The sequence below is a fragment of the Canis lupus genome, chromosome 2, assembly GCF_011100685.1.
Source record: "Canis lupus familiaris isolate Mischka breed German Shepherd chromosome 2, alternate assembly UU_Cfam_GSD_1.0, whole genome shotgun sequence".
NCBI lineage: Eukaryota > Metazoa > Chordata > Mammalia > Carnivora > Canidae > Canis > Canis lupus.
Window position 1 is genome coordinate 12160524 of NC_049223.1, and position 72089 is coordinate 12232612.

At 41.0% G+C, this 72089-nt stretch overlaps 1 protein-coding gene, 1 long non-coding RNA gene and 1 pseudogene across 2 annotated transcripts; 1 reads left to right on the forward strand and 2 right to left on the reverse strand.

Annotated features, from left to right (window-relative positions):
* Positions 1-10790: 10790 nt before the first annotated feature.
* LOC111091118 lies at positions 10791-30547 on the reverse strand. The gene is made up of 6 exons (XM_038532061.1): positions 30543-30547; positions 30170-30510; positions 25689-25807; positions 16607-16810; positions 15911-16082; positions 10791-11345 (listed from the first exon to the last, which is right to left on the reverse strand). The coding sequence occupies exons 1-5, from the start codon at positions 30545-30547 to the stop codon at positions 16062-16064; spliced, it is 690 nt and encodes a 229-aa protein (XP_038387989.1). The 3' UTR covers positions 10791-11345; positions 15911-16061.
* Positions 30548-30557: 10 nt separating this feature from the next.
* On the forward strand, positions 30558-43031 carry LOC119871081. Its single transcript, XR_005355198.1, has 3 exons — positions 30558-30787; positions 35961-36164; positions 42812-43031. It is a non-coding gene; the product is annotated as an uncharacterized LOC119871081 (long non-coding RNA).
* LOC119870088 lies at positions 30811-30993 on the reverse strand (annotated as a pseudogene).
* Positions 43032-72089: the final 29058 nt, after the last annotated feature.

Sequence of the window (72089 nt, forward strand, 5' to 3'; positions counted from 1 at the left end):
TCTCTGCATCTAATGAGAGCATCACATGGTTCTTGGCTTTTCTCTTGCTGATATGATGAGTCACACTGATTGTTTTACGAGTGTTGAACCAGCCTTGTGTCCAGGGATAAATGCTACTTGGTCATGGTGAATAATTTTCTTAATGTATTGTTGGATCCTATTGGCTAGTATCTTGTTGAGAATTTTTGCATCCATGTCCATCAGGGATATTGATCTGTAATTCTTTGGTGGGGTCTTTGTCTGGTTTTGGAATTAAGGTGATGCTGGCCTCATAGAACGAATTTGGAAGTACTCCATCTCTTTCTTTCCAAACAGCTTTAATAGAATAGGTATGGTTTCTTCTTTAAACGTTTGATAGAATTCTGCAGGGAACCCATCTGGCCCTGGACTTTTGTGTCTTGGGAGGTTTATGATGACTGCTTCAATTTCCTCCCTGGTTATTGGCCTCTTCAGGTTTTCTATTTCTTCCTGTTCCAGGTTTGGTAGTTTGTGGCTTTCCAGGAATGCGTCCATTTCTTCTAGATTGCCTAGTTTATTGGCGTATAGCTGTTCATAATATGTTTTTAAAATCGTTTGTATTTCCTTGGTGTTGGTAGTGATCTCTCCTTTCTCATTCATGATTTTATTAATTTGAGTCTTCTCTCTCCTTTTGAAGAAGGCTGGCTAATGGTTTATCTATCTTATTAATTCTTTCAAAGAACCAACTCCTGGTTCTGTTGATCTGTTCCACAGTTTTTCTGGTCTTGATTTTGTTGAGTTCTGCTCGAATCTTTATGAACTCTCTTCTGCTGGGTGTAGGATCTATTTGCTGTTTTCTCTCTCACTCCTTTATGTGTAAGGTTAGCTTTTGTATTTGAGTTCTTTCCAGTTTTGAATGGATGCTTGTATTGCGATGCATTTCCCCCTTAGGACTGCTTTTGCTGCATCCCAAATATTCTGAACGGTTGTATCTTCATTCTCATTAGTTTCCATGAATCTTTTTAATTCTTCCTTAGTTTCCTGGTTGACCCTTTCATCTTTTAGCAGGATGGTCCTTAACCTCCACGTGTTTGAGGTCCTTCCAAACTTCTTGTTGTGATTTAGTTCTAATTTCAAGGCATTATGCTCTGAGAATATGCAGGGGACGATCCCAATCTTTTGACATAGGTTCAGACCCGATTTGTGACCCAGTATGTGGTCTATTCTGGAGAAAGTTCCATGTAGACTTGAGAAGAATGTTATTCAGTTGAGTTTGGATGTAAAGTTCTGTAGATATCTGTGAAATCCATCTGGTCCAGTGTGTCATTTAAAGCTCTCGTTTCTTTGGAGATGTGCTTAGAAGACCTATCGAGTATAGAAAGAGCTAGATTGAAGTCACCAAGTATAAGTGTATTATTATCTAAGTATTTCTTCCCTTTGGTTATTAATTGATTTAAATATTTGGCAGCTCCCACATTCGGGGCATATATATTGAGGATTGTTAAGTCCTCTTGTTGGATAGATCCTTTAAGTATGAGATAGTGTCCCTCTTCATCTCTCACTACAGTCTTCGGGGTAAATTTTAGTTTATCTGATATAAGAATGGCTACCCCTTTCTTTTGAAGACCATTTGAATGGTAAATGGTTCTCCAACCTTTTATTTTCAGGCTGTAGGTGTCCTTCTGTCTAAAATGAGTCTCTTGTAGACAGCAAATAGATGGGTCCTGCTTTTTTATCCAGTCTGACACCCTGTGCCTTTTGATGGGGTCATTTAGCCCGTTCACGTTCAGAGTTACTATTGAAAGGTATGAGTTTAGTGGCATCATGATATCTATTCAGTCCTTGTTTTTGTGGATTGTTCCACTGAACTTCTTAAAGGGCAATTTTAAGAGTCCCCCTTAAAATTTCTTGCAGAGCTGGTTTGGAGGTCACATATTCTTTCAGTTCCTGCCTGTCTTGGAAGCTCTTTATCTCTCCTTCCATTCTGAATGAGATCCTTGCTGGATAAAGTATTCTTGGCTGCATGTTCTTCTCATTTAGGACCCTGAATATATCCTTCCAGCCCTTTTTGGCCTGCCAGGTCTCTGTGGAGAGGTCTGCTGTTACCCTAATACTCCTCCTCATAAAAGTCAGGCATTTCTTGTCTCTTGCTGCTTTAAGGATCTTCTCTTTATCTTTGGAATTTGCAAGCTTCACTATTAAATGTTGTGGTGTTGAACGGTTTTTATTGATCTTAGGGGGGAGATCTCTCCATTTCCTGCATCTGAATGCCTGTTTCCCTTCCCAGATTAGGAAAGTTTTCAGGTATGATTTGTTCAAATACATATTCTGGCCCTCTGTCCCTTTCGGCGCCCTCGGGAACCCCAATTAAACATAGGTTTTTCTTCCTCAGGGCTGTCGTTTATTTCCCTTAATCTATCTTCATGGTCTTTTAATTGTTTGTCTCTTTTTTCCTGTTTCCCTCTTTGCCATCAACTTGTCTTCTATGTCACTCACTTGTTCTTCCACTTCGTTAACCCTCGTCATTAGGACTTCTAGTTTGGATTGCATCTCATTCAATTGATTTTTAATTTCTGCCTGATTAGCTCTAAATTCTGCAGTCATGAAGTCTCTTGAGTCCTTTATGCTTTTTTCTAGAGCCACCAGTAGCTGTATAATAGTGCTTCTGAATTGGCTTTCTGACATTGAATTGTAATCCAGATTTTGTAACTCTGTGGGAGAGAGGACTGTTTCTGATTCTTTCTTTTGAGGTGAGGTTTTCCTTCTAGTCATTTTGCTCAGTGCAGAGTGGCCAGAAACAAGTTCTATTTGGAAAAGGAGAAAAAGAGAGAGAAGGAAGGAAAGAAAAGAGACAAAAAAGGAAGAAAAAAGAAAAAAAAAAGAATAAAAAGAAATAAAAAGAAAGGAAAAAAAGGGGTGGGAGGAAGCAAACAAAAGGAAAAAAAAAAAAAAACTACGGGGGAGTATCTTCTGATTCTGTATACTTTAAGTTCCTTGACTTCCCTTTGGAACTTGTCCGTCTACTTGGTCTTCTGGGGGAGGGGCCTGTTGTGCTGATTTTCAGGTGTTAGCACTTGGGGGAGCTGCTGTGCCCCTGCCTGGTGCAGGGCTCAGTGGGGGTTGTTTACCCCGTGAGGCCCCAGGAGGAACAACCGTAGTGGCCGGGCCAGCTCTGGAGCCCTGGAGTCAGCTCCCATAGTAACTCCCGGAGCTCTCCGTCAGCAGGGCCTGGAGGCCCCCGGGGCGGTCCGCTGATCTGCTCAGCTCGGGGCAGGAGCGTCCTCGCTGTCCTGGGCCCTCCCAGCCTCTGTCTGTCCCGGCGGGAGGCCGGATCCTGGGCTGTGTCCCGGCGCCCAGTGCTCCCGGCCTACGCTGTTGGATTCGGGCTCCCCGTGGCCCAGCCCCCTCCGCGGCGCCGTCGCCTGAGCCCCACCGAGGTGTTTCCGGAGCCGCGCAGACCCCTCCGCACGGAGCCTCTTCCTCTGCCCGAGCCCCTCCAAGCTACTCCCCGTCCCGCCGTGCGCGCTGCAGCCCTTAGGGAGCTCGGCGCACTCTCCCGGGGCGCAGGTGTCTGTTAGTGTCCCCGGGAGCCTGAGGTCACCCCCGCCCTCCTGGGTCCTGCTCCACCTCCCTGGAGCCCCTTTCCGCCCGGGAAGGTCGGTGCAGCTCCTGCTCCTCCGGGACGGGGCTCTCCTGTCCTGGGGACACTCGCCCCGGCCTCAGCCCGGCTCCTCGCGGGCCCCTCCCCCTTGGAGGCCTTTGTTTCTTTATTTCTTTTTTCCCGTCTTCCTACCTTGATAGAAGCGCAAACTCTTCTCACTGTAGCATTCCAGGTGTTCTCTCTTTAAAATCTTAGGCCGAATTCGTAGATTTTCAGGATGATTTGAAGGTTATCTATGTATTGTGGTGGGGACAGGTGATTTGGGGACCCTACTCTTCCGCCATCTTGCCCCTCCTCCGTTTTCCATTTTTCTATATTTCAATTAATGCTATAAGGAATGCCTTTTATTTTGTTTCTACATTTTTGATTACCTGGAATAAATTCTTTAAAATAGTATTGTTGGGTAAAAGTATAAAAATTTTTAGCGAAGTCTCTGATCCATATTTTTAAATTGTTCACAGGAAAGTTTATATTAATTTACATGCCCACGAACAGTGTGTAAAATGGTCGATTTTTCTCTAGACAGAATTTTTTTTTTTAATTTTTATTTATTTATGATAGTCACACAGAGAGAGAGAGAGGCAGAGACACAGGCAGAGGGAGAAGCAGGCTCCATGCACCGGGAGCCCGACGTGGGATTCGATCCCGGGTCTCCAGGATCGCGCCCTGGGCCAAAGGCAGGCGCCAAACCACTGTGCCACCCAGGGATCCCCAGAAAATTTTTTTTAACTTCGGTTTATTCTTAGCATATGTAGGGATTAAAAAGCAAAAAGGAAAATGATTAATGGTTAAGCTTTTCCAACATTTCTCTCCTATTTAAAGAAAATTAATTCAAAAATCTATGCTGAAAGCACATATTACTTTTTATTCTTTACTTAATATGGATCCTGTGTTCTAAGAGAAGTTTTCAAATGATGTAAAATGTATAATAATCAGCAAGGTTGAGAATATTGGAGAAGAAACATAAAAAGTATGGGGCAATAGATATTAGACTCCCTAGTCTAGTGCTGGATCACAGTCATCTGCTGATGCCGTCTTACACTGCAGATCATTTTTAGAGGTACCTGTGACATTTTGTCAAGTAAAAATCTTTCTAGTGAATTTATAAACTTGTTGATAAATAGCAACTTCTTTTTAATTAGTAACTCAGTGATCTGTCCTAATTGAAGAATACTTACGACTATGTGGGGAAATGGTAATTTTCAACTCTTAACTTCCCCAAATAATTTCAGAATTCCTTTCCTTCCATCATTTACCAGAGTTATTACTGACTAAACCTTACTAAGTGACATAATGCTTTCTCATTGCCTCTTTTCAACTATATTTGGGAGAGATTGAAGTGAGAAATTAACAACCGAAGCCCTAGAAAGGAAAAAAAAATTGACAATAGAAAAATTTCATTTGGATAATGAAACATATGTGGAACCAGATTATAAAATAAGCTTTTTATTGCTAACAAAACAAATTTTAAAATGAACACATGCATTTGCAGATTGACCTTAAAACAAGAACAAGAAAAAAGAAAAAGTGCTGATACGTTATATGAAAAGGGTAGGGAGCAATTAACAAGTAAAGAGCAATATAGTAAAGAAGTTGAAATGAAACAACTTGAACTTAATCTTAGAACACTAGACCTGAAGTTGAAGAGTGTAAAAGTTTATTTGAAGCAGGTAAATTTTGGACAAAAATTGTGTATTTCCATATTATTTATAATGTCCCTTTGGCTTAATCCATTATTAGATTTAAAATAGATTAAACATTTAATTTTATCCTAATAGGAATATCCGAGGAACTATGATATTTATAGCTACAGTTACTACCTTTTTGGAATTCTTGGCTTCTCATATATGTTCTATGTATATTTTCTGAACAAAGGGATAGAAGGTAAATTGAGATAAATGTGAATATTGGTTTTCTTTCTTTTTTTTTTTTTTAAGAATTTATATATATTTTTAGACAGAGCATGGGCAGGGTAAAGAAGTAGAGTGAGAGGGAGGGAAAGGAATCTCCAGCAGACTCTGGTCTGAGCACAGAGCCTCACTTGGGGCTGAATCTCACAACCCTGAGATCATGAGATCATGAGATCATGACCTGAGCCAAAAAAAGAGTTGGACCTGAGCCCCCAGGTGCCACAGTTTGGGATTTTTTAATGTTAAAATAGAGGCTAGATGATGAAACAGGTTAAAAGTTGTATAAAGAAATTTTTTTTTCTTCTCAGTACTGTCTACTTGTATTTTTACTCTATGACAAATTTAGCTGTCATTTAAATGAAAATTTGAGTTATTCATGCAGGATGAATGAAAATCCTTATTTTAGGGATCCCTGGGTGGCGCAACAGTTTGGCGCCTGCCTTTGGCCCAGGGCGCGATCCTGGAGACCCGGGATCAAATCCCATGTCGGGCTCCCGGTGCACGGAGCCTGCTTGTCCCTCTGCCTGAGTCTCTGCCTCTCTCTCTCTCTCTCTCTCTGTGACTATCATAAATAAATAAAAATTAAAAAAAAAAAAAGAAAATCCTTATTTTATTTTATTTTTTTTTTTTTAAGATTTTATTTATTTATTCATGATAGTCACACACACAGAGAGAGAGAGAGAGGCAGAGACACAGGCAGAGGGAGAAGCAGGCTCCATGCAGGGAGCCCGACGTGGGATTCGATCCTGGGTCTCCAGGATCATGCGCCGGGCCAAAGGCAGGCACTAAACCACTGTGCCACCCAGGGATCCCGAAAATCCTTATTTTAAAAAAAGTCTACTTTTGAACAGTTTTTTAACTTCTCTTAAGGCTTCTGACCTTTTTTTTTTTTTTTTAAATGATATGATCCAAAATCCTAATGAAAATGTGTCTCTAGGTTATAGAAGAGCAAAATGAAGTTCAGAGGCAACTTTCTCAAGAACCAAATGCCAGAACATTACAAGATGGAATTCTGAACAATCAACATTGCAAATGGAAGGAGATAGAAATGTCTCCTACTGTCTACGGCCATACCACCCTGAACGCGCCCGATCTCGTCTGATCTCGGAAGCTAAGCAGGGTCGGGCCTGGTTAGTACTTGGATGGGAGAAATGTCTCCTACTAAAATGAATTCTGAGGTATTTTCCCTAGTTATTTTGAATTACATGTGTGCATAAATTTTTATGTATGTATAATACATTTTTGGAATTATTTTCTTCATGTATGTATATATATTTTAAAAACCAACACTGTACGTCATGGAAGGTACAGAGGGTTTTAAAAGAATATATATATATATTCTTATATATGTAGGGGGGAGTGGCATTTTTGGCCCATTAGTTAATTTAAGTGCATTTGTCTGCAAGGGTCAAATAGTGACATCCATAATGTCCTTATCTAAAGAAGTTTTTATTATTTTGGAAAATAGTATGGAATTTATGAGCTTTCCATAAGCTCAAAACTCGTGCTACTAACAACATATGTTTTAGTTTTTGGCAATTACTTGACCACCTCTGTATTAATAGAGAGGTTAGTTTCACACTTCCACTGATAAACAGGAGGAAAAGTGTAGCCCATTCAGAGACCTTACTTCAGAGACCTTACTTCAGATGTTCCTCTCCTACTTTTGAGAAGAGTAACAATTTGCTCCAAATAGTATCCGATTTCATTACAAGGAGCTTTTGAAACAATCATATGCTGTAATATATACTTACTGATAATTTATTGATAAGTCTTTTGTTCTTAATAAAATAGCTCAGTGTATTTTCCCCTATTTTACATTTATTGCCATTTTAAACATCTGAAGAGGAAATAAAATTTGTTGCAGCCAGATAATCTCATGATTTTTCTAGGAGCTACGTAAATTTTACCTGAGTTAGCATTGGTATTTTGAAATGTAAGGCTGCTGCTGCTTTTTGTTTTTCTTTGTAAGAAATTTTATGGATTCATTTGACAGGGAGAGCACAAGCAGGGGGAACGGAGGCAGAGGGAGAGGGAGAAGCAGGCTTTCTGTGGAGCAGGGAGCCTGACATGTGACTTGATCTCCGGACTCAGGGACCATGACCCAGCCAAAGGCAGAGGCTTAACTGACTGAGCCACCCAGCCACTCCTGAAATATAAGGCTTCTTTTGTATTTATGACTCACACTAGAGAAGTAGTGCAGTTAGATGCCAGAACAGTAGTAGTGGAGTACCAAAGACCTGGGGAATGTCCTGCAGATCACTTATGTATTTTTAACCTCTCCATTCTGGAATGCTGGCAACTAAAAGAGATCATCAATATGTACAGAAGGGTTTGTAGTACCATGTCTAGATTTATTAGTTATCAGTAGATATAATAATTATAACTGACTATAGAAATGTTAGATAAGTAGAATATTATGGAATATTCTCAGGAAAAAAAAGGTTAGGAAATTGAATCTGTCCAAATATATGCAGAGCTAAGGATTTTCCTGTGGACTACGTTAGATATCAAACTGTAAACTCAATTTTAGTGTAGTCAGATGTATTAGTCTTTTATTTCAGGCTTTCTGGGTTTGTTGTAAATCAGAGAAGGACCTTTCCAATTCTGAGATTCTTAGGATTTTGTCATGATTTTTCTTTCGTGCATTGTCTTCAATTAAATTTTTGAACTTTGGGGAATTTATGCTTGTATAAAAGTTTGAGGCTTGGATCCACCTTTATGTTTTTCCACTTAACTACAACCTATTCCTTGTGTAAACATAGATTATTCTTTAATTTCAGAGAAAATCATGATAATGTCATTTTATTGAGTTCCAGCTAAAAGACTCTTGTTTTACTTAGGTTTCTCCTACTCATGAAAAAGAAAAAGGTCTGTTACATAAAAACCACGTTGGGGGCGCCTGGGTGGCTTAGCGGTTTAGCGCTGCCTTTGGCCCAGGGCCTGATCCTGGGGTCCCGGGATCGAGTCCCGCGTCGGGCTCCCTGCGTGGAGCCTGCTTCTCCCTCTGCCTGTGTCTCTGCCTCTCTGTCTCTCTGTGTGTGTCTCTCATGAATAAATAAGTAAAATCTAAAAAAAAAAAAAAAAAAAAAACACATGTTGCAAGATGAAATTGCCATGCTAAGACTGGAAACAGACACAATAAGGAATCAGAAGCATGAAAAGGAAAAGAAATATTGTGAAGACACTGAAATTGAAAAAGAAAAGAATGAGTCTTCAAAACGCCATAAAACTGAATGAGGTAACATTAACAAATACACTATTCCAATCTACTGGGCAGCTGAATGTTGTGACAACTGAGAATACCATGCTCAACTCTAAATTGCAGGATGAAAAGCTAAACAGAGAAAGACTGGAAGCAAAACTTCAATCATACCGAGCTAGACTGGCTATTGCTAGACAGGATCATGATCAAAGTCAGGCATGAGAAAGAAACCTTAGCACTTGATTTCCAGAGAGCAGAAGATGAGTGGTGTCATTTACAGGACAAAATGAACTTTGATGTTCTAACCTAAAAGATACCAATGAGGTGCTTTCTCAGCAACTTTCTGAAGCTGAAAGTAAATTCAATACCCTGGAAATTGAGCTCCAGTATACAAGAGATGCCCTCAGAGAAAAGACTTGGGCTTTAAAACATGTACAAAGAAACATAAAACAAACACAGTGTCAGAAAAAGGAAATTGAACAGAAATATCAAAATGAGCAAGGTAAAGTGAATAAATACATTGGAAAGCAGAAATCCATAAAAGAGAGATTATCTCAACTACAAAGTGAAAATATGTGGCTCTAAGAGCAACTAGATGATGCCTACAGCAGTGTGCAGTGTAAAGAAAGACTAGAATTGATCTCCAAGACCAGGTTCAGGTTATTGCAAGAAATCTTCAAGCTGAAAGTGAAAAACAAAGTCTTATACTGCAAGGAAGAAATTGTGGGACCCAGGAAATTTAACAAAAATCCCCTACCCCTGGACAAGCAGAGCAGGACTAACTCCATTTTGTGCTACACCTGCCACCTCCTGTATCACCCCCACATGACCTGCTTATTGCTTAAGGCGCTGCCCCACCATAGTCAAGCCGCTGGGCACACCCTAATCGGAAATCGGCTCATAACAATGTAACCCTGCTTTGTGCCCGCCAAAACTGCGCACCAATTCTGACCAAAGTAATAGGCCAGCTCAAATGGATACTATAGGGTAAGGTGTAATTCAATTGGCCACCTGCATGTGGACTGACAGGACTGTGCAACTTTCTGTGTATCCCATTGGCCACTGGCCCCTATAAAGCTGCTACGCCTCTTAGTCTCAGGGTCCAAGTCCCTGCTCCGCTGTGTCGGGGACACTTGGACCAAGCTCGAGCTTGTAAATAAACCCTCATGTGTTTGCATCGGTGTCGGCTCCTTGGTGGTTTCTAGGATTCGCAATCTTGGGCACAACCGATGCAGGGCTTGATGCCAGGACCCCAGGATCGTGACCTGAACTGAAGGCAGATGCTCAACTGCTGAGCCCTCATTGCCTAGATTCCTCAGGCTGTGGCTTTGACTCCCGTGAATTATTCATCACATAACTAGGAGCCTGTGTCTCCCATGCCCCTTCACCCATTCTGCCCATGCCCCCCACCCACCTCCCCTCTGACAACCATCAGTTTGCTTTCTGTACTTATAGGCCTGAGAACCAGTACTTTTTAAAAATGTAAATTCATGGACCCTTTGAGAAACTAACAACACAGAATGTGAGTGGGCTTGAAGAGCTATGCCTTGCATTTTTAAGGCCCCTCAAAAGAAGTAGCTTAGTGTGTGACTAAAAATAACATTCGGTGTGTTGCATTGACTGTCCTGAATCTGGCTTCCCCAGTGCCATGTGTAAGCAGCTGAGAAGGTCCTCAGTGTGGGCAGTGACTAGCACCATGATTTTAACAAAGCTGAATGACAAATTTGGAAATCTCATTCTTTGCTCTTTCAAGCATATCTATAACTTATCTTTGGCAGGTTTTGTCTCATCTTTATCCATCAATTATGATTTTTTTCCACTGTTTCCACTGAGGATTAGTTTTCTGTAAGAAGTGATTTTGATTTTCAAATACATAGAAATCTTATTTTTTTTCCTCAAGACATTACCATGGAAGCCAGTCCTTCAGAAAAAAAATATATATATTTTCTTCGTTTTAGGTTTTATATAGTCCCACATTGTGTTCTAGTATATAAAATAAATGATTCAACTTTCTATAGTGGTTTGGGAAATTAACTACAGTTGTATAATGAGTAAGTTCTATGCTATTTGCCCCAGTTTAATGGAGTGCAAAATATTATTGCTTACATCTATCTCGAGGAATGATTAGAATGGAGTACTTCTAGTTTCTGGGGCAGTGGAAGGGTCATCATGGAAACAGCTGAGGCTACTCAGATTTGAAAAGGACTTTCCACACATAGCTGGCTCACTTGGTGCAAATCTAAAGTGCCTGTGTGACTCACACCTGGCTTGGTGATATTTTTGACCTGTATGTCCCAACCAGGGTTGAGTCCTGCTCCAAGAGTCACTGCATTCAGGGAAGTTCCAAAAGCATGGTGCACACATGAGATGCTCATGGTTCCCTGTAGCTCCTTGCAGACAAGCTGCAGTTTACAGGTCAGGGGTCATTCTTCTACCCCAGGTACTGTTGCTTGGCACTGTCGTCTCCAGAGTACAGAGCGAGAGAGCATGCTCCTCATGCAGCAGGAGAGCGGCCACTCCGACGCACATAGTGCTCAGGAGCAAAAATGCTTTCAAATACTTTCCGGGTGAAACATACCATTTCTCCCTCTTCCCCTTTCTACTTATTTCACTAAGGAGAAAAAAAAAAAGTTTAATTACACAAGTAATACATTGTCAAAGATGCATAGATAAAAAAAGGAAAAGAATTCTTTACCCGTTTTTCCCCTGCCCCCAATCTCATTTCTTTCACCGTTTGACGAGTATCCTTCAAGAATGTTCTGTGCATTAAACACCTATATAGGGATGTGCGTAAACATATTGTTTAATGCATCGAGCACTTCTAGATGGATATGAATAAATATATAGGGATGGACATACAGAAATCTGTCTTTTTGTTTCCTTTTTAATCAGATTCTGTCCTACTCTGTGGATTGTTCTATAACTTTCTTTCTAGACCATGTAATGTGTCAGAGCTGTATTTCCATGGTGTGTGTGTGTCTGTCTGTCTAGATAACCTTTCTATACATACATCTGTATCTCTGTCATTCTTCTAAACTAAGGCATCCTCTTCCATCATATCACAGCTTAATGAACTATAGAATCATAATTCTGTTGATGAAAGCCCCAGCTTTGCCCCTTTTGTAATATTTTGGAAGAAAAGATGTAAATATTAAATGGATGTTATCAAATTGTCCTCCAGGGATCCCTGGGTGGCACAGCGGTTTGGCGCCTGCCTTTGGCCCAGGGCGCGATCCTGGAGACCCGGGATCGAATCCCACGTCGGGCTCCCGGTGCATGGAGCCTGCTTCTCCTTCTGCCTATGTCTCTGCCTCTCTCTCTCTCTCTGTGTGACTATCATAAAAAAAAAAAAAAAAAAAAAATTAAAAAAAAAAAAAAATTGTCCTCCAGAGGGTTTAAAGCACTTGATGACCGTGGACAGTGCACTAAAGATCTTTCTCTTGTAATTTTTCTGAGCTTCGGTATTATCAGCCTTTATCATTTTTATCCATCTGAGGGGTAAAACATGGCGTCTTAAGTGTTAAATGTGCATTACTACTCCTATTGAGCCTATTTCCACTTGTTTGATGGCCATTTGTTCCATGATTTGTTAATTCATCTCCTTTCCCATTTTTCTATTGATTAGCATTTTCTTATGTTTTTTACACAATTTCTTTGTGTTTTGTATATGATGGGGCATTTTAGGTTGAAACACCATTTTTTTTCTGGCCACCCATTTGTCCTCTTTTTTCTTAAATGGTATTTCTTTTATTGAAGTTGGTAACTTTTATGTGGACAAATCAATCTTTTCTGTAGGGTTAATGCTTTTTTTCTTATGCTTTCCTACCTACTGCAAGATCATGAAGCTATTCTCTAAGATTTTCTTCTGATAGTGTAAACTGTTTTCACATACTTGAATTTTAGTCCAACTGTCATTTATATGTGGAGTGAAACTGTAATTCAATTTTATTTCCCATGTGAACAGCCAGTAGTCCCCAGATCACTAAAGGATAGACTACTCAGTCTACTGAGTAGTAGACTCAGTAGGATAGTCTGCTACTACCCAGTAGTTTATCCTTTAGACATAAATTTGTAATATCCTCTTTCTTGTACACCAGTATTACATATGTTTTGGTTTTTCTTTCTTGGCTTTTTAAAAAAAAATAATTTTAATGGACCTTATTTTTTGGAGCAATTTTAGATCTATAGAAAGATTATGAAGATAATACAGAGTTCCAGTATGCCTTATACCTTGTTTCCCTGATCACTAACATCTTCCCTTAGATTGGTACATTCATTTCAGTTAGTGACTTGATATTGATTGATACACTGTTATTAACTATAATCTATACTTCATTCAGATTTTCTTAGTTTTCTGCTAATCTGCTAATATCCTTTTTTTTTTTTTTTTTTTTTTACTCCAGGATCTCCTCTTACATTTAGTTGTCATTGTCTCATTAGGCTCCTTTCAGCTGTGAAGGTTTCTCAGACTTTCCTTGTCTTTGGTGACCTTGACAGTTTTTAGTCATACTAGTCAGGTGTGTTGTAGAATTCCCCTCTATTGGCATTTGTCTACCTAAAGCACCATTTTTATCATATCAAGGGTACATACAATCAACTTGATTTGTGACTGTTGTTATTAGTCCCCAGGGTGAAATAGTCTCTGTCAGGTTTCTCCACTGTAAAGTTGTTCTCTTTTCCCATTCTTTGCATACTGTATTGTTTGGAAGGAGGTCTCCATGTGCAGGCCACACTAGAGTAGTGTGTTATGCTCACCCTCCTTTAGAAGTTAAAGTATCTCTGTAATAAATTTGGAATATTTTCTCTTTCCTATTTATTCAGTCATTTCTTCATATCAGCATGGACTGGTGAACATTTATTGGTATTTGGCGCTCTAATCCAGTACTAAATTAATTTTGTTGTTCACACTGTTCCAGTTTTGGCTGTAAGGAGCTATTTCAGTTGGGTCCCATCAATGTGGGCTTGCTCGTTTCATTTTAACAGTTACTTATTTTGGAACTGCCGGGTGCCCCAGGCTCATTTTACAATGCTCCATTCCTGGGAATCAACCGTTTCTCCAGGGAGCCCTCTTGCCTTTGTTTGTTTGCATCTTTTAAGATTTTATTTATTTATCCATGAGAGACACACAGAGAGGCAAAGACACAGGGAGAGGGAAAAGCAGGCTCCATGCAGGGAGCCCGACGTGGGACTCAATCCCGGATCCCCAGGATCACGCCCTGGACTGAAGGCAGCGCTAAACCGCTGAGCCACCTGGGCTGCCCGCCCTCATGCTTTTTACTGCGCAGTGAGATTTGATCCCAGGATCTGGGTGACGGTCTGTACATTGCTACCAGAGTGTTCTTTCTTGTATGTCCTCTCATCTGACAAAGAAATACATATATATATACACTAACTCATGTAGAAAATACACATTGTCAACACTTTTTTGCGCAATCAGCTGTAACTATAGTGAGCTTAAGATGAATTCTTACTGATGTCACTAACTCTAAGTCATTAACAAACGGATTGTTTTAGCCTCCTTCCCTTGTCACTTCCCACTCCCAACAGTGAGAAGCCTGCTTGTCACCATCCATTTCCTCATTCAATTCCAGCGTACACATGAAGCAATATCAGAATCGCTAATCTACACCTCATGGAAAACAGCTTGTATCAACCAGAGTTGATGTTGTTTTTATTCATCGGATAGTATTATTCTGTTTTTCATCCACAAATATGGGCATAAAAATAGTTATTCTCGGGTCACCTGTCTGGCTCACTCTGAAGAGCATGTGACTCGATCTCGAGGGCCAGGGGTCCAAGCCCCCTGTTGTTTATAGAGGTTATGAAACAATAGTAATAAAAGGAACTACACAGGCTGAGCAGGAGCTAATCCGCGGAATGGGAGACCTCACCTTGGTACGTGGCTGGCAGAGTGGCTACGAGCACAAGTACATACTCCCATACCCCCTGTAGGATGTCACGACCTGATCCCCTTGCTCTCATCTTCTGAACCTTAGGGCCTAGAGCGTCCACGGCCTATTACAACCTGATGCTATCTCCTCCCATTTACACTTACCCAAGCTACTCTAACTCCTCTGGGTCACAGTCTCCTACTACTCCCCAGAAGCATCCATTTCTAAACCCTGCACAGCATTCCGCCATCATCATCCACACTCCCCTCTAGGCCTTCAATTCTTTGTGGGCCCTGAACGCACCAAGTAATGCCCGGCACGAATGGGATTTTCGTTCTGGGGTGGAAGGGCAGCTAGCGGACAGATTGTTGGATTTCTATATGCATTACTTTTCTCTTTCCCTCCCCCTGCCTTGGTTTTGGAGTTGTTTCATGATGACAGGACCTGATGTATAAAAGTTGGTGTCGATGTGTTCATAAATATGCATATATATATATATATATATATATAGAATAAAACCTTAGGTATCTATCTATGAAATTTATAATCTCAACTACTTGTAAAAAAAAAAAAAAGTTGATATTACCTTGTTTTTGGCCTCTGTATTTCCTTAGTATAAAAACAGATTCTCTATTGACACATTCTACTCAAAGGCCGCATAACGGTGAGCGATGTTGCTCTTGTTGTCCTGAAGACTCGTCTCAGCACCGTGTCAGTGCGGAACAGTTGCACATGCCTGTCTTTCCATTGTGCAGCCTGTCAGCACTGCACCAAGAAGCACAAAATAAACCCTGGTATTTTAAAGGAAACATGCCACAAGTTTCACCTCCCTTTGACACTCACCCAAGCTACTCTACTCCTCTAGGTTTCGGTCTCCTACTCATCCCCAGAAGCATCCATTTCCTAAGCCCCTGCACAGCATACGGCCATCATCATCACCACACTCCCCTCTAGGCCTTCAATCCTGAGCGCACCATCTACTCCCAAGCACGAATGGGACGATTTTCTTTCTACGGTTTAAGGGTGGCAAGCGCACAGAATGTTGCCTTTCTATATGCATTCCTTTTCTCCTTCCCTACACCTGCCTTGGTTTTGGAGTCGTTTCCATGATGACAGGACCTGATGTATAAAATTCGGTGTCGATGTGTTCATATATGTGTGTGTGTGTGTGTGTGTATATATATATATAGATAGATAGATAGAGAGAGAGAGAGAATAAAACCTTTTGCTGCTATATATATATTTATAATGTCAACTCCTTTGTAAACAAAAAGTTGATACGTACCTTGTTTTTTGGGTCTGAATTTGCTTTGTGTAAAAAACAGCTTCTCTATTGAGACATTCTCCTCAAAGGACGCAGAATGTAGAGTGGTGTGGTTCTTGTTGTCCATAAAATTTGGATAAGCACCGTGTCAGGGCAGAATCGTCGCACATGCCTATTCTTTCCATTGTACACCCTGTCAGGAATACAGCAAGAAGCACAAAGTAAATTCTGGGAATTCAAAGGAAACATGACACAAATTTCACCTCCATTTACACTCACCGAAGCTACTCTACTCCTCTGGGTCACGGTCTCCTACTCATCCCCAGAAGCATCCACTTCCTAAGCCCCTGCCGGCACAACATTCGGCCGTCATCATCACCACACTCCCTGCTAGGCCTTCAATCCTTTGTGGGCCCTGAACGCACCGTGTACTGCCAGGCACGAATGGGAAGATTTTCTTTCTGGTGTGAAAGGGAGGCTAGCGGACAGAATGTAGCCTTTCTATATGCATTACTTTTTCCCTTTCCCAACCCCTGCCTTGGTTTTGGAGTTGTTTCCATGATAACAGGACCTGATGTATAAAAGTCGGTGTCGATGTCTTCATAAATACGTACATATATATAGAATAAAACCTTTTGAATATATATATATAGATAGATAGAGATATATATAATTTATAATCTCAACTACTTGCAAAAAAAAAAGGTTGATGTGTACCTTGTTTTTGGCCTTTGTATTTCCTTTGTATAAAAGCAGCTTCTCTATCGACACATTCTCCTCAAAGGCCACATAACGTTGAGGTGTTGCCCTTGTTGTCCTTAACACTTTTCTCAGCACCGAGTCGGGGCAGAAGAGTAGCACAGGGTTGTTCTTTACGTTGTATACCCTGTCAGTACTACACCAAGAAACAGAATGCAAATTCTGGGAATTTAAAGGAAACATGACACAAGTTTCACCTCCTTTAACACTCACCCAAGCTACTCTACTCCTCGGGGTCACGATCTCCTACTCATCCCCGGAAGCATCCACTTCCTAAGCCCCTACCTGCACGGCATTCGGCCATCATCATCATCACACTCCCCGCTAGGCCTTCAATCCTTTGTGGGCCCTGAACGCACCGTGTAGTGCCAGGCATGAATGGGAAGATTTTCTCTCTGGTGTGGAAGGGCGTCTGGCAGACAGAATGTAGCCTTTCTATATGCATTACTTTTCCCTTTCCCTGCCTTGGTTTTGGAGATGTTTCCATGAGACAGGACCTGATGTATAAAAGTCGGTGTCGATCTGCTCATATATACGTATATATATATAGAATAAAACCTTTTGAAGCTATATATATATATATATATATATATATATATATATATATACACACACACCTAAAATGTCAACTATGTTGTAGAAAAAAAAGTTGATATGTACCTTGTTTTTTGCCTCCGTATCTCCTTTGTATAAAAACAGCTTCTGGAGGAGGCACAAGGTAGCGGAAGAGTAGGGTCTCCAAATCACCTGTCCCCACCAAATTACCTAGATAACCTTCAAATTATCCTGAAAATCTATGAATTCGGCCTGAGATTTAAAGAGAGAACAGCTGGAATGCAATGCTACAGTGAAAGAGTTCACCCTTCTATCAAGGTAGGAAGGGGGGGGGGGGGGGAATAAAGAAACAAAAGGCACCCAGAGGGGAGGGACCCCGCGAGGAGCCAAGCTAAGGCTGGGGCGAGTGTCCCAGGAAAGGAGAGCTCTGGCCCGGAGAAGCAGGAGCTACACCAATCTTCCAGGGCGGAAAGGTCTTGCAGGGATTTGGAGAAGGACCCCAGGAGTGAGGGGATGCCCTCAGGCTCCCTGGGATAGTAACAGAGCAACTGCGCCCCGGGGAGAGTGCACCGAGCTCCCTAAAGGGCTGCAGCACGGGCATGGCTGGACCAGGGAGCAGCTCAGGGGGGCTCGGTCGGTAGCTCCGCGGAGAGGGGGCTGCGTGGCCAGGGAGCAGCTCAGAGGCGGCTCCCGCAGAGGAAGAGGCTCTGTGCAGAGGGGGCTGCTCCACTCTGGGAGCAGCTCGGAGGGCCTCGGGCGACGGCTCCGCGGAAGGGGGCTGTGCCACCTGGAGCGTGAATCCAACAGCACAGGCCCGGGAGCACTGGGCGCCAGGACACAACCCAGGTTCCGGCCTCCCCCCGGGACAGGCAGAGGCGGGGAGGGCCCAGAACAGCAAGGACGTTCCTGCCTGGAGCTGAGCAGATCAGCTGCCCGTCCCCGGAGCCTCCAGGCACTGCAGACTGAGAGCTCCCTAGTTACTGCAGGAGCTGAATCCAGGGCTCCAGAGCTGGCCGCCGCCAATAATGATGTTCCTCCTGGGGCCTCACAGAGTAAACAACCCCCACTGAGCCCTACACCAGGCAGGGGGCAGAGAGCTCCAAGTGCCAACACCCGAAAATCAGCACAACAGGCCACTCCCCCAGAAGACCAACTAGATGGACAAGTTCCAGGGGAAGACAAGGGACTTAAAGTATACAGAATCAGAAGATACTCCCCCCGTGTTTTTTTCTTCTTTATTTCCTTTTTGATTTGTTTGCTTCCCCCACCCTTTTTTTCCTTTACTTTTCTTTCTTTTCCTTTTTCTTCCTTTTTTCTTTTTCCTTTTTCTCTTTTCTTTCCTTCTTTCTCTCCTCTCTTTTTCTCCTTTTCCAAATACAACTTGTTTTTGGCCACTCTGCACTGAGCAAAATGACTAGAAGGAAAACCTCACCTCAAAAGAAAGAATCAGAAACAGTCCTCTCTCCCACAGAGTTACAAAATCTGGATTACAATTCAATGTCAGAAAGCCAATTTAGAAGCACTATTATACAGCTACTGGTGGCTCTAGAAAAAAGCATAAAGGACTCAAGAGACTTCATGACTGCAGAATTTAGATCCAATCAGGCAGAAATTAAAAATCAATTGAATGAGATGCAATCCAAACTAGAAGTCCTAACGACGAGGGTTAATGAGGTGGAAGAACGAGTGACATAGAAGACAAGTTGATGGAAAAGAGGGAAACTGAGGAAAAAAGAGACAAACAATTAAAAGACCATTAGGATAGACTAAGGGAAATAAACAACAACCTGAAGAACAAAAACCTACGTTTAATTGGAATTCCCGAGGGCGCTGAAGGGACAGAGGGCCAGAATATGTATTTGAACAAATCACAGCTAAAAACTTTCCTAATATGGGAAGGGAAACAGGCATTCAGATCCAGGAAATAGAGAGATCCCCCCCTAAAATCAATAAAAACCGTTCAACACCACAACATTTAATAGTGAAGCTTGCAAATTCCAAAGATAAAGAGAAGATCCTTAAAGCAGCAAGAGACAAGAAATGCCTGACTTTTATGGGGAGGAGTATTAGGGTAACAGCAGACCTCTCCACAGAGACATGGCAGGCCAGAAAGGGCTGGCAGGATATATTCAGGGTCCTAAATGAGAAGAACATGCAACCAAGAATACTTTATCCAGCAAGGATCTCATTCAGAATGGAAGGAGAGATAAAGAGCTTCCAAGACAGGCAGGAACTGAAAGAATATGTGACCTCCAAACCAGCTCTGCAAGAAATTTTAAGGGGGAACTCTTAAAATTGCCCTTTAAGAAGTTCAGTGGAACAATCCACAAAAACAAGGACTGAATAGTTATCATGATACCACTAAACTCATACCTTTCAATAGTAACTCTGAACATGAACGGGCTTAATGACCCCATCAAAAGGCGCAGGGTGTCAGACTGGATAAAAAAGCAGGACCCATCTATTTGCTGTCTACAAGAGACTCATTTTAGACAGAAGGACACCTACAGCCTGAAAATAAAAGGTTGGAGAACCATTTACCATTCAAATGGTCTTCAAAAGAAAGGGGTAGCCATCCTTATATCAGATAAACTAAAATTTACCCCGAAGACTGTAGTGAGAGATGAAGAGGGACACTATCTCATACTTAAAGGATCTATCCAACAAGAGGACTTAACAATCCTCAATATATATGCCCCGAATGTGGGAGCTGCCAAATATTTAAATCAATTAATAACCAAAGTGAAGAAATACTTAGATAATAATACACTTATACTTGGTGACTTCAATCTAGCTCTTTCTATACTCGATAGGTCTTCTAAGCACAACATCTCCAAAGAAACGAGAGCTTTAAATGACACACTGGACCAGATGGATTTCACAGATATCTACAGAACTTTACACCCAAACTCAATTGAATACACATTCTTCTCAAGTACACATGGAACTCTCTCCAGAATAGACCATATACTGGGTCACAAATCGGGTCTGAACCGATACCAAAAGATTGGGATCGTCCCCTGCATATTCTCAGAGCATAATGCCTTGAAATTAGAACTAAATCACAACAAGAAGTTTGGAAGGACCTCAAACACGTGGAGGTTAAGGACCATCCTGCTAAAAGATGAAAGGGTCAACCAGGAAACTAAGGAAGAATTAAAAAGATTCATGGAAACTAATGAGAATGAAGATACAACCGTTCAAAATCTTTGGGATGCAGCAAAAGCAGTCCTAAGGGGGAAATGCATCGCAATACAAACATCCATTCAAAAACTGGAAAGAACCAAATACAAAATCTAACCTTACACATAAAGGAGCTAGAGAAAAAACAGCAAATACATCCTACACCCAGCAGAAAAAGAGAGTTAATAAAGATTTGAGCAGAATTCAACGAAATCGAGACCAGAAGAACTGTGGAACAGATCAACAGAACCAGGAGTTGGTTCTTTGAAAGAATTAATAAGATAGATAAACCATTAGCCAGCCCTATTAAAAAAAGATGGAGAAGACTCAAATTAATAAAATCATGAATGAGAAAGGAGAGACCACTACCAACACCAAGGAAATACAAACGATTTTAAAAACATATTATGGGGGATCCTTGGGTGGCTCAGAGGTTTGGCGCCTGCCTTTGGCCCAGGGCACGATCCTGGACTCCTGGGATCGAGTCCCACGTCAGGCTTCTGGCATGGAGCCTGCTTCTCCCTCCTCCTGTGTCTCTGCCTCTCTCTCTCTCTATGTCTATCATAAATAAATAAATCCTTAAAAAAATAAAATAAATAAAAACATATTATGAACAGCTATACGCAAATAAATTAGGCAATCTAGAAGAAATGGACGCATTCCTAGAAAGCCACAAACTACCAAAACTGGAACAGGAAGAAATAGAAAACCTGAAGAGGCCAATAACCAGGGAGGAAATTGAAGCAGTCATCAAAAACCTCCCAAGACACAAAAGTCCAGGGCCAGATGGCTTCGCTGGGGAATTCTATCAAACGTTTAAAGAAGAAACCATACCTATTCTTCTAAAGCTGTTTGGAAAGATAGAAACAGATGGAGTACTTCCAAATTCGTTCTATGAGGCCAGCATCACCTTAATTCCAAAACCAGACAAAGACCCCACCAAAAAGGAGAATTAATTATAGACCAATATCCCTGATGAATATAGATGCAAAAATTTTCAACAAGATACTATCCAATAGGATCCAACAATACATTAAGAAAATTATTCACCATGACCAAGTAGGATTTATCCCTGGGACACAAGGCTGGTTCAACACTCGTAAAACAATCAATGTGATTCATCATATCAGCAAGAGAAAAACCAAGAACCATATGATCCTCTCATTAGATGCAGAGAAAGCATTTGACAAAATACAGCATCCATTCCTGATCAAAACTCTTCAGAGTGTAGGGATAGGGGGAATATGCCTCAGCATTTTAAAAGCCACCTATGAAAAGCCCACAGCAAATATCATTCTCAATGGGGAAACACTAGGAGCCTTTCCCCTAAGATCAAGAACAAGACAGGGATGTCCACTCTCACTACTGCTATTCAACATAGTACTAGAAGCCCTAGTCCCAGCAATCAGACAACAAAAGACAGAAAAGGCATTCACACTGGCAAAGAAGTCAAACTCTCCCTCTTCGCCGATGACATGATACTCTACATAGAAAACCCAAAAGACTCCACCCCAAGATTGCTAGAACTCATACAGCAATTTGGTAGCATGGCAGGATACAAAATCAATGCCCAGAAATCAATGGCATTTCTATACACTACCAATGAGACTGAAGAAAGAGAAATTAAGGAGTCAATCCCATTTACAATTGCACCCAAAAGCCTAAGATACCTAGGAATAAACCTAACCAAGGAGGTAAAGGATCTATATGCTAAAAACTATAGAACACTTCTGAAAGAAATTGAGGAAGACACAAAGAGATGGAAAAATATTCTATGCTCATGGATTGGCAGAATTAATATTGTGAAAATGTCAATGGTACCCAGGGCAATTTACACGTTTAATGCAATCCCTATCAAAATACCATGGACTTTCTTCAGAGAGTTAGAACAAATTATTTTAAGATTTGTGTGGAATCAGAAAAGACCCTGAATAGCCAGGGGAATTTAAAAAAGAAAACCGTATCTGGGGGCATCACAATGCCAGATTTCAGGTTGTACTACCAAGCTGTGGTCATCAAGATAGTGTGGTACTGGCACAAAAACAGACACATAGATCAATAGAACAGAATAGAGAACCCAGAAGTGGACCCTCAACTTTATGGTCAACTAATATTCGATAAAGCAGGAAAGACTATCCACTGGAAGAAAGACAGTCTCTTCAATAAACGGTGCTGGGTAAATTGGACATCCACATGCAGAAGAATGAAACTAGACCACTCCCTTGCACCATACACAAAGATAAACTCAAAATGGATTAAAGATCTAAATGTGAGACAATATTCCATCAAAATCCTAGAGGAGAACAAGGGCAACACCCTTTTTGAACTCGGCCACAGTAACTTCTTGCAAGATCCATCCACGAAGGCAAAAGAAACAAAAGCAAAATGAACTATTGGGACTTCATCAAGATAAGAAGGGCCAGGGGTCCAAGCCCCCTGCTGTTTATAGAGGTTATGAAACAATAGTAATAATAGGAACTACACAGGCTGAGCAGGAGCTACTCTGCGGAATGAGAGACCTCACCTTGGTATGTGGCTGGCAGAGTGGCTACCAGCACAAGTACATACCCCCTTGTAGGATGCCATGACCTGATCCCCTTGCTCTCATCTTCTAAACCTTAGGGCCTAGAGCTCCCATGGCCTATTACAACCTGATGCTATCTCCTCCCATTTACACTCACCCAAGCTACTCTAAGTCCTCTGGGTCACGGTCTCCTACTAATCCCCAGAAGCATCCATTTCCAAAGCCCCTGCACAGCATTCATCCATCATCATCCACACTCCCCTCTAGGCCTTCAATCCTTTGTGGGCCCTGAGCGCACCATCTACTCCCAGGCACGAAAGGGAACATTTTCTTTCTGGTGTGGAAGGGCGTCTGGCAGACAGAATGTAGCCTTTCTATATGCATTACTTTTCTCTTTCTCTCCCCCTGCCTTGGTTTTGGAGTTGTTTCCATGATGACAGAACCTGATTTATAAAATTCAGTGTCGATGTGTTCATATATATGTACATATATATAGAATAAACCTTTTGCAGCTATATATATATAATATATATATATTTATAATGTCAACTACACTGTAAGAAAAAAGTTGATCTGTACCTTGCATTTTGCATCTGCATCACCTTTGTGTAAAAAATAGCTTCCCTATTGAGATATTATCCTCAAAGGCCACATAATGGAGAGTGTTGTTGCCCTTGTTGTCCATACGATTTGCATCAGCACAGTTTCAGGGCAGAATAGTCGCACATGCCTGTTCTCTGCATTGTACAACCTGTCAGCACTACACCAAGAAACAGAATGTAAATTCTGGGAATTTAAAGGAAACATGCCACAATTTTTTGTCATTTCTAATGGCTGAGTAATATTCCATTGTATACATAAACCACATCTTCTTTATCCATTCATCTTTCAATGGACACTGAGGCTCCTTCCACAGTTTGGCTATTGTGGACATTGCTGCCATAAACATCGGGGTGGCAGGTGTCCTGGCGTTTCACTGCATCTGTATCTTTGGGGTAAATCCCCAGCAGTGCAATTGCTGGGTCGTATGTAGGGCAGATCTATTTTCAACTCTTTGAGGAACCTCCACACAGTTTTCCAGAGTGGCTGCACCAACTGACATTCCCACCAACAGTGCAAGAGGGTTCCCCTTTCTCCACATCCTCTCCAGCATTTGTTGTTTCCTGAACAGGCCAATACCCAGGGAGTAAATTGAAGCAGTCATCAAAAACCTCCCAAGACACAAAAGTCCAGGGCCAGATGGCTTCGCTGGGGAATTCTATGAAATGTTTAAAGAAGAAACCATACCTATTCTACTAAAGCTGTTCAGAAAATACAAAGAGATGGAGTACTTCCAAACTCATTCTATGAGGCCTGCATCACCCTAATTCCAAAACCAGACAAAGACCCCACCAAAAAGGAGAATTATAGACCAATAATCATGATGAACACAGATGCAAAAATTCTCAACAAGATATTAGCCACTAGGATCCAACAATATATTAAGAAGATGATTCACCATGACCAAGTAGGATTTATCCCCAGGATGCAAGGCTGGTTCAACACTTGTAAAGCAATCAATGTTATTGATCATATCAGCAAGAGAAAAACCAAGAACCATATGATCCTCTCATTAGATGCAGAGAAACCATTCGACAAAATACAGCATCCATTCCTGATCAAAACTCAGAGTGTAGCGATAGAGGGAACATGCCTCAGCATTTTAAAAGCCACCTATGAAAAGCCCACAGCAAATATCATTATCAATGGGAAACACTAGGAGCCTTTCCCCTAAGATCAAGAACAAGACAGGGATGTCCACTCTCACTACTGCTATTCAACATAGTACTAGAAGCCCTAGTCCCAGCAATCAGACAACAAAAGACAGAAAAGGCATTCACACTGGCAAAGAAGTCAAACTCTCCCTCTTCGCCGATGACATGATACTCTACATAGAAAACCCAAAAGACTCCACCCCAAGATTGCTAGAACTCATACAGCAATTCGGCAGTGTGGCAGGATACAAAATCAATGCCCAGAAGTCAGTGGCATTTCTATACACTACCAATGAGACTGAAGAAAGAGAAATTAAGGAGTCAATCCCATTTACAATTGCACCCAAAAGCCTAAGATACCTAGGAATAAACTTAACCAAAGAAGTAAAGGATCTATACCCTAAAAACTACAGAACACTTCTGAAAGAAATTGAGGAAGACACAAAGAGATGGAAAAATACTCCATGGTGTTGGATTGGAAGAATTAATATATTGAAAATCTAAATGCTACCTAGGGCAATTTACACATTTAATGCAATCCCTATCAAAATACCATGGACTTTCTTCAGAGAGCTGGAACAAATTATCTTAAGATTTATATGGAAAGGTAATTTTTTTAAATTAATGTGGCTATGAACTGCTGCCATCCTTAACGTCAGAAAATATATTCCTTCTAATTTTTGCTGTGACCATTCATCTACTCAAGTTAAATTCCAGCTCATGAATATTGTCCATTAGGAGCCTAAACCTTCCTGCTATATTTCATATTCTTCGTCTAAACAAGGGCAGGACCACGTTGGCTTCATTAGTGCACACAGCCAGATCACCACCATTAAGGGAAATATTCTAGGTATTTTTGGTAGAATCTTTAACAACTTCCATGCCTATCAGGGAAAGTGGAACAAGGCTGATTTGTTCTGCTTTGCAGAAGGCAACAATTTGATCTCTGGTTTATGAGACGGTGCTCAAAATATTTTTCCATATGTTTTCCCACCAAGAGAATCTGACATCAGCATGGTTTTACCTTTACCAGTGAATGCAGGATTTTCTCACCAAACATATCCCAGAGGAAGGTCAGGTCTTCCTGGCTGTCCACACGTGGCCCCAGCTGGCCTGGCACAAGAGCCAACAGCTCATACAGACCTAGAAAGTGAAAATAAAACACAAAGCGTAATCGTAGAGTGATCTCATTAATTTCACTTAAGGTGTGTGTGAAGGATGGCTGGAACATGTCGTTTTTACTGGATCAGTATTCTGGGCCATCAAGCAGAATGCTTCTCTGAGAAAGCCAAGGAACCTTTTTGATTTTTAAAGCCGAAACAAATATGCAGCATCAACAGGCTAGCCTAACCTCTTGTTTGTCAACATTCTCCAGGCATCCAAGTGGACACAACCCGAGGCAGAAAACGTGTACAAGCTTTCAGAGGAAGAAGAAAACTAAATTGTCACTACATTTCCCTCAGTGTTAGCCGAAGAGCAAAATGAGTCATGAATAGGAAAAACTTCCTTAGAAGAGCAGAAAATTGATAGAGTGGCCCATTAAAAAGGTTTTGTGGTTTCCAAAGAGTTCCTAATGATATATAGCTTCAAAACCATTTCCGTTATCTACATCCAAATTCAAGTTCCAAAAAGCTAAGGCCTATTAAGCCATACGTGGTGTTGCTTTCTTGTAGCTGCTCATTTCTCAAAAACAACCACAAGCTACACAGAACTGAGTTTACCTTTAACTCCAATCTGGGCGTATGCCGTACCCTCTGAAAGCGTTAAGAAAAAGGATGCAGGTTCCTAGGGGCCCTCCTCACTAGAAGCTTCCTGGGGCTAGACAGTAGCACCCTATTCCACCAGTAGCCTGTTGCAGAAACCCTCCACCTCCTTTGGGGGCCATCAGACTCCTGTTCAAGAACTGTTACAACAGTGCCTGCCTGGGGCCTCTTCAGGGAGGTAACCTAGAAGAAGTCAGTATCAACTCTCAGCACACATTTCACTTTCCAGTGGGATTATACGAGGTAAAAAGGAGAAACTTCCTTTTATTTCTGTCTGCTGTCTACAAGAGCACCGAAACCCCCTGGGATCTACGACACAGGAGCGTGTTGTTACTCCTGCTCTGAAGTGCTGCTGTTCATCACAGGGACAGCTTTACAAGATATGTAACTAGCAAAGAATAGTAAATTATGGCCTGCTGATTAGTATATCTATTATCTTCCTAAAGTATTATCATATTCTGATAATCAGTGATCATTCACCAAATGTATTCGCTTTCCCTTGGAAAGCTGGATCTGTAACTTGAGACGTTAAACTCAAACATTCCTGGGACTGCATGTGGCCAAAAAGATCTATTCTACTTTAGGGGGAAGAAAATGTCTCCCTATTACATTCTTAAGTATTCTTGATGATTTACACTTATTCCCTTAAAAACCTGGCATCGTGCCTAAGCTAGCTCTTATTTATGATTTCATAAAACTATCTGTAAGGTGTCTCAACATAATTCGATGTATAATAATACAGGTCTCACTTTACACATACACAGATACACACACCTTCAAAAACACGACAATTGCCAAGATCAGTGGTTAAGGTCAGAGGTTCAAATTGAACATTATGTAAAAAGGAGGTAGAATTTCAGTATTTTATTATTGATTTCAGGAGCAATAAAGGGAATTCCTTGTTCCTGGGAAATATGGTTAGTTTAATCAATAATACTAGTTCAACTATAACATAATTTATGAGGTATAGTTCTTGGGGGGGGGGGGGGGCGTTAACTGAGGTAATATATTAGAACAGCCCCGGCACATGGTAAATAGTCTATTTCATATGTAACTCGGTGAGCTTCAGCTATTGTTGTTATTATTACTGTTATTCATCAGGACTGTTATTTCTTTTAAGATTATTTTACAGAGAGGCAGGGGACAGGGGCAGAGGGAGACAGAATCTTTTTTTTTTTTTTTTTTTTTTTTTATGATAGTCACACAGAGAGACAGAGAGAGAGAGAGAGAGAGGCAGAGACATAGGCAGAGGGAGAAGGAGGCTCCATGCACCAGGAGCCCGACGTGGGATTCGATCCTGGGAGGGAGACAGAACCTTAAGCAGACTCCACGCTCAGCATGGAGCTTGACACAAAGCTCCAAATCATGACCCTGATCATGGTTGGAGCTGAGACCAAGAGTCAGACACTCAACCCACTGCATCACCCAGGAGTGCCCATCACTACTGCTATTGAAAAATCAAAACTCTGAGTCAAACAGACCTAGATTCAAACAAGGTCTATACTTCATTTACCTCCCATAACTTACCTCAGCCTTCTTTCCATCATATGTTCAAAAGAAACGGTAATCTACACATGTAGTAAACTGGACAGGAAAAAATACACAAACGTATGCACATACACAAGTGTGTGCATATAATACAGGTAAAATCTGAAAAAGCCTAAGGGGCTGCATCAGTGACGATGTACCCACGTGGTTACCATAACTATGCGAGATGTCACCACTGGAGGAAGCAGGGTCAAGGGTACACGAGATCTGTATTACGTCTTTCAACACATGAATCCACAGTTATCTCAAAGTACAGTTAAAGCAAGAGGAAAAGTGGTGGTTAATGTGATTGTTATAAGAATGCAAGGGAACAAGGCACATAGTCCTGTGGTTGGCACAAAAGAGGCATTTGATGAATTTTTTAAAGATTTTATTTATTCATGAGACAGACAGAGAGAGAGAGGCAGACATAGGCAGAAAGAGAAGCAGGCTCCATGCAGGCAGCCCAAAGTGGGACTCGATCCCAGGACTCCAGGATCACACCCTGGGCTGAAGGCTGACGCTTCAGCACTGAGCCACCCAGGCGTCCCTGATAAAAACGTTTTAAAAATTGGGCAGCCCGGGTGGCCCAGCAGTTTAGCACTGCCTTTGGGCCAGGGCTTGATCCTGGAGACCCAGGATCAAGTCCCACTGTGGGCTCCCTGCATGGAGCCTGCTTCTCCCTCTGCCTGTGTCTCTGTCTCTGTGTCTCTCTTATGAATAAATAAAATCTTAAAAAAAAAAAAACGCTTTAAAAAATAATAAAGTGACTTCTTAAGACTTCCTCAAGTGGCAATTGCCCCTTACTAGAATTCTGTCTATACCTTTACTCAACTTCACTTCAAAAAGTTTGGTTCTCTAATGAAGAACCAAGAGAAGCAGAGGAATAAGCATCCGCATAAAACACATAAAGTGAAAGATCCCTATAATTTCTAATCTGTGGATAAAACCTGAAAGGAGTCTGGGGGACTAACCAAATAGCAAATCACTTCGAGATTGATGACATACGCCTTATTATCTAAATTAAAATAGAAAACACAGGGACACCTGGGTGATTGAGAAGCTGAGCGACTAACTTTGGCTCAGGGCGTGATTCTGGCCCAGGATCCAGCCCCACACTGGGCTTCCTATGGGGAGCCTGCTTCTCCCTCTGTGTCTCTGCCTCTCTCTGTCTCTCACAAGTCAGTAAGTAAAATCTTTTACAAATAAAATAGAAAACACAGGTAAGAAAATCAACTTCTGAAGATGATCGATTTTTTTTTAATTATACGGCCCCGATATTTAAACTATGGCTTTTTAAAATCATAAACAAGGAAAAAATTTTTTAAAGCAACAGATAAGTCCTAGGAGATCATGAAAACCAGCCCAGCGCAGCCCGCGACCGTGCGCCCCGCTGCTCGGGGTCCTTGCCCGCGCCCCGCCCGCGGCTCGCACCTTCCTCAGCGCAGACATCCTCGGGCGCAGAGCGACATGGCCTTAGTCACGGTACCCAGCCCGGCGCACGCTCGGAGCCCCTCGCCGGCGCCTGCGCACTGGGCGCTCGGGAGACCTGGCGCGCTGGGGGGCGGCGGAGGCATCTGGGGAGGGGCCAGGACCCGCCGCCCGCCGCCGCCCGCCGCCGCCCGCCGCCGCGCAGGCCCCGCCCCGGATGCCACCTGTGCGGCGCGCCAGAGGCGGCGGGTAACCCGGGGCGCGTGCCACTCGCCGGCAGCCCCGCGGTCCCAGCGCCGCCCGCCGCCGCGCAGGCCCCGCCCCGGATGCCACCTGTGCTGCGCGCCAGAGGCGGCGGGTAACCCGGGGCGCGTGCCACTCGCCGGCAGCCCCGCGGTCCCAGCGCCGCCCGCGCGGCCGGTGCCAGGGCGCCGCTAAGTTAGCGCGCGGCTCCACACGTGCCTCGGCGCCCCGCATCCGTTGGACGGACCGGCAGCAGGTGCGGCGGGCCGTGTGGCCGGAGGCTCCCGAGCCGTCCAGGGACCGTCCGTCCTGCCGCTGGCGCTGCCCCAAACCCGAGCCGCTTCCGTGTTCCCTCGCCGCTGCCCCGCGGGAGCCGGACGCCGCCCCCTCCTCAGGCCCCGCAGCTCCCCCAGCCCGCCCGTCCGCCCCGCCCAGCCCGCGCCGCACCCACGCCCCGGGAGCGCAGGGTCGGGGAACCCCCGCCGGCGAGGGACGAGGCCGCCGCGCAGCACGACCCTGGCCACGGCCCCGCGGCTCGCACCTTCCTCAGCGCTGACATCCTCGGGCGCTCGGAGTTCAGCAGGCGCAGGGCGACACGGCGGGCGGCCCGACCTCCCGTCAGTCCGCGGGGCAACCGCCGCCGCGCGCTCCGACCGCGCTCCATCTCGGCGCACGCTCGGAGCCCCCCGCCGGCGCCTGCGCACTGGGCGCTCGGGAGGCCTGGCGCGCTGGAGGGCGGCGGGCGCGCGGAGGCATCTGGGGAGGGGCCACGCCCCCGCCGCGGAGCCCAGGCCACGCCCCCGCCGCCCGACGGCGCGCAGGCCCCGCCCCGGATGCCACCTGTGGCGCGGGCCGTCGCCGGCCTCCCGAGAGTCCCGGCACCTATGTTCCAGGCTGTACCTTAGGTCCTTCACTGCATCTTCTGCCTTGAGTGCAAAGACAAGACAAGAGCAAGCACACATCATCCCAGGAGGGTTTAAAAATAATGATAAGCACAACACTTTTTTGTTGCCCAATTTTTTTGTTTGTTTGGTGTACCTCACAGATACCTTGATTCATGTCACAAAGGAAATGACATGTTTACAAGTTTACAGCAATGCTCCATGTCCCCATCTAACAGAGCTTGCTGAGCTTTACAGCCAGACTGATGTTCCATCTGGTGTGTATTCTAAGTAAAGCTGCTTAGTGATGACCATGAGCAGGTGCAGGACTAGAAGCTTTCAGAGCTTTACTTCCTTCATCAGCACTCCTAATTTTATGAATGATGAAGCCCATCAACCCCATTCCTACTCAAATCTTCTGATAAACTTGGGTAGAATAGGGCTTCATGGGGACCCAAATATTTTTAAAAAGACTTTGAAACATTTGGTATAGGACCCATGGTGCATGCCTCAGGGATCTGCCCGGCCAAGGACTCGGAAAGGTCACTGGGTGCTATATTGCCTAGTTCTTAAAGCACTGACCCTGAATGAAGGCTCAGGAACCCCACGCACTGTCTGGTTACATTTAGGTAATCGAAAATCCAGTAGTCAAAATGTCCAGTCTTTTGTAATTAGCAAAGTTGTGAACATGACGTGAGGTTAATTAGTTTTCCTATCTAGAACTTGAGCCTGTGGCAGATGGTTTGCAGTGGGAGAGTGAATATAGTCATTAAAGCTTCGCTATTTTTAATCTCCCCTCCTTCTCACTATTCTGTAGACATTTTAGAGGAAAAACCCCTGTTATTATGTTCATTATATAGCTTGATGAATTTTCACAAAGTAAAACAATGTAAAAAGTCATGTAATGCAGATTCTTTGGGTGTTGTCCATTATGAAATATCTTATTTTTTTCTTTCTCTTTTCCCTCAATACTTGAAATACTTCCCTCCACTCCTTTTCCTGCTTGCATGGTTTCTGAGTAGGATGTGATTCTTATCTTTGTTCCTCTATAGGTAATGTGTTATTTTGCTCTCCTGCTTCTTTCAAGATTTTTTTTTTTTTTTTTTTTGGTCTTTGATTTTCTTTGGTTTGAAGATGATATTCCTAGGTGTAGATATTTTGACATTTATTCTCTTTGGTGTTCTCTGAACTTCCTGGAGCTGTGGATAGGTGTCTGACATTAATTTGGGTAAATTCTCAGTCATTATTGTTTCATATTTTCTTCTGTCCCTTTCTTCTCCTTTTGGTATTCTCATTATGTGTACGTTACACCTTTTGTAGTTGCCAACAGTCCCTAGAATTCTGTTCTCCATTTCTCATCTTTGTTCTCTTTGCTTTTTAGTTTTTGATGTTTCTATTGCTATATCCTCTAGCTCACCGATTCTTTCCTCAGTTATGTACAGTCTGTATAAACTTATGAAAGTCATTCTTCATTTCTCTTACAGTGTTTTTTTTATCTTTTTTTTTATCTCTAGCATTTTGGGAGGTACTTTATTAGAATTTTTATCTCTTAGCTTACATTGCTCCTCTGTTCTTGTATGCTTTCTACTTTATCCATTAAAGTTCTTAGCATATTAATCAGAGTCATTTCAAATACTCAGTCTGATGATTCCAATATCCCTGGCATATCTGGTGCATTTCTGGTGTACCAAGCATCCTGGTGCTTGTTCTGCCCTTTCAAACTGTATTTTTGCCTTTTGGTATATCTTTTAATTTTTTCTTGATAATCACACATGGGTACTGGGTAAAAGCAACTCCAGTGAATAGGCCTCTACTGGTGGAGAGGTTTGGGAAAGGGGAAGCATTTTAAGGTCGGTGATTAGGTCTATATCTCAGTCATCCTGTGTTTCTGGGCAGTGAACTTTGCAAGGGCTTTTCTGTTTCTTCTTCCCATTTAAGTGAGACAGGATGACACCAATGAACTAGAGTTGGGTATTGTCTTTTTCCCAGGCAATTTAGCCTTTGATAATACCACAGCAGCTTAGGTTCTGGTTAACTAGATTTCCCTAAGAACAGGCCTGTGAAGAAGAACAGAGTACTCTGGTTTATTTCAAAATGGTTCCTTATTCTCTCCTTGCAGAAAGCCTGAGGGGATTGATTTTTTCCCACTATTTACTATGGGAATCTGGTTGAGCTCCTAGAGGTGAATCTCACAATGTTGTGGATCTTCCCTCTGCCTTGGTCCCCTTGGAGTTTTTAACTCTGAGAGTTGTCTACACTGAGCCTCCAGCAATTCTTTCAATTACAGTTCAAAATTTCTTACCCCAGCACTGGTTCTTGTGGCAATTTCTTCATGAGTCTCTGCTCTGGGAAGCTCTGGTGATCTGTGTTCACCCATCTCTCCAGTCGAGGCAGCAGTTTGTCTTTTGTCTTCTCCTCTCCCCCAAGGAGAGTTGTTGATTTTTCAGTCTGTTTAGTTTGTACTTGTTGGAACACAGTGGTGACTTCCAAGCTCCTTAAACTTTCACCATCATTATTGATGTTCACTTGGTATAGAATTCTAAGTTGTATTAATTTCAGTAATTATATATTTTTTTAAATTCTAGACTTTCCACTTAATTTTTCACAGATTCAGTTTCTCTGGTGAAATCATCATCTTGATTCAGTTTTCCTGAACATACTAATCACAGTTATTTTATTTTATTTTTTTAGATTTTATTTATTTATTCATAGACACAGAGAGAGAGAGGCAGAGACACAGGCAGAGGGAGAAGCAGGCTCCATGCAGGGAGCCGGATGTGGAACTCAATCCCGGGTCTCCAGGATCACACCCCAGGCTGCAGGCAGCTCTAAACCGCTGCGCCACTGCGGCTGCCCAATCACACTTATTTTAAAGTCCGCGTCTGGTAGCTCAAATATCTGGATCACCCATAGGTCTGTTTCTTTTAATTCTTTTTCTTTTGTGTCTCTTTATACCCTTGGTAACCCTGAATGCCACACATTCTGTTAACAAATATTAGAGTCTATGGATGCTGTTATATTTTTCCATAAAAGATTTTGTTTGTTTTCTGGCCAAATAATTAGCTGATTTAAGGCTGAGTTTCTAGTCCTTGTAAGATCTGGTCCATTTTTGCTTTGTTCTAACTCTAGAGTGTGATCCTGCAGAGATTCTGCACTGAAGAATATAATTAAAGAATATAATTATATATAAATTATATATATAAATTAAAGATTATTATTAATTATATTAATTATTATATTATATTAATATATTAATATAATATATTATATTAGTATATTATATTATATTAATATACTATATAATATATATAATATAATATATTATTATATTAAAATTATATTAATTATATTAATTATATATTATTATTAATTATATATATAAATTAAAATTATATATAAATTATATATATAAATTAAAGAATATAATTAAACTTCTGATTTTATTCCCCAGTGTGATGTAGTGCCATAAGATATGCTTAGCTTTTCTGTTTCCCAGGAGCTTCTTTCTGTCTTGTCTCTCCAAATTTGGCCACTTTGTTATACACATTGGTAAATGATTAGATTGATGTAAGTAGTATAGAAAGTCATGCTCACTTCGGTGATTTGTTTCTGTTTGGTAGCATCACGGTTTTTTTAAGTCCCATCTCCCCAAATAAGTGCCATGCCTTCTAACATCTTTGATGGCTTCAAAGAGATTGTTTTTAGTTGTTGTTTTGTTTTGTTTTGCTTTGTTTTTCCATTCCATCTAATTTTTCTAGTTGTTCTCATTTGAAGAATTGGTCTGCCAGAACTAATACATTAGATCCGGAAGTGTTTTAGATGTAGTATACATCATATTCTTTCAGATTCTATTGGCCAAAAGAGAGCTCATGGCTCCTCCTAGATACAAGGTGGGCTACAAAATGTAGTCTTCCTATGTGCCCAGGAAGAAAATTAAGTAATTTAGTGAAAATATAACATGTTTTTCTGTTGTAGGCAATGACTTAGGGATTTATTATTTGGAGATTTCAGTGTGATCTTTATGCATTTTCAGCCCAATTTTAAACAAATGCTTAAAGATAGGGAAAGGGGCCATAGAATAATCTGTGTATATATTTTTTTAAAAATTCAGTACTTATTAAATTTATTTTTTGTTTCGAGCACTATAGGCACATTCACATCTGTCCTATTCTTGAATCCTCATTTGGATCCTGCAAAGTACATGTTACTATTTTCCACATTTGTATATGGTATGTGTGAGATTGAAGTGGTTAATTTGTGCTTTGTGATGGGAGTAAAGACTGATTAATTCATTCCATAAGATAATTTTTCTTTTTTATTGTTGCAAGTCACTCTTATTACATCTAGATGCAAGATAATAGAGTAATTGAAACCAAGAGCCTGGAACTAGGCTGCTGGGTTTTAGTCCTGTCTCTACCACTTCCTGATTGGTTCAACCAGCAGACAATTTACTTCATTTCCCTTGCCTCGGTTTCCTGTTCTGTACAAATAGAGATAATAATAGATTGTTGCATTGAATAAATTAATTTGAAAAGAGCCCAGGAAGTGCCTATTATATAATAAACACTCAATAATTATTAACTATTAACATTATGTGGAAGCAGATGATTTCATTGCTATTTTTATTACCTATTTATATAATGCATTGTAGCTTTATAAGAGCTGTCCTAGAATACAAGTCCTATGAGTTCAGGGACTTTTTTCCTCAGTAGGAAGTACAACATTTGGCACCAATGAAAGATGCAGGTTACTGAATTTCAAATCATAAAAGGAGAAAGGTTTGGCTGCCTTTTTTCATCTAGCTTTGTCATTTCCAGGTAATAGTGTCTATCATATATTTTTCCCTCTTTTATTTGTCTCCTCCCCTTTTTTGGCAAAGAATCTATTTTCCCCAGTGTTAAAGTCCTAAATAGCTCTGAATATATCAGTTATAAACTTATCTCTCTTGAATTAGAGATTACTGCAAATCATGATTAAAGAGTTGAGAGGAGCACATGTGATTTGGATGAGGTAGTAGATACCTACTTGCTAACATGATGTAAAATGTATGCATTTATACTGTCACAAACCATCTTGTACTATGACTTGTTTCCATAATATCTGTACTCAATACCATGTACTTTTGACAGTTCTTTCCTGTTTCGGACAGATTTTTTTCCTTTTTAGAAGTAAAGAAGGCACACATTTCTTCTGTACTTTGCTTCGCTTGTAGTATCATTTCTCTCTTATCATACAAAATATTGTTATCTGTCAATCAGTATTTACGAAGCACTTAGTGCGTCTCTACATACATATCCCTGCTAGGGTCTGATGATTGGAAAAAGAGCACAAAAGCAGAAGAAAAGAATCTCATCTTAAATTGTTGGAAATGTGTTAACCTATGCAAAGCACATTGAAAATAAGTGAGATCTTGTTTTATTATTGTTCATATCTGGTATATTAATTTCCTAGGGCTGCTATAATGAATTACCATAAACTGGATGGCTTCAGACAACAGAAAGTAATCCGCCTTCAGTTTTGAAGACCTGAAGTTCAAAATCAAGATGTCATTGGGCTTGGTTTCTTCTGGAAGCTCTAGGAGAATCTGTTCCATACCTCTCATGGCTTCTGATGGCTGTGGATAGTCCTTTGCATTGTTTGGCTCACTGACACTTGGTACTAACCTATGCCTTTGTCTTCGCATCACCTTCTCCACTGTTTCTACTCTTCTGTTAGTATCTCCTTCTCTTATAAAGGCACTTGTCATTACATTTAGAGCCCACTCAGGGGCGAGGATGATCTCATATCAAGATATGTAACTTAATTACATCTCCAAAGACCATTTCTTTTTCCACATATCATTACATTCACAGGTTCTCAGTAGATATATATTTTATGGGACCATCAATCAATCTACTATGTTAGGTATATGTTATTTTTCCCTGAGTTTCCCTTGTTTCAAGGTCATAGAAATCTCCCTCAAGGACAAGGAACATATCTTATATCTTTTGGGCTCCCTACAGCCCAGTCAAGTGCTCCACCCAGTAAAACTCTCTTCATGTATTAGGATGTATATGTATCTTAATGCATTTTAAGAGCTATTAAAGGAATGGATAGTACACACATTCAAACAATCTCAAGACATGTAATGACATAGAAATTAGTGATAAGATTACTGAACAGGAAAACAGTGTGTTTTATGAGTGGTAAGTGCTATGATATGACTAAGTACATATAGAAAGTCATCTTATGCTAGTCTAGGGGGTGCTAGAAAGGCTTCCTGGAGAAGGAGGCATAGCTAATGAATTTTGAAGGACTGAACAGTAAGTGACCTATGAGAACAATGAGGATGTGTATTCTAGGCACAGAGAACAACACATGCAGAGATTTCCAGTGTGAAGCTTCTGGAACCATCAGGAAGTATTCTGTGTGGCCAGAAGATATGATGCATGAGGTGGGGAGCTGACACATCAGAGTAGAGGATAAATGGCAAGAGATAACACTGGGGTTTCATGAAGGCTGCATCATGAAGGATCTTATATGCTCTAACAAGGAGTTTATATTTATTCATAAAAATAAGAATGAATTGATACGGTGGCTTAGACATTTCAGATTAACTTTTCACAAAATGGTGGTAGTTGGGAAAGAGATTGGGCATTAGTGAGACCAGAGGCAGGTTGGTCCATTTTACATTGCTGGAATAATCTGGATATAAATGATGGAGTGATGGTTGCCTCAGTTATGACAGTCTACGCAGAGGGTAGGGTATGTCATCTGAGCATTATGAAAATGATGCAGGCATGGTGGCTGATTGGACTTAGGCCATATGGAAAAGAGAGAGGTCAAGGATGATTTTCAAATATCTGGTTTGTTTGACTCTAATAGACAAGTAATGGTATCATTCATGGCAACTGAAGACAGAGAAGGGGGAGCACTGAAACTTTCTGTGCCTCATTTCCCTCATCTGTACAATGACTAAGTAAACCCTACCCTCCCTCTCTTGTAACATTATTAGCAACAAATAAGATATAACATTTTAGATATCTTTAAAGTTTTTATTTTTTTTAAAGATTATATTTATTCATGAGGGACACAAAGAGAGAGGCAGAGACAGAAGCAGAGGGAGAAGCAGGCTTCCTGCAGGGAGCTGGATGTGGGACTTGATCCCAGGGTCCTGGGATCATGCCCTGAGCTGAGGGCAAACACTCAACCACTGGCTGAGCCACCCAGGTGTCCCTACATATCTTTAAAGTTATAAAGCAAGCTCACAAATTATTCTTTAAGATTGATTTACAGGGCTGCCCCCGTGGCGCAGCAGTTTAGCACTGCCTGCAGCCTGGGGTGTGATCCCAGAGACCCGGGATCGAGTCCCACGTAGGGCTCCCTGCATGGAGCCTGCTTCTCTCTCTGCCTGTGTCTCTGCCTCTCTTTCGCTCTCTCTGAATAAATAAATAAATAAATCTTTAAAAAAATTGATTTACATTTAACCAAAATTTATAATTAAAAAAATTGTAAAGGAGTGTATATATAGCTATATAAGGGCAAAAGTATATTTTTAAATAGACGGAACTTATTTTTTGGAGATGGCAAGAAATATTTATCTACAGTCCAGACTCTCCTTTCCCTCTCTTTGTTTTTCTATCCTACACTGTGATCTCATCATGCCACAGAGTGAAGAAAAAAAATCCACAACCATACTCTAATGCCTGTTTTCCTCAAACCAAGACTCTGCAGCTTCCCACTCAAGGTTTCTTGGTACCTTGTGATGTCACCAAGTGACCATCCCAACTCCACCCTGGCATCGGCATGGCCCCGCTGCCCTCTATGTGCGGGCGCGCACACACACACACACACACACACACACGGATTGAACTCAGTAATTCCCAGGTAAAAATCTTGGGCACCATATCAGTGTTCTCATCTACAAAATGGGTGTAATTTTTATCTGTTTCACATGACTGATGACCAGACGAAATTAAATATATACAACATGGCAAAGCACTCAATACAAACTTTGCAGACAGATCTACCTTACCCTTGGAAATCCTTCCTGCTCTGCAACTTTATAAATTACTGGAAACCCTGATGGGCTTTGATCTCTGCATTTGAACTAACCTGCCTCATGGATCACTTGTTTCCCCTACTCTACTCTACCCTCCACCCCCCACCTCGTCTTTCTGAATTCCCTAATAGTTAGGGTCTGTTTCATAACATTCAATACTAAATCATTGCATGTCTGCTCTGTGTTCACTTTTGTTTTATTTTTTTTATTTGAGTGTAGATGACACATAATGTTATATTAGTTCCCATTATAAAACTTAGTGATTTAACAAGTTTAAACAGTATGCATGTTCACCAGGAGTGTAGCTACCATCTGTCCTGTTACATGGCTATTACTTCACTTTTTCTTTTTAAAGTAGACCCAGAATTCTTCAGGTGGATGTATTTAGCACAGTGCAGGGCACCCACAAGATACAGCAAATTGGAAGTTTGAGAATCAACACATATTTCTGATCTTCACCTACCAGTCTCTTCTATGGGGGTCTTCTTGAATTTTTACTGTCCAGCCCTCTCTCTGTATATTTAAGTCAACCATGCTTTAAATGAAGAGAGAAAGTGAAAAAATGAGGTGGGAGATACCATTTTTTAAAACTTTGATCTCAAAATGGGGGAGAATGTTGGTTTTAGAACATTTTGATCTCCTTGGATTTATTTTTATTTTCATTCTCTGACAATTCAAAAATTGCAATGATAATTGCATTGTTCTCTAAATGCCCTAGTTAGAACCAGAGTCAAGATTATTTCATCCTACTTAGGGAAGAGCTGTAGGAAGGAGCCCATAAAACATCCTTGTTTTCTTGATGAGAATGCAGATCACTTCACTGCTGGAAGAAAATCAGCCTCAGGCAGTGGAAGTGTTGGCCAGTCTGCACTGAATGGCATCAGCAAAATGCCTGGAGCAACAGAATGGTGGCACTGAGAGGTTGCTTGAGATGGAAGTGGATTTATGTGACAACTCTTTAATTTCATTTTGGGGGATCCTTGGGTGGCGCAGTGGTTTAGCGCCTGCCTTTGGCCCGGGGCACGATCCTGGAGACCCAGGATCGAATCCCACGTCAGGCTCCTGGTGCATAGAGCCTGCTTCTCCCTCTGCCTATGTCTCTGCCTCTCTCTCTCTCTCTCTCTCTGTGACTATCATAAATTTAAAAAAAAATAAAAATAAAAAATAATTTCATTTTGTAATTCTATTCATGGAATCTAAAGGTTATATAACTTCAGGAAAATACTCAGGCAACCTTTTGAGTTCAGGCTCTGGTATATTTAATAAGAGCAAATTTGCTTATCCTCTTCAAGCTCAGTTCTCTTCTCTGTGAAATGGGAATGAAAATATTTTCTTCCAAAGAAAACATTTAATATCTTTCTATGTAGGCATTTGGAGAGTAATAATAATAAGACAACAATCTGTCTCTGAGGTATTTGAGCACTGTAAGCTACTCAAATATTTTGGCAACTCTTCCAGTTTTCTCCCAAAGTATAATTTAAAAAAATTTAAAACATGACTATCATGTCAAAGACTTATTTAACTCATTAACGAAGGAAGCAGCAGGATATTAAAGCTGATTCAAAGAGAATTTGAAAAGCTAAGTATACACAGGCTCTGAAAGAATTACTGCTGAAATAAGATTGCTAAATTTAAATATAAAATTGTTCACTTCCTACAGGGCAATAAAACTGACAAAATGGTAAGAATATAAATATTAAAAATGATAACTTTTGGCATAACTGTTTCTACCATTCAGATATCATTTGTATTTTTATCAAAGATTAAAGTTAACATTTAACGTCTAAGATTATGAGTTCTAATCGATGGTAAATAGTCAAACAAAGGCACCTTCTCCTAGAAAATTAAGTAATCCTGGGGAAAACCTGCTAGACAATATTCCTATGACATCCAAAGGACATGCAGTCATTTTTTTATCTTGTTACCATGTTTTGAAAATATATTTTAATATTACCTATTTATTTTCAGTTTTTCTTTTCATCTCATTCCTGATTGGTAGATTCACTTCTTCTGTTTTATACTTAATTTTCTTCTGTCTGATGCTGTAATTCTACATGTCTCTAATTCTCTTTTTCCCATCAGCCATTTATTGCCAAATTATATCCTCAGATCTTTTCTGATTTTGCTCCCTAATTAAGCCATTATTTGAGTCTGCTTTAGTTCTTACATTAAAACCTGACTTAAACCTAATTGGTGATGCACAACCATTCGCTTCCTTTTAGTATTAGAGATAGGTAATATTTGTGATTCCACTCTTGGTATCTTAGTATGGTATAAGGAAAACAAGGGTGGAAGGAGAGCTAAAATTTTTTAAACTTCCTGTTCATGTAAGAGTAGGAATATATCAGCTGTATTTGAGCCCGCCCTTGTATCTTGAACACCATCATTTTCACTAATGAAAGCCCATATCTAATGTCCATTATGCTTATTAACAAGCCATTGATTTCACCAATGAAAATCTATGTATAATATTCATTATGCTAATTAACAAGCTTCTGTGTTGATCAGACATAGACCTGGCTGAAGCCTTAGAGATACCATCTCTTGGGCATTGTCTTCTGAATAAGTGTCCACTAATCACCCCTAGAATATCCTCAAATAGGGGAATTATACTCTGGCTGCCTAGAGGCATCACATTCATTTACATTACATGATCTAGGTTGCAAGTAGTTTAAAATAAAATGTAGTCTATGTCACAACCGGTACTTGGCCTGTTTCTAAATGGAGTTAACACAACCTAGCAGTCTTTGTGGAAGGCAGGGATGACTGGTACTTGCTACCTTGCAAGTTTTCTGTCTCTAAGCTCCAGAAGCTGGGACGCTGGCAACACTTTTTTGGAAATATGGGTTCCATTGACTAAACTGGCCACAGGAAGTTGAATAGGAAAGCACTGAAATCTGAACTTTCCCCTGGAGGATTGGGATATTTCCCCAGGAGGAGACCTCATCACCCCACAATGGCCATGGCTATTGGCTACTGGGAAAATATGAGGAAATGCAGCATTCTGATTTAGTAAAAAGAAACAGTATCTTTTTACATTGCTCATTTCCTTTGGGCGCCAGTGTCTGTTAGAGCTAACTGGAAAAACAAAGACCAAAAGCAACTCTGGTTTAAATTCTGTTGTAATTGCGTCAGGTTTTATATTATGATAAAATATTAGCCTCCTTACAAGGAGAAGGAGGTTAAATCCCTAGTTGATTCAAAGTGAATTTAGTTTCTCCAAAGATGAGCAGGATGAGACAAAAACATGACCCATTTTTTTTCTCCTCAGAGTCCAAACTTTTGCTCTATTTTTTAATTCTCTCCTCTATCTCAGGAAGGTTTCTTACAGCCAGCAGTGCAGAGGCATGCCCTTGCTGCTTGCAGAGCAGAAAGATTCATGGCTTCCTCTAACATATAAGATCCTGTATTATTTTAGGCAAAAAGAACAGCCCAGAGTGATTCATTGGGCAATGTGCATGTTGTGCCCTGGCCAGAGCTGTTACCTATTTATGAGAATATAATTTCATTTGCTTTTGGAGATGCACTTTATGCCCTGTCTGTCAGACTAACCCAGAAATATATCCACCAGGCAAGATGCTTAACCTCTTCCAGTGATCTACACTGCATAGAGCCTGGAGTAGCAGGAATAGCATTGGCAGTTGATTTTGATTCTTCTTTGTAGAAGTGAAGGGGTTGCAACAGTTGCTGAAACTCCCCAAATTTGTGGTTATGAAATTTCTGAGTCCATGCTATAGCATGATCGGCATGCAAGGATTTATACTGCCTACATTTGGAAACACAATTTAAATGACTATTTAAATAATGTTCTAATGTTAGAATCATTTTTTGCCATGTGAATGGTGGTATACAGTGTCTGATTTTTGTGTACTAACCCTACCCTGGGTCTTACCTTACTTTATTCCACATTTTTCCTATTTTCTAAGTCCTTAAAAAAATAACTTAATTTTTAAAGATTTTACACATACGAATGAATTTAATGCAAACATAATGAACCCTGATGGATGCCCCCTTCTACCCTTATTAGATCATGGTATTTTCCCAAAGGATACTAATTCCTTTCCTTTGTCTTCCTCTCTAGAAAGAACTATTAGCATGAATATGATATTTATTTATTCTCATGCATGCTTCCATATTTTTAATACATACTTTTATATCCCTAATGAGAAATAGTTTTGCTATGCAGGTTTTAAATTTTTATAACTATTGTGTCATTTTCTTTTGTATGATTTTGCCATAATTTATTTATCCATTTTCTTAGGGTGTCTCCAGTATTTCACCATTACAAGCAATGCTGCAAAGAACATTCTTAACCATGTTTCCATGTGTAAGGGTTCTCTGGAGGAACAGACTACAATGGAATTGCTAAGTTTTTGGATATGAATATCTTCATCTTTATCAAATATTGCTGAATTGTTCTCCAAAGAAAAATGTTAGAATTCTTTATATATTCACGGTTCTAAAGTATTGTTGGTTATATGCACAGCAAATATATTTTCCTGTCTGTGGTTTGCCTTTTCCTTTTCTTCAGAGTAAGTTTTAAAAGTAATGTTAATTTTGATGTATTCAAAGGTATGGAGTTTTTTTAATGTTTTGTGCACATTGTATCTCATTCTAACGATCTTTCATTTTACGTGATCGTAAAGGAAACTCATCCTCTGGTTTCTTAGTCTAGGTGAGGACACTTCATGGATTACCCTATGTTATATGAGTACTGGTTTAAACCATGCTGATCTAGGTGTAAAAGTTACCCCCTTGATATTCTCAAATTCCTTAGTGGGCAAAGTGGTTTTTATGATATTGACAAAGGAGGAGTTCACATCTACTCCACATTGGAGAAAGCAACAGCTCCTGTTAGCTTTTCTGTTTTCTCTCTTTGTTAAATCTTGACCTTACCAGTACTTTCTCTACCAGAATTAGTTCGCTTTTTTCTCCCTTTGGGGAGCAAAAAATAACTCTTCACTTTGTTTCATGAAAAACTCCACCTGTTTTGCGATAAAATATGGGTAAGAGTTGACTTATAAATTAACAAGCAACAAGAATATAAAAGTGTCATCTCACTAACAGTGGGTCTCTCACTCTAAGAAGTTATCACAATCATTTAGTCATATCTATTAAGCATGAACTAAGTGTCAAGTATTATGCAAGATACTGAGTGAACAATGTCCTAGATGGAAAAGATGGTGGAGGGAGATTTTCGAAGGCTTCTCTGAGGAAGGGATATTTAAAGTGAGGTAGGAAGAGTAAGGAACTAGCTATTCTAAGGTGGGGGAAAATATTTAACAGGAGGTTACATGACAAATGCAAAAGCCAAATGCAATGAAAAGAGCTTGGCATGTCAGGGGAACCTGAAAGAAAGCATGGCGATTATAGCTAAAAGGAAATTTTGAAGGAAGAAAGGGATATGGAATGTGGATAGAGAGCATAAGAGTGAAATAAAGGTTTAGGATAGAGAGCATAGGGGTGAAATTTTAAGCTTTCATAAACAGAGGCTAATTATTTAATTTTGGATTTTAAAATATAGCATTGGCTGTATTTAGTACATAGACTGGCTGTACCCAAAAACAGAAGAAGGAAACCATGTAGGAAGCTGTGGCTGGGGTTCAAGTGAAAGGCAATGAAGACCAAGAGTAGTTTTGTAAAAGAAACATAGAGAGATACACTTAGAGGGAGAGATAACAGAGCTTTCTGAAGAGATACATAGAGTAAGGAAGAAAATGTAATCAAAGATGGCTCCTGGTGATATGGCATGGATCAGGATGGGTGACAAACACTGAGATAGTGACAACTACCCATTGAGGTTTAGGGTAGGAGAGGGATGGCGCAGGTAAGAGTTTTGTCTTTTGCACATCATTTTCAGATGCCTGTGAAACATCCATGTGGAGACTTTTGAGTATTTAGTTGGATTGGAGCTCAGAGAAGAGGTACATTTAGGAGCATCAGCTAGTAGAAAAAGACTTTTATATGATATGAAAAAGGAATGAAGCGAGATCTTTCTTCAGTTTCAACCTAAACTTTACTTTAGTTTCAACCTAAACTTCATATTCCCATGACTATTAGCCTTAGCCTTGAGTTTCTGTGCATGGATAGGGATCTTAGACTGTTTTTCAGAAAGCCCAGGGAAAGTCAGAAGTGGGCAATCATCCATTTGTTCCCATTTACAAATCTCATTGCTTCTCTAGTTTTTTGGTTTTTAGAATTCTCAGAATTAAGTGCTAGGAAGTACTGCACCAGTGTACTACAAAAGTAATGAGGTTGATTGCACACTTTATTATTTTTTAATTAATTTTTTATTTTTTAAAAAAGATTTTATTTTTATTTGAGAGGGAGAGAGATATAGGCTTGATCCCAGGACCCTGAGATCACAACCTGAGCTGAAATCAAGCTGCTTAACACATTGAGCCACTCAGGTGCCTCTGATTGCACACGTTAAAGGAAAAATTGAATTATATTACTGGAAGTTTGAGAGTTTTATATCATAGTAGATCTCTGTTAATAGGTAGCAAAACTGGCATGCCTGTTCTCTGCAACATTAACAGTTCCAAAACTTTAATTTGGGGTTCTATTACTATTCCTGAAGTAGATTAGTCAATTATATCTGTGTAGTCGACAAGGAGTTTAGTACTTCAGTAGATTATGCTTACTTTTTCTCGTTGCAGGTAGAATGTTGACTAATTGAGGTTCTCTGGCAGAATGTTCTATATGGCCATAGATAGATTGGCAGCTAATGTTTTATGTTTATTATAAATGTTTACTCCACTTATATTTACCTTCAGCTGCTTGCACACAAAATTCTGGTTGTCTAGTGGTTACTAAGGACAAGTATATCTATTAGGCAGAAAATATTGGGTACCTACTATGAACCAGCTGCTGTGGTACCCATGAGAGTTACCAGAAAACTAGGTCATCATTCTTGAGTCCAAGAAACTTACAGTCTGGAAAAGAAACAGGTTTGTAATTACCTACATACATTGCAAGATAGAATGGAAAAACGGTTATAACAGATTGAAAAAATATATGCTGTGTCACTTCTGGATAACAATGACTGCATGGCATGGCTTTACAGAATATCCCTAATGAAATGAATGAAAACTAGTAAAAACTAGAAGTAAACAAAAAGCAGATCACTAGTAGAACAAAATAAGGAAAAGGGAATAATTGAATGCCCTACATTTCTCAAGTGGCAGCTAAGAAAAGAATTAAAATATTGTAATGTGACATGACAGGTCACTGAACCACAGCTACGAAATTCAAGAAACAATACTGGTGAATGTATTCTTCAGGGTAAGCTAATAGTTGAAACATGCAATGCTAAAAGCTCAGTGTTTTACATGCTACGGGCAACTTCCTTTTCCACTCATTATGTACCCAAATGGTTATTCTTGTGAGGTAGCTACAAGGTTCTTTCCATCTATGGATTCTTCCTCTTATAGATCCTCAAAGTTCTCTCACTAAGAGGAAGTAGAGAATCAGAAATGACAAATTTTTATGGAATCAGCTTAGAAGTAGCTAACTTCACCTGGCCAGACCTCCTTAACCACCAGGGAGATTGGGAAAGTTAGTCTTTCTGTGTGCCCACCAGGAGACAGAAAGGTTTTGGTGACCATAACAGTCTCTGCCACAGAGTCCAAACAATCTCTGTTATTTCCATTAACCATCCTCAAACTGGAAAGAAATAAAACAAAGAACACCCTGCCCCTATTTTTCCCTCTTTTGACTGGGTTGAGGGTAGTATCAAAGCTAAATGAGAAGTGAGCAACTGATGATGACCCTCCCTGGAGAAGGAAAGGCTCCAGGGCCTCTCCATCAGCGCCCAGTCTGAACACCCAGCACAACTCCCAGGGCCTTGGGATACACTGTTATGTTGGTGTCATGGGCCCTGGTTTAGAACAGGCATCTGTTAAAATCAGGAAACTCTAGAGAATCCAAGTCTTCTAATAACAGCTGCTTACTTCCTCCGCTGAGCTCTCCTTCATTCTCTTTTAGCTCTTCCACTCAAGCTTGCTAGACCCACCAAAAGGAAAACAAAAACAACTGGCTAGGACCTGGGATGCCCAGGCTTTATTTGTAGTTTAGAGAGATATAAATAGGCCTCAGTGGAAAAGAACTTAAAGGGAACTCACTCACACTATAGTGGATCAAATAGAAATTCTGGACAAGTGTCTCATGATAACCATGAGATGAGAAAGAAAACCACATGGAAGCTGTAAAACGCTCTGCAGAGGGGGAAAAGGCATAACAGGAAAAGACAAAGAACCTAGTCTAAAAGAAAACTATAACTCAGGGAATAAAAGGAAATCCCATGCATATGCTTTGTGTTATAGAAGAACATAATAGGATTGAAGCAATTAAAAAAGAACTCAAAAATTAAATCACAAGGTCATGGGGTGTAGTTAAAAGGGGAAGGGGCCGTGGGTGGTGATAATCCCACTCTCAGTCCCCAAGGCACAGAGTAGGACAGAAGACAGCAAGGACTCGACCTGAGGGACAGAGAGGCAATAATCATCATGCTCTTCTAGGTATTAGAAGGAACTAAATGTTTCCTGAAATCAAGGACAAGAATAAAGCCAGGCTGCCAGGATAAAGCAGAACTGAAGCTTGGGAAGCCCCCAGGACTCACACTATTTCTTGCTTTTGCTGCTGTGTTGTAAAACTTCTCTCTCTGAAGAGGCTTCACAGGTTCTTCGTCCACATGGAAGAATATGGTTTATGCTCTGCTCCCAGCAACAAATAGACTGACTAGCTGGCTCTGAGTCACAATGCCAAATTCCCAGGAGAAAAATCTGATAGATCCAGCTTATGTTACGGCCAGTCAGCTATAGAAGAGAGACATAAAATCATAAAGCAACACTAGTTTACAATTCCTGAGTGTGAACTGGGTGTCAGCCACTGCCAAGTGCTTACGATGGGGCATCTCATACAACCGACACGTGGGAGAGATAGTACTTATATCATTTTTTAATTGGATGCTGCTGTTGTAGCTCAGAAAATTTAAGTTGCTTATCCCGTGTCACACAGGTGTCTTGTCTCAGAGTCAGGTTTCAAGCCTAGGTTGTGAGCTCCAAAATCTGCCCTCAACCTTTGTGCTGTATTACCAGTACACCTGGGAGCCAGTTATCAAAAGGATAGTCAGTCAGTGGGTTAGACAGATCTCCTAAAAAATTGACCATTATTTTCCTAAAATTTTCCTCAGGGTAGATACTAACAAGAAGACTTACTGGGTCATGGGTTCTATTGCCCAGTGGCTTTCCCGAAAACTTACTCCAATTTACATCCCTGAGAAGTGTACAGAAGTGTTTCTCTCATCATATTATTGCCAACATTGAGTAATAACATTTTATACATTTTATTTCATTTTATTTCATCTTCGCCCATGCAGTAGGAGCTAGATTTGGAAGAATTTATTCTGGCTGGGGGGTTGGGGAAATTGTCACAGGGGAGGTCCATGAGGGTATATATATATATATATATATATATTCTTTCCTCTTCCACCTCCCGTCCCCTCCATACAATCATTTTCAAACAAGTAACTGTTTTGTTTAAAAAATGATGAGGTTCATATAGGATTGCTTGTAGTAGGGTAAAATAAATTCACTAACAGGATGACAGGAACAAGGGGTTTTCGGCTTTGAAATGTATTTGACTAGCGACATTTGCATTCTATGAGAAATCTATGCTAATATAACATTCACACGCAGAGGAGAACTTTAAATTGCAAATTTTGAAAAGCTTGAAGTCAGTAAATAATATTTTTGGGAGAGGGGTGATAATGCCAAGGCGAAGTCAGGGAGCAAGGCTCAATAGAAGGTGTGCATTTGCTGGGTGTGAACTCTCTGGGAGCTGCAATTGCCTGGGAAGACTGGCCCTAGTGAACTCCGCTCCTCTCAACAGTGGATTGCACACCTTAGAGTGCATCAGAATCACCTGGAGAGCTTGTAAAACCCAATTGCTAGGTGCCCCTTCTCCTCCCTCCCCCCCCCCCCCCCCCCCCCCGGAGTTTTTGACTTAAGAGGGTTGGGAGTCAGTGGGGAGGAATTCACATCTGGAAATTCATTCCCTGGTGATGCCTGCCCAGGGGGCTACACTTTGAGAGCACCATTGCTCTAAGAAAATCTGAATAGCATATTTGCTGGTCAAAACAGCAAAGAGAATCACCAAATAATAGTAATAACTAAAGGCTCTGCCCGATTCACTTAAGTCCGGCTAAATGTTTCTCCATAGCTTCGAAAGGGTCCTTTACTTCTGGGAAGGGCCTGACAGAAGGAAGAAGCCAGGGCAAGAGGCAAGTAGGGAGAACTCCCTCCCTCACCCTCCTGGGGACCAGCCCTGGCCCCCAGCTCCTCCCTCTTCCTCAGAGCTACCAGTTTGGAGGAGAGAGATCCAAGTCTCCAGGCTGCTGCAGCCTCTGCTGAGAGCAGCGTCTTATGCCAGCTTTCCCTGGCGGCTTCGGACCCAGCCAGCCGCTCACCCCCTCACCCCGGGTGATGATGTCAGCACTCTCTGCTCCATCACACCTGGCTGAAGGAATCAGATAAGCTCCACAGGAAGAGACCTGAGGAAGGAGCACAGTGTTGACAGGTGAACCAAAGACCCTTTTGTCTTCTGGGCCGGCCTGCAGCCAGCTCTGGATTTCTGACAGTCAGCTGGCTGCTACACTTGCCTGCCTCTCTCTTTTCCCAAAAAAAGAAACCGTTAGCGATTTGCAAAGCTGCTCCAGGGCACATGGGGCTCTAATGGGAGACCGGGATCAAGTTAGGATTGTGTAGCCAGCTCCTGGCTTTGGTGGGAAGCCACCTTTGGGAGTGGAGCTTATGAACTCAGGCAGCCAAGGGAGCCGGGCAGGTAGGCAGATGCCTACTTGGCAGTGACAGTTTGCCTGGAATCTTTTCATAGAATTCCTGAGCAGTGCCCTTCCAGGTGCAGTGTGGGCTGAAAGTGTCCCCAAGAAGGAGCCGAGCAGCAGTTATATGTTCGATCCCTCATGGCACGTGACTCACTTGGGATGGTTGTCCTGTCAGATGCGCTCCCCCCCCCCCCCTTGGGACCCCAGTGATTTTTTTTTTTTTTTTTTTTTTTACCCATCATGGTTGTTACTCTTTATTTCTAGTGGAACTCACAGTGGCATCTTTGAGAGTTAGAGTCTTTAAGGAAAATGTTCTTTGTGTTAGAGGATTCTCTACTCATTTTGAATCAGCCCACATGTGGCAATAGGCTAACCTCAGCATCTGGTTTTATTTCTCACCCTGTAGTTTGTTGGGTGTGTGAGGATACAGAGCAGAGCAGTGGCAGAGGAGGGTGACTTCCTCTCTGGTTATGATTGATTCACACATTAGACAGTTTGTAAAGGGAGGATTTTTTTCTTTTTTCTTTCATTTTCATATGTCTTTCTTTTACATTATTACAATTGTTTATAGGCTGAGAATGGTCTTAAGAATATTCTCCTTAGGGAGAAGAATAAGAGCGCCAGGGTATATATCTTTTCTGTGTGCCAGATTGAAGAGTGACTTGAGAGACTTACTATGAGTTACCTGGACTAACAGCTGGAACTACGGTCTGTCTGGTCCTAGCAAGAGGAGCTCACCCCAACCTCAGCTTCTCACAGGACTGTGGCTTCTTCTCCTCCCAGGGAAGCTGCATGTTCCATGGGCCCAGAGCTTCCAGGTGCTGGGCAGATGGTGCTGAGATAACTCTTATAAATAGCTGACATCCAATTTGAGACTAACTAGTACCAGAGTGGTCTGATCATCCTCCACAGAATTGTTCTCATGCTTGCTCTATGACATTTCTCAGCCTTGACATTACTGATGTTTGGGCCCAGGTAATTCTTTGTTGAAGAGGGCTGTCCCATGCATTGTATGATGTTTAGCTGTACTCTGACCTTAATGCATTGGATGCTAGTAGCAACTCATCCCTAGTTGGGACATTTGAAAATGTTTCCAGATAGAACCAAATGTCTCTAAGGGCTCAAAATTGCCTCTAGTTAAGAACTACTGATCTATAAGGATCTATAAGGAACATGGGTGGGAATTCCCCAGTGGAACAAATAACAATTGCTGCATGACCATGTGATGGTTCAGGATCCATAGTGAGAGTGGGAGGGTAGGGACTTCTGCCTTCTTTTCCCTCGCTGACCCAATGCCTTTGTTCTATTTTGTCCAAAAGCAGAGCCCAAGATATGGGTTAAGGTAGTTTATTGGGGAGAACAAGGAAACAGGTGAAAAGAGAGGAAAGCTAATAAAACATAGGTTAAATAATAGGTTACTGCTGTGGAAAAATGAGATTCAATGACTCTGGGACCTTCTGAAGAACAATATAGAATGCCCATCAGTGTCCTTCTGAAGAATGGAGAATTGGGAGTTTATCCATTCACTCCCATCCCACAACTGGTAGGGACTGTCCCAGAGGATGTTAATTCCCCTGCATTTCTCAGTTGCAAGCTCTGGTGGTACTGGGAGAAACCCCTTAGGCAGAGTTGAAGAGAGATGGCAGGGGCTTGAGGTGAGAAGGTCTCAATGTGCTGGAAACTGTCAAGCACAGCTGTAGGCAAAGTCAGGTGTGCTAAGAGGATCAATAGGTTGGGACCTCAGCACCATCTTCTATATCCTGTCTTTGTGTCTCTTTCCCCAATAGAATCTGTTTCTCAACCCATGGCATATGATATGGAAGGAATTTGTTCCAGTTCCTGATACAAGAGAAGTAGGACACATAAAAGGACCCCACTTGCAAGACATTCTCTGACTGTCATTCTATTTGCTAGGGAGATGGTTTTCAGAATCGACCCTGATTAAGGTTACCAAGAACTACAAGCGGATGCAGGGAAGAGAGAAACTCAGTGCTTTCTGAAAATGTCAGGGTGTTTGAAAATGTTTTGCTGGTGGCCTACAAAGTGTTAAAATGAAATGTTTATTTTTTTCTATGTTATCTGTCCTTAAAGGGGTTTGTGATCATCGAGGACATGCATGTGTCAATTGGAAGTCCCTGAGACTTAGTATGCAGACAGCATGCTTACTAGATACTCTGTATTCTAGCAAGTCTGATGAAAGATGGGAATTAGAGTTATTGCTGTCTTCTGTGAATGAGGAAATTGAGATGCAACGTGGAGGGTCCAGAGGGATTTCAAAGACCTCTGGTGTTGTGAAAGGCCACAATGCCTAGGATTATTACTCTTGCTTATGGGCAGACAGGTTTGAATGCCAAACGGAAGGGTTTGGATTAGATATGACAAGCCACAGGAAGATTCTGAGGCTTGCCTGGTAAGGAAATGACATGATGAAAATGGTGTTGGAGGGCTTCATTCTCACAGCTGATGGAGGACAATTATTCCCATAGCTGCCTAGCTACAGAAAGAGTGGGAGAGACATCCAAGAAGCTGTTACAATAATACAGGGATGAGATGGTGAAGATTGTAGAGTCAAATCTGAATCTAGATAAGATTTTCAATCTTCTGGCAGCCCTTTCTAGGTCTAAAAATAGTGAGGCAATATCAGACTGTCCTGTTATTAATGTAGAAAATGTTCTCAGAGAAGTCTCCCTGTAAGCCATGGAATCATTTCCTGTTGTAGTTGGAAAGATCTAGGGTCATCTACTCCAGTAGTGGCTAATTTGGATGCCTAAAAAGCCCAGAGAGGGGAAAGTAGCATGTGAAATAGGTATATGGGTTTGATTCATATACTTACATTGTGTGGGTGTAGAGCGTTGACCATTGTGTGGTGGTATGCTGGAACCAGCTTGTACCAGCTCATGAGAGCCAATTGTTAACTTTTCAGGAAATGTGTAAGATGGATGATGCTCCAGTGGTAGCTTGCAATCAACTATGGCAGGAGTATTTATACCACAAAAACTGGCAAACACTACCAGTTAGGTCTCCCTCCCTCCCAAGAGCTGGTTGTTAAAGATTTCCAGCAGCCCACCGTTGGCACTGTGACAAACTAGAGCATACATGACCCAGTATCTGCTTACTCTACTTCAGCCTCACCCGCCTCAGTGGCTTGGTGGGCTTATTGTTCCCAGATGTTCTAATTTCTTAGGAGCCAAACACCTTCATGATGTGATGCAGGCCTAGATGAGTGTGGCATACTTGAGGAAAAGCTAGGAGCCCACAGTAGAGGGACTGAGGGTAAGGCACAGTAGTCAAACAGCATACCATTAAAGGCATTCCTACTTCTCTGTCTGTTGCTGTAAATGAGTTGAACAAATGGCACTACACAGAATAGGAAAAAGAGAAGAGATCATGGTATTCTTCTTCAGCCTAAGTATGTAACATTTCTTCTGTATTACCATCAGGTTAAGTGTGCATAGCTCAAGAACTGACAAGAAGTGATCAGAGGCTACCAAGTAACTGAGGGCAGTGCTGCTACTTTAAATACTTGGCTACTCTCACTGCAGAGCAAGTACAAGTGCAAAATATAAGCAAAATTAGATACTTTGAGGTTTGACTTTTGAGTGGATCATCATGGTTCTTTTTTTTTTTTTTTTTTCATCATGGTTCTTAAATTCCTTCTATATCCATGGAAACAAATTGTCAATTTCTGTGATCCCTCTTAATTTAAACCTGGAGGACAATTTTGCATGGCTCATGTGGATGGCTTATGCTTGCATTACTTCAATACTATGTCAATAGACATAGATTGTGATCTCTTACATCCCTCCCCTCCACCTTATTCAGAACTTCTTGTCATTCTAGGCAACTCACAGGCAAGTGGAGAAGGATCCTAAATTTAGCTAATCTCATAAGCAAGGATCACTTGCTTCAGCAGTGAAGTGTACACTTCAGTAGCTACAAACATGCTGAATAGCAAAAGAAGGCTCTCCTAATTAGCTGTTGTGTGTGTGGAAGGTCCTGGGGAAAGAAATAACAATTAAGTTAAAAGCTACCTTTGCATCATAAATCTAAGTACCTTGAAAGAGATGACTTATTTTAAGTTAATTGCAAAGAATTTTTATGATACAGAATTTTGAAAGACTTTCTTCATAGAATAATATAAGCAAATAGTGAGATTCTTTCTCTTTACTTGGGCACTTTAATTAAGGTTTTGTATTCCATAACCTTGTCAGATCACTGTCCTGGCTCAGTCTTAAAATAAGTTTTATGGCCTTCCTGACCTTCATTTACCTTAGAAGTAGACACAAGCCAACTTTCTCTTCCTCAAAGTGAAAGTAGAAAAGGTCCATACATTTGAAAATACTGCAGGCTTCCATGGCTGATGACTTAGGTTTTAACAGTTCTTCAGAGTTCTCTTGGAAAAGCTTGCTCGCTCATTAACCACTGCTATACCCTCTTTAATTGCTATCTTTATGCCATTAGAAGTTCCGCCCTTTCCAAAACCAGTTTAACACAAGAGGCCACCAGAAAGGGATTGATTTCATTGACTGAGAACAGTCACCAGAGCCACACACTATCTGGGGATTAGATGAAGTCAGGCCTGAAAGGAAGGACAGGAGTTCTTCCACAGCCAAGTCTCTCCTCTGCTGAGCACATGGGACAGCACTTCTTAGACCCTTGGCAAGTCCAGGCCTATGAGCAGTTCTAATCAGCGAGCTGTGAATGGAAGTGACAGGTGCTACTTCTGGGGTGGAGCATTTTTTTAAATTTGTTTTTATTGAAGTTTGATTTGCCAACATATAGTATAACACCCAGTGCTCATCCCATCAAGTGGCCTCCTCAGTGCCCATCACCCAGTTACCCCAACCCTCCGCCCCCCTCCCCTTCTGTAACCCTTTGTTCATTTCCTAGAGTTAGGAGTCTCTCATGGTTTGTCTCCCTCTCTAATTTTTTCCCACTCAGTTCCCTTCCTTTCCCCTATAATCCCTTTCACTATTTTTTATATTCCATGTATGAGTGAAACCATATGATGATTGTCCTTCTCTGATTGACTTATTTCATTCAGCATAATACCCTCCAGTTCCATCCAGGTTGAAGCAAATGATCTTTATGCATTCATGTGTCGAAGGACATTGTGGCTCCATCCACAGTTTGGCTATTGTGGATATTGCTGTTATGAACCTTGGGGTGCAGGTGTCCCAGTGTTTTACTACATCTGTATCTTTGGGGTAAATCCCCAGCAGTGCAATAGCTGGGTCATAGGGTAGTTCTATTTTTAACTCTGAGGAACCTCCACACAGTTTTCCAGAGTGGCTGCACCAGTTCACATTCCCACCAACAGTGCAAGAGGGTTCCCCTTTCTCCACATCCTCTCCAACATTTGTGGTTTCCTGTCTTGTCAACTTTCACCATTTTCATTGGAGTGAGGTGGTATCTCATTGTGGTTTTGATTTGTAATTTCCCTGATGGCAAGTGATGTAGAGCATTTTCTCATGTGCTTGTTGGCCATGTGTATGTCTTCGGTGAAATTTCTGTTCATGTCTCCTGCCCATTTCATGATTGGATTTTTTGTTTCTTGAATGTTGAGTTTGATAAATTCTTTATAGATCTTGGATACTAGCCCTTTATCTTACATGTCATTTGCAAATATCTTCTCCATTCTGTAGGTTGACTTTTAGTGTTCTTGACTTTCTTTTGCTGTGCAGAAGCTTTTTATCCTGATTAAGTCCTAATAGTTCATTTTTTTCTTTTGTTTCCTTTGCCTTTAGAGATGTATCTTGCAAGAAGTTCCTGTGGCCAAATTCAGAAAGGTTGTTGCCTCTGTTCTCCTCTAGGATTTTGATGGATTCTTGTCTCACATTTAGATCTTTCAACCATTTTGAGTTTATCTTTGTGTATGATGTAAGAGAATGGTCTAGTTTCATTCATCTACATGTGGGCTGGAGCATTTGATTGCTGATGCTAGAGCCTCTGGAACATTCTCACTCTGATTTGGCAGTTACTGATGAGCAACATTGAGATCAATAGCTGAACACTCAGCTGGGCCACTGAGGGAATGACTTTGAGAGAAAAGTGCCTCTATCCCACTCCTCCTGATCCACAATGGCTATGTAGGAAAAGCAAGGAATGATTTTGGGAAAGTGAGATTTGGGGTTTATTGTTACTGCAGCACAATCTATCCTGTTCTGGATGATACATTTTTCCAGCAGGCCTGTGATACTGAAAGAAGTGTCTCAAAGTGGAAGGAAGTGACTTTTATCTGGTGTGCTTTGTTTCTGCCCAGTCATTTGATAACTAGGGTGTGTAAGTTCAGAGAACCCTTCAGTCATGTAGAACATTGACGGCCACTTTTGATGACTATTACTAGAACTGCCATCTTTTTCTCTGTTTGTTTTTTTTTTTTAATTGATATTTGAGCTAAGACCTAAGAGGTGAGAAGAAGCCAATATGTTTATGGTCGAGATGAGGTAATATTTTCAGGCTAGAACAGCAGGTGCAAAGGCACAGGGGTGAGGAAGTTTGATGTGTTAGCTTGTATGAGAGGGAAGGAAGTTTACTGTAATGGATGCCATGGGTGCCCCTCTCAGACCATTTCCATGACAGTACTCATGTGTTGATTCCTGACAGCTCCCAGCAGCCACCTTCTTTGAACATTGCCCTCCACCATTTGGAGTCACCAAGGAAAGAAGGTCATAGCCCCCCTTACCTCTGCACCAAGGAGGGATAGCTGATGGCCAACGACTGGTTGACTTTGGCAGCAAAATGCTGGCAATGTAAATGCTTTGTAATTATGTCTCAGAGCTTCTCTTCATCCCCAGTCAGGCAAAAGCTGGACTCTCTCTAAAACTCTATCCTTACATGGCCCCTTTGCTCTTTTCTATCCTGTCCTCATTCTGCTACGTTTTTTTCAATAAACTGCATGCATCCAGGTCCTCTTCTCAGGCTCTGCTTTTTGAGAATTCAACAGAAGACATGGACTAAGATAGGAAAGGGTCCCATGGGCCAAACATATGGTAGAAGCACTGGATGCTATTGACTTCTCTTGGAAGTTCCTTATAAATATTTGGGCACTAAATCCTCTTAAGTCCTACAATAGGGAAATTTGTTTAACCTCAAATAACCTACACAACTTTGTGAAATTAAGAAGATTGGACACAGAGTTGGGCCTCTTAGTTTCACACCCCCTACTTTGCTGTTATTTGTTGTGTAACATTGGGCTAAGTACCCGATTCTGCTTTATCTCCCGCTCCTCTCAGGAAAATGGGAATCTGTTCACTGCTGGTGGAAAGACAGGTATGTAAAATGACATAGCCCCTTGGGAAAAGAGCCTGGTAGTTTCTTATAGAGTTAAACATAAACTTATCCCCAGTTCTACTAGTTTTTTTTTTTTTTAAGATTTTATTTATTTTTTCATGAGGGACAGAGAGAGAGGCAGAGTACACAGGCAAAGGGAGAAGCAGGCTCCATGCAGGGAGCCTGATGTAGGACTCGATCCCAGGACTCCGAGGTCACACCCTGAGCCAAAGGCAGACATTCAACCACTGAGCCACCCAGGAGTCCCTCTACTAGGTTTCTACCCATGAAGACAATTGATAATTTATGTCAACACGAAGACACATGCACAGCTTGTCATTGTAGTGCCATTCATAACCACACCCAAATGGAGACAACCCAAATTTTCATCACCTGTGGTTTAACTATATGATGGAATAGCACTCAGCAATAACAAAGAACTGACACATGCTACAAAATAGACCTCCCAAACATTGTGCTACATGAAAGAAGGCAGGCGCATACTGAAGGCTATATAGTGTATGATCCTACGTATATGAAATCTCTAGATCAGGGGTGGCTTGGGCCTTGGCCTGGGGGGTGGGTAAGTGGGGATTGACCGTAGACACCAGGGAACTTTTGGGGGTGATGGAAATGTTCTAACACGGGATTGTGGAGGTAGTTGTATACTGTATACTTTTCCTAAATGTCATTTGCATTGTTTACTCCCAGTGACCAAATTTTATGGTATGTATGCCATACCTCATTAGAGCCACCATATAGAAACCCTTTGAGAATATAAATGTATGTGTGGTTTCTTACTCTAACATCCCCTAAAAATATTATTTGGAGATCTGGGAATATGTTCCTTATACATGAAAAGACAAGTTCCATAAAATAGTGAAAAGAAGTGGGGAGTCTGCAATAGTTACCTTCTGGGGTTCCTGTGAGGATTACCTGACATTCAACACACGTCAACTGTCAATGCTATTTTTGTTGTATCCGAGTCAGCATTTCCTCACAGATTTTTAAGAGGAAAACTTTTTGTTGTTGTTGTTGGAATGCTTGACAATGGGTTACCTTCAGATCTGTTGTAGGAGACTTTCTGTCCATATGCTATTTGCCCATTTAACACTTTAATTTTTTTCTTATAACTTGAGAAGGGTATATTTAATTTGAGAAAAGCTTTTTTTATTCCCTGTGTACAGTCAGGTTACAAAACCTGGTGATCTCTCAGTATTTCAGAGGCGATAAAATGTTAACTTGTGGCGTCTAGGAAGGACACAGAATTCTCCGACAGGCATTACATTCTGATAAAACTCATATTATTTTTGAGAAAATTGAATACAGTATGTTGGGCCAAATGTCTCTGAAAAACCAATTCATACATTCCCTTTAGATCTCTTTGACATTAGACAGAAAAATCCCACCTAGATGACCTTGTATTTTCAAAAGGCAACTGTATTTCTGGTGTGCTGTTTCTGGCTTAGCCAGAAATGATTGTTAATTTTGCCCTTAAAAAGGCAGGTTACCAAAATACATTAGTGTTTTGGGCATGTGCAGTATAGACCAATTTGGCCCAAATTAGCCATCAGAGCAAGACTGCACCCAAACAGAAGTGCTTATAGAAATGAATTGATGACTCCAGTAGTTTTAAATCAATGCATGCTGGGCAATCAGACTCCCTTATCGCTCCCCAAAATGACCTGCTTAAAGAAAATTGAAGCACTGTTATAGTTGAGATAGCTGTGCAATCCACATGCTCAAAGTGGTGATCACCTTCAAATTCAAGCACTTAATTTAAGAGTTCCAATAATTTTAAATTGCTATGTGCCACAAAGAGTGACAGATGGTTACCAGAGTGCACCAGTATTTTTAAAACAGTTCAGTATTCGGTGCAGTATATTTCTGTGGAAAGGTTCACAGCAAGTTGAAGCAAATTTCCAAATTAACATCGAAAAATGAAAAGCGACATTGCAACAAACTTCAGTTTGGTTCTCTTTTATCTTTCCCACCCCCTCCCCACACTCCCAGCCAAAAAGAAGCCTAGTCACTCATCTTTCTGTTTTGGATTGAAAGACCTTGAGGATTTGTCAGGAGCTAAAAATAAGCCCGACTTTTTAAGTATGGAACCTCCTGGCGAAGATGCACTTGGCACTAGAATAGCTCTGTAGACAGAAGTAGGGAGTATGGCCCATGGAGCCAAAGGAAGAGGGACAACTTGCATATTTAGAGTTTAGAGTTCCCTACCAGAGTTTTGAAGCATTGAGGGTGGGAACTAGAAGCCAGCCTGCAGGGTGGTGAAATGTAGAGGATCCCATCTGGTTGGTCCAGGAAAACAGAGGCAATGTCTGGAAGCCTCTCTGTATTCAGATACCTCATCTCTCCTGTCCTGAAGTTCTTTAGCATGTCAGGTTCCTTGCATGGAACCTCAATCTACCCCGCCTCCCTCCCTTGGAGATTCTGCGCACCTGGCCAGGGCCCCACCCCTCTATCTGCCTCTTTATCATCTTCTTGCCTCTTTCTGCTTTTTTCTCCCCTTCACAGGAAAGTCCCTTGCACTCTCTCTGTGTATCTAAATCATGAATAATGGCTCAGCCCTGGTCCCCCCTCCTCCCCACACTCTCTACTTTTAGCTCTATCCATCTCATCCCACAATGTTTGTCCGTTTTCTAATTGAGTTGAATTTTAGCCCCCTATTATTGGATGCACAGTCAACAGACGCTTTCAACTCTTAATTAAAAACTGAAGCCTAAAAAAAAAAAAAAAAAAAAAAACTGAAGCCTAGGGATCCCTGGGTGGTGCAGCGGTTTAGCGCCTGCCTTTGGCCCAGGGCGCGATCCTGGAGACCCGGGATTGAATCCCACATCGGGCTCCCGGTGCATGGAGCCTGCTTCTCCTTCTGCCTGTGTCTCTGCCTCTCTCTCTCTCTCTGTGACTATCATAAAAAAAAAAAAAAAAAGACTGAAGCCTTTAAAAAAATCAATTTTATTTTGCTAATACTTATATATAATAAACTACACCTATTTTAGGTATACAATTCAGGTTTTCTTTTATGAATGTGTGTAGCCAGGTGACCACCACTATTAGCAAGATGTAGAATATTTGTCATTCTCCAAATCATGTCCCTTTGTGGTCAGTTCCTCTGATCCTGGCCTTGGGAAACCACTGATCTGTTTTCTGCAGATGAATTGTGCCTGATTTTTTGCCAATGAAAGGGCTAATAACACCCACCTCACCTGTTGTCTTGAGGGTGAATGGGGACCTGGTGAATGTTTCCCAGCAACTCTAAAGGCAACAGAGAGAAACTGCCTACCTCTTAGCCCCCAAGAACCTGAAATAGGTTCCTGTGGGACTGAATTTCTCTTGAAGTTTTATATTTTAAGTTAAAAATCTTGTTCCCCACTTTTACTCTCTTTATATCCTCATTTGTTGTAATTTGAAAAATGACATTTTAAATGCCTTACCATTCAGTAAGAATGATGCTCCTGGAAAAGATACTGTATTTACTCTGCAGTTTCCAGCATGTTCTAACACACTGAGACTCCCCAGAGTGAGGGGCTATCTTGGGGAGCTATCTGAAATGTTCCTTCTGGCTAAGCCTGCCACAGAGCTGTCACTCGGGATTCTTAAGCTCCTGTTAAAGTCATGACCAAAGCCTTGTCTAGCAATGTGGGCTTCCCAAAGCAGTCCTTTGGGGAGGAACATAGCTTGAGAAAGCTTTCAGTTGGCGATATGTGTAGAAGGCAGGGAGGAACCTCATCTGCAAGCTTTACATGATAAAGGCTACCTCTGCATGTGGAATTCTCCACTTTGTGTTTATAGGGTTTATTCAAATATTATTCTTATTATAATTAAGCCACCTTTATTGAATTTCTTCTGTGCACTGGGCACTCGTCTAGGTGCACAATTGCTTTCTTTGTATTTAGTTTTATAAGATGATTCTGCAAAATAGAAGCTTATGTCTTCATTTTGCTGATGAAGAAACTAAGTCCCTCAGAGGCATTTAAACAAATTTACTTAAACCTGTACAAGATCCCACAGCAAGGAAGGGGTAAAATTTGGAATCACATTAGACCCCAAACCTGTCTGTGAGTAGTGTTTCTGGATTAAAAAAATATCTGGCACACGAAAGGTCAGAGTCTAATGAACTTCTCTCAGAGTTGGAGGGCCTTTACGTTGTGGGGTGAGATACTTTTGCCTGGAGTCTTCAGTGACCCTCTGTGTGTATATAACCCCCTCTGACCTTCCCTCCCTGCTCCATTTCCCTCTCCCTTCCTGGCTCAAAACTGGAAAAGGATGGTTTTCTCTGAAAAGCCAGAACCCTAGGGAGGGACAAGTGGCTTTGGTCTTCCATAAGAACAGGATCCTGGAAGATGAACGGGTGAATGATGAACCACGAGGCTGGACTGCAGGGCATCCATCAGGTCACGGTGCTCGGACCCCCTTGGTGTGGGCTGAAAGGGGTGATGGATGCCAGTTAGAGCAGAGAGGGCATAGGTAGTACTCCTTGATTTGAGAGGCTTTCATTCTGTTGCAGTCAGGTAACACAGAAATAGACAGGGCTTGGCTTCTGTGGAATGTGGGGGTGAGGGCACAACATGTCCTTGTTTCTGGGGAAGGATCTAGTTCCAGATGGAATCTGAACATCTCCCTGCCTCCTAGTTCCTGGCAGCCCCTCCAATCCCCATAGAGGGAGGGTGACTTTTCATTTGGAACAATGCTAATGGAGTCATTCAGGTCAGTGTCTCTGAGATAAAATCTGTCACTCCCTTCTGCAGGCTCATTATTTCTACCTTCAGGCTGCAAGGAGACAGCAGAACACCAGGGGATAAGGCTGTTTGCTATTAAGGCTCTCAACCCCCCTCCCACATATGTATATATGTGACACACACATATATACACATACACACATATCAACGTATATATACACACATACACATTTTTATGTGTGTGTATTTATTTATTTATGAATGACTGTGGTTTTAATGATGTGATGAATTCTGGGCAAATCTTAAAGAGGGTGTCAGTGTTTAAATTCCTTGCATAAATTTTGTTGCCCTGAAACTCTACCCTCAGTCCACTCCTGGATATGCTTGAGTATTGCCATTTAACAATGACAACAAAAAGGAGCTGCATACAGGACTGGACTCAGCCTGGAATTACACCCCACATAGTTCTAATTGTTCAGTAATTTAAACAGAAGAGTGGCATTGTGTTGACTCGGTGATTTAAAATTATGCTAAAACAGGATTTTGCCAGCTGGATCCTTGGCCTTGTTCAGGAACCTACTTGGCTGTGTGCAACAGGGACCGCTAACCCATGAGGGTAGAGAAAATGAAATTTTTTAAATTTCTTTCTTTTATTTTTATTTTTTTTAAGGGAGGCAGAATTACTAGAAGCCAGCAAACAATCACCAAAGTACTAGAACTTTAGGATGAGTATGAAGCTATGGTAATTCAAATAGTATTAGGAACTTATACTTTATGAGAGAAAAGGGGGCATCTCTGAGCTCAGCTTTCAATCAGAAGCAAGAGGCTACTACCTTCATGTAACCACAGAGGCAAGGGCACATAATCTGGATTTTTCTTCTCCAGTACTTTGATACATACTTTCTTGTCAAACAACATGGCTCAGGCCTGCACCTTCCTATCCAGTATACCAGGGGAAATGTTGACATTATAGTACCATAGTCTTGTGGATCTCTTGTTTACAGCCATTGGAACTCAAATGGTGGGGATTCCTGTCTATAGGCTGCCTGGGGAGTGCAATGAGCTGAAGGAGCTGAAGAGCCAGGGGACAGTGGTCTGTCTTCTATCATGTGAATCCATATCACTGATAATGTGGCCACAGTAATGACCACCATGCCCCCACCTTCCTCCCCTCCCACAGAGAGCTGATTTTTGTAAGGTGTGAGCATCTGGACTCTGTGTTGCCAGATCGTAATAGTTTTCTTTCTGGATTATAATGTAAAATTTCTCAGTATTTAAAAATAGGCAGCTGACCCACCCACAAAAAAAAATGGACATTGTGTAGGCCAGAGAAAATGCTTCTGCCAGCCAGATGGGGCTAGTTGACCTCTACTTTTGACACCCAGTCTTCAGGGTCTTGGATTCCCATAATTTGCTATGTGTCTGGGGTCTTCCCATCTTCCCAGTAAGGATGTGTCTTTCCTTCTCTAGGAGGGGGCTCTCGCAGGGGGTGGGAGCATGTAGTTGGCATTAGAATGGCTTTAGGTCAGGTCAAGCTTTGGCACCTTCTGGCACTGTGGTCATCAACAAATGGTTTTTGCAGTCTGCACCCCACTTGGGTGCTCCATCAGTGAAATGTGAGTGAGGGCTGGCCTTGCCCATTTCTTGGTGTCTTTGTCAGGGTTTAATGCAGGATGGAAGTGAAGCTACAATACTTTGTAAACTCTTGAGCACAACAGAAGGAAGCAGCCTGGGCTGGTGACCAAAGATGGGGGCTGTGTCCTGTGAAATATACAACTAACCAGCTGTGAGATCTGGTCAAATTGTATGACCTTTCAGAGTTGCGGGTTTCCCATCTGTAAAGACCAGGATTTTTTAGGGGAGGCAATGGAGTGAATAAGAGAAGGCAAACCTGAGACCAAGTTGAGGCTTCAGCAGTTATTTCTTGTGTGATCTGGGTCAGTCATGTAATCCTTTGTGTGGTCTAGTGGCATTTTCATCTCCTGGGGATTGTTAGAAATGTAGTTTGGGCCCCTACCTCAGACCTGGTAAAGCACAAACTATTTCTTAGGGCATTTGTAAGCATGTAAGAGTTTGAGGTGCTTGGACTTAATATAGTGCTACTCAAAATATGGTCCTGGACAAGCAACATCCTCATCTGGAAAATTGTTAGAAAAGTGATCTCTCAGGGCCCTCTGTTAGATCCACTGAATCAGTCCTCTGGGCCTGGAGACCAGGAATCTATTGTTTACCAAAGGCTCGAACTTAAATTACCTCTTCATTTCCAGTACTTTTGCAATAATATAGGTATATCATTAGGGTGTTTTTAAAAAAGATTTTATTTATTTATTCATGAGAGACACACGGAGAGAGGCAGAGATATAGGCAGAGGGAGAAGCAGGCTCCCTGTGGGGAGCCTGATAAGGGACTCAATCCCAGGACCCCAGGATCATGACCTGAATCAAAGGCGGATGCTCAGCCACTGAGCCACTCAGATGCCCCTAACATGAGGGTGTTTTAAGGATGAAAAAATATGGTGTAGTATAACAGAGTGTAATATCATAGAATATAAAATAACACATAATGTGTTATAATGTGTATATATATATATATATATATATATATAGAGAGAGAGAGAGAGAGAGAGAGAATAATGAGCAGAACTTGGTAAATAGTGTGCAGTGAAGAGTAGAAAAGAAATTGGAAACAAGGTAATTGGTAAGAGTATGTGTCAGTTATGGTACTTTGGTTTCAAGCCAACAGAAACTAACCCTGGCTAACTTAAGCAAAGTGGAACTTATTGGAAGGATATGGGATAGAACATAGAATTAAATTAAAAAAAAAAAAAAAAGAGCCTTCAGTGCATGGGAAAGGCAACAATGAAGGTAGATTCAGGGAACTAAGACAGTTTTAGAATTTAATAAGTGGGTCTCCTCAGGGCACCTCCATTGAGATGAATCACCTCCAACTGCCCTTGGGCCCTTCCACTCAAGATCCAAATTCTTGATGAAGAAACTGTCTGGCAGGCTTGGGTCACCCAGAGGACAATGCACCTGAACTGCTGAGCTTAGTGGGGGTAGAGGAGTTTCTCAAAGAAATACCCTATTGCAAAAAAAAAGAAGGGTGTATGGGAACTGGGCAAACAAAGCCAAAGGCACCCACTGCAGCTATTTTGAGCTCCAGTATTCTGAGTCTAACATCCTGCATGGTCCTTGGACTTAGCACTGTGGTAAGAAATCCTGGAGCAGCAGGCTGAAAGACAGGTGCTTGGTCTTTCAGACAATCTCCTGGGTGTTTCCTTGCACAGTGCAGCTGTAGGTCTTTTTCTTTATATCTGGGTTGGGGTAGTTTTGCCTCAGTGATTAGAGGAGCCGTGTGTGCCTCCAGAACTAAAATGTACCTTCCTGTGCACAACTGTGGCTCACGTGCCTCCCTGTTTGTGACAAAGCTTTGAGGTTTTCCTCGAAAAAGTACAGCCTCTGTCACTAATGAAGCCATAATATACAGCAAAGCACTGGAGAAGGACACACTGGATATCTTGTGCTTTTCTCCCACAATTTTATGAGTGATTATTTATAAAAACATGCTCATGTCTGAAATTTGCCATATTGGCTCCATGCTCTGTTTGTTTTTATGAATATTTTGTGCATGTGGGACAAATGGCTATGCATGGCTTGAGTTCGGGCTCTATTATTTTTTTTCTCCTTTTGATTCTACCAGTTAATGACAAAAATGAGCGTTTTGTGTGTGGGGATTTTCCCTGGCGTGTGTCTGTGCCATGGTAACAGTGGCTGGTAATAGTTTGTCTATGAGGAGAAAATGGCGTGAACTTAATGTGCATGTGAGGGAAGAAGGGGTTTCAAGAGCCTTTTACAATGATTGTACTGATGCCTTAAGGGTAATCTAGTGCCTCAGAACATTTGCTAACCAAAGCACAGAGACCTGGAGTGGCGGAGGTCCAGTGGTTACAGTGCTGGCCCATCAAACACTCTGATCCCAACACTGGCCACTAGCTCTCCTTTTCACATCTCCCAGGTAATTTGGTATTTCTTTCACTGCACCTTACAACAGAAGTCTAATAATCAGTGATATAAACAGTGATTATACCATAGGTTCTATTTATTTATGTATTTTAAAGATTTTATTTATTTATGAGAGACACACAGAGAGAGAGAGACAGAGACAGAGACACAGGCAGCAGGAGAAGCAGGCTCCATGCAGAGAGCCTGAAGGTGGAACTCTATCTTGGGTCTCTAGGATCACACCTTAGGCCTAAGGCAGCGCTAAACTGCTGAGCCACCCGGGCTGCCCCCATAGGTTCTATTTAAAATTGTAGTAGACCAAGGCCAACATAGCCAATATCAATTCAAAAAACAAATTGGCTTTGATCTGAAGTTGTAGGGAGGAGCTCCTGAGCTCAGTATTAAAGATGTGTTTACGTCTACAGAAGCTGGAAGGCTTATGGAGTGGTCTGTTGAGAATAGATACAGTGGTGTCTCCTCTTATGAAAGGGTTCTCATTCCAAAGCCCTTATGGAAGTTAGAAATTGCATACAGGGGGATCCCTGGGTGGCTCAGTGGTTTAGCACCTGCCTTTGGCCTAGGGTGTGATCCTGGAGTCCGGGGATCGAGTCCGGCGTGGGGCTCCCGGCATGGAGCCTGCTTCTCCCTCTGCCTGTGTCTGCCTCTCTCTTTCTCTCTCTATCTCTCTCTGTGTATCATGAATAAATAAACTCTTAAAAAAAAAAAAAAGAAATTGCATACAGTCAAGAGTACCCTTGAATATCTCTCAAATTTCAAATTAAGTTCAATGTCTATGGTTTTGTATATATACATTTATGCTGCAACATAATAGTATATATAATATCACTATAAAGCAATTATATAATGTGAATATGTTTATATAATTATATATGTGCATATAATGTGTGATATATTTAACATGTAATATATAATTTATTCTAAACATGTAATATATATAATGTGTTATACAATGTAATATGTTATATAGTTATGTATTATACATACTAGTAAATATCATACATTTATAACAAATAAAATAATACAAAAATATAAGTAATGCATGTAAACACATATTTATAATATGATATATATTATCTATGTTTATATTATATATGCATTGTGCAAGTTTATAAGCTTATATATGTGTATATATAGCATCTATAGTTGGATACATGTTCAAAATATAATTTTATAGAATCTTAATTATGTAAACAAATAGACATATATTTGAAAATCTCAAAGTTATGATGCATGTGATTAACTTCTTTTCACCTCTATGTCTTGCTCTAGAGTAGAAAGTGTCATCTGTTCGTTCTGTTTGGAATTTCCTCATTTTACCCCTGCATACACGTATAATAATCTGAGTTTAGCACTTGCTATTATTCTGGCTTTTCAGCCCAAATGCTATGAATTCCAGCTCTGCATAAATATAAAGCATGGATCATATTTGAGGTCTAGTTGTCTACCAATCTTAGTTTTGAACCTGAGTAATTTGGGATTGTAAGAAGCCAAACACATTGCTGGTCTGCAAGAAATGCCTTCAGGAATGGCAATTGTTTAATTTCCATTCAAAGAAAAACTAAGTCTTCCTGGCAAATGGGTGATATTTGAAATCCTCATAATAAATTTACTCTTTTTTTAACCATCATAAAAATCGTGGTTTATCAATTATACATGAAACTGAATATTAGAAAGCGGAGGAGAAGCATGTTGGCACACACTTCCTTTCAGCCTGGCTACCTCAAATTATGAACGAGTTATTTCCGTCCCTCTGCAAAAAAGTACATGTATATTGCATATGTCACATATTATGTAAATTGGTAGTTATCATTGCCCCACACACCATTTTCCTGCAGACTCCAATTCGACTTTCATAAGCAACTGTCTCTCAAAAACAATGTTTAGAAATTCTCTCTCCAATGACCTCTGTTTAATTGAGTATATTATGTACCCTCTCTTTTCATTGTTATGAAACAAAAGAGGCTACCTTGCAAACTAAATTTCTTCCTGTCCTTCTCCCAGAAGATGATACAATGGGAGTATTTTATGATTTGCTGGTAAATTTTTTTGCTCTAATTTGTTCTGGACTGACTAAAGAATTGAAATTTGTTTTTGCATGTGGTTCTTGGAAGCCATCTCATTATATTAGACTTATACTTTGTATTTGGTCATTGAAAAAGTAAATTTGGGGGTGGGTTGGAAAGCCCATTTAAGGAAATGTAGAGAAACAAGTAGTGTTTAAAACGAAATATTCCACTTGCCTCTTGCTAGTACCTGTCTGTGGTGTATTCTAAGGAAACTGCTGACAATAGAGTTAGTGCCTTCTCAAGGTCCCAACTCTGCACAATACCTTCCATTATGACAGGATTCTTCTTAATTTGTCATTTCAGGGTATTCAGAATTACAGGACTAAAAACCCAAACAAGAGTTTTTTTGTGAAAGAAGAGTAGAGTTCATCACGGTTATTAAAATTCTAATGACATGGGGATCCCTGGGTGGCGCAGCGGTTTAGTGCCTGCCTTTGGCCCAGGGCGCGATCCTGGAGACCCGGGATCGAATCCCACATCATGCTCCCGGTGCATGGAGCCTGCTTCTCCCTCTGCCTGTGTCTCTGCCTCTTCTCTCTCTCTCTCTCTGTGACTATCATAAATAAATAAAAAAATTTAAAAAAAAATTCTAATGACATGAAAGCCAATTATTGTGACTTCAGGTGGATATTCTGAATGCACTTAGATACGTGACAGCTGAGGTAAATATTTCAGCCTCAGACAGCTCCATTAATTAATTACCGCTTAGGATTCTAAAGCTTGCTTATATGCTTCAAGGACCATGTGGAATACTTATAAGATATATATTCCAGGCAAGTCCTTGCCTGTTTTTTCATGTCCTTGTTTGACATTTATTTATGAGAATAAAGCTCAGACTTAAATATTTTACCCTATACTCCCTTTTCCCCTATAGAGAAACTTCTATAGAAAAACCTATAGCAATTTAAGAAAAAATAATGTGTCTGAAGAGGGCAGCCTTTCCATAATTTCGTGAAATTTACTCCACTTCAATACACATTGCATCGGGCAGTTAATTTTTTTGTGATTTAAGGCTCGTGAATGCTTTTACATGTGTTGGTCCTAAATCTCATCTCTTAAAATTAGGCTTAATTCTTCACCTCAGCCCCCTCCTCATATGTTTTTAAAAAGGTTTCAAATAATGTAGATGGCAACACAATTCTTCCAAATAGAGGGCTGTACTTGGAAGAATTAACTTCACTCCCAATTTACTCATGAGTACTTTGATGGGATATGGTTATTGCTTTATAAAGTTTTAAACTTTACAGTTGTTTCTTATTTTAAGAATTATGAAATCTTCAGTTTCCTAAAGAGAGGAAAAATAGAAGTACATTTTTCTGATTCTTTGTGTCTTTTATGCCCACAAGAAGGATCAGCCACATGAGGATTTGTCAGAAAGAGTCATAAAAGCATTATCTCTGACCTATTCCATCCAGTCACAGAGCAAAGACTTCAGAAGTTTTCTACTTGTAAACATACTCATCCTGGAAAGTATGCATGCCAGGAGTGTTTTGTACTTGGCAATTAGCATGGGGGACAAACTTGATTCATAACAACATTGTGGCCGTGTTCACCTTGCTACCCAGAACTAAATGGCTAGATCAGAGCCTTGTCACAAGTGCCCATGGTTTGGAGGATCATTGCAGTTGAGGTGGCATCTGGTGCTATGTGTGCAGAGGAGAATTTAGTCTTCCCACTATTTTGTGATAAGATGAAGAGGTGGGAGGAAATCCAAGATAATAATGGAGGGTTGTATAGTGTCCTGAGATATGTTTTTAAAGGAGAAACTTCTGAGAGTTACTTGTCTCCCTATGATGAAGGAAAGTTTGGGACACAGGAAGAGCAAGCTTTAATCTGATGGACAGTTGAACAAACCACTCTTAAAATTTATCCATCACTACCCCCTGCTCAGGCTTTGAAATGTCCAAGCTTTGAAAAGCCTTGTAGATTATAGTACATTGGTAGTATCTAAGCTCTGGAAAATCTGACTGTCCTGAGGATGCTCATGGCTTTCAGGAAAAAATGATTGGGTTGGAGTTCCAGGTTAGGGGTAGCCCCACTCTGGGAAACTTGATTCTAGCCAGCTTGTGACCAGGCAGGTCCTTTGCACTTAACATTGTCCACTGTGTGGCATCACTGATATGAATATGTATTGAAAATATTTAAAGGAATGTGTGAATATTGATAGATTCACATTTCTACAGCAGGTTAGAATTTAGTACAACCTCCCCAATTTATAGATGAGCATAAATGACTTGGTTAATGCCTTATAAGTAGTATCAGATCCAGAAGGGGAAGAATCCACTTGCCCAATTTCTTTCTACCTACTTTATGTGGCATGTAGCCTCTAAGATGTTCTCTGATGATCCTTGTGTCCTGCTATTCACATCCTGGTGTGGTCCCCTCCTATATTATTCCAGAATTGATCTATTTGGCCAATAATCACCAATAATTATAGGCTACTAATGGGGAAATTCAAAGTTTCTTTTGTGTAAAAGAACTCTGACAATCTCTGATATCACTATGCATGTTTTTCTAAGACACTTTGGCAGAAAATCATTAATTTGCTAATGTGGCCAATGAAATTAACTTTGAGCTCTAAGTTTCAGTTATGTTAGTGACTTGATATTTACTGGAGGTAATGACCTCATCCGTAACTTCCTAATAGATGGTTTTCATACCACATGCTCCAAAAGTAACAATCACTGCTAGTGTAGGGATGAGGGGAGGTAAAGAATGCAGAAAAATGTGGGAAGTAGTCAGCCAGTCAGTTTTCCACAACACACACACACACACACACACACACACACACGACCTCAGATACTTTTTAAATTTTCTATCTTTGGGACTATCCTATGTTTGCAAGTCAAAGTTTTACTTAAGATGTTCATTGACACTCTAAGTTTTGAGCTAGTTTTCTAAAGAGTTAGAACCAAATTGTTCACTCGGATTGATATATATGGCAATTTAGGTGACACATTAATTCCCCAGGGAGGTATTATGGAATACTAGGTCCCTGAGATATTAATAAATATTTGGTGAGAAAATAAAGTGAGTGAGAGAAAAAGGGAGGGTAGCAAGAAAGAAATAGTTAAATAGATTCTTTGGACAAGTAATGTTGGGACAAACTGATACACAGATGGGTCTTTGGAGAATTTCTTCTTTTATGTGCCAAAATGTACAGTGATTCTCCGAGAGGTTGGAACAGTGTCCTCTGTGTTAACCTTTCTGTTTTCCTGGTACTTAAACATTCCAGTGAAGGACAAGAACACTATAGAAACTCTAGCCTGTGGGCCAATATGAACCACGCCCATCTTTGCAAATAAAGTTTTATTGGAATACAGCCACATTCACTCATTGATGTATTCTCTATTTCTGCTTTCATGCCATATGACAAAGTTGAGTAGTTGTGAAGGTGTATGGTCCGCAAAGCTTAAAATATTTATACTCTATGGTCCACTACAGAAAAAATCTGCTGACCCCTGGGTTGAGTCATTTGGGGAATGTAGCATTTCCCAAAATTGATCTAAGAACTGTTTTTCAGTAAGTCATTCTGTGGGTCCAGTTTCTATATAACACAGATGAGGGAACACTGAATCAGCTCAAGTCTTTTCTTGTGGGTCTGTGGGAGCCTCCCCTCCCTTCCCCTTAGAACCTTGAAAGCAGAATACTCTACATTGCCCTGTTAATGCAGCTGCTACAGAGGAGGATTTCTGTTTCTCTGAGATGTGGAGTGGCAGATTGAGCCCAGTAGCTAAAGTGAATCGGTTCTTTGTTGTAAGATACAGCAAGATCAAGTTGAGTTACAGAGAGAGCTGCTTGATAACAGGAAGCTTATCATTTATTTACTGAGCATCCTGTTCACTGTTTTGAGTCTTGTACAGGAAGGGAGCTGGAGGTTACCTTGAGCTTGTGTCTTCAGGGATTTACAGTTCTCTGTCTCCTTGAAGAAAGTGACTATGAGCCATGTTAAATAACAATGTGAAAATTCAGGAACTTAATTAAAAAAAAAAAAAAAAGACCTGAAGGAAGAAAAATTCTGAAACTTTTTAAAAATAAATCAAAGAATAATGTCTTCCTCTCTGTTCAGTAGGATTCACAGAATACTGTAATGCTTTCTACAGACTTTCATTTGAGTCACGAGAAGAGTGGAATAGTTTTCTGCTAATAATATGAATTAATTAATGTATTGCTGTGTAACAAATTCCCCCCAAGTTTAGCAGCTTAACAGCAAACCTTAACTATCTTGGACAATTCCTGAGGGTAAGGAATAAGTTAACAGATGGGCTGATGGCTCTTGATCAGGGTCTCTGTTAAAGTTGCACGCAGGCCATTATCCAGGGTTGCAGTCTCTGAAGACTTGACTGGGGCTGAAGAATCACCTTTCAAGCTCACTCGTGTGGCTGTTTACAAGAGGTTTCCATTTCTCACCACGTGGGGCTCTTCCTAAAGTGGCTCATAACATGGTTTCTGTAGTGACATGGCTTGGATCTATGGTGATCCAAAAATGATAAACCATACCCAAGATTATAACTTAACTTACGAAGTGATATATCCTTAATTTGACTATATTCTATTGGCCCAATGTATCAACCTTGGTACATTGTGGAAGAGACTACATAATGAAATGAATATCACGAAGCAAGGTCTTTGGAGGCCATCTTGA

Bases quoted from the DNA above. Each gene is read 5' to 3' on its own strand.
- LOC111091118 (XM_038532061.1), bottom strand. The intron at 25,808-30,169 runs GTGCGAGCCGCG...TTCACTTTCTAG, and splicing joins GGATGTCAGCGCTGAGGAAG to GTCTGTATGAGCTGTTGGCT. The intron at 16,811-25,688 runs GTAAAACCATGC...TTAAATTCCCAG, and splicing joins TCCTGCATTCACTGGTAAAG to AATTTGCATTCTGTTTCTTG.